The 56,577-nt window shown below is 38.3% G+C and overlaps 1 protein-coding gene across 4 annotated transcripts; it reads left to right on the top strand.

Moving 5' to 3' along the window:
• LOC18781399 (ABC transporter B family member 11) lies at window positions 246-18,321 on the top strand. 4 transcript variants are annotated; one of them, XM_007213101.2, is made up of 12 exons: window positions 254-543; window positions 823-877; window positions 998-1,176; window positions 1,295-1,516; window positions 1,664-1,902; window positions 2,015-2,540; window positions 2,668-2,941; window positions 3,490-4,328; window positions 4,498-4,764; window positions 4,852-5,115; window positions 5,261-5,554; window positions 5,662-6,385. In XM_007213101.2, the coding sequence occupies exons 1-12, from the start codon at window positions 301-303 to the stop codon at window positions 6,016-6,018; spliced, it is 3,759 nt and encodes a 1,252-aa protein (XP_007213163.1). In that variant the 5' UTR covers window positions 254-300; the 3' UTR covers window positions 6,019-6,385. The 4 variants fall into 4 exon arrangements, with proteins under 4 accessions (XP_020415796.1, XP_020415794.1, XP_020415795.1 ...); XM_020560205.1 differs by lacking the exons at window positions 4,852-5,115; window positions 5,261-5,554; window positions 5,662-6,385 and adding exons at window positions 17,553-17,816; window positions 17,962-18,321 and having other exon boundaries at window positions 247-543; XM_020560206.1 differs by lacking the exon at window positions 5,662-6,385 and having other exon boundaries at window positions 248-543; window positions 5,233-5,348.

Raw genomic sequence — 56,577 nt, 5'->3', positions numbered from 1 at the left:
TGCTGACACTGTTACTGTGTTGCTGCCAATATTACTGTGCTGTTGCTGAAAAAAGACAAGAACTTCACATGTTGTAGATGGATGAGAGAGGCCTAGGACTTGCATGTCGTTGATGTTTAAGATTAGGGGCTTTTCAGCCATTTTAAAAAATAGTTTGGGTGTGTTTGACAGGAGCTTGTTTCTTTTGGGTTTTTTACTAAATTTCTATTAATCAAAAGTCTGGTGGTTAGTGTGAAATAATAATACAACATCAAAAAGCAACACCGAGACCAAGAAGAAGAAGAAGAGAGGAGGTCTAGCATGATGAACAGGGATCATGACAAGAGCAGCTATGGAAGAGACGAGAAAACTGACAAAGTTGCATTTATAAAGTTATTTTCGTTTGCAGACAAGACTGATGTTATGTTGATGCTCGTCGGCACGATTGGTGCCATGGGGAACGGTTCATGTATGTCAATTATGACGATACTGGTTGGGGAGATGAGTGATTCTTTTGGAACTAATCAAAACAATACACACATAGGACTCAGTGTTGTTTCCAAGGTAAACTTATGTTTCACAAGTCTACATACAAGTCACAACCTGAGTTTTAATCTCCACCACTGGAAAAAAAACGTCTACTTTTATTTACATTATCAACTTCTGTTTTAATTTATGAGGTGAAATATTCAAGTTCCAGAAAATCCTGTTCACTTCTGGAGCTCAGGTGTTTTTTTATACATATATTTTGTTTCAAGGTATTCATAACATAATTATAACATGATCTCTTCCTCTACTGATTCGCTGAACATCTTGATGATCACTTATCTTGGAAAATTGCAGGTCTCTCTAAAATTTGTGTATTTGGCTATCTGGGCAGCTGTGGCTGCAACTCTTCGTAAGTACATATCATAAGTTTTTGTTTTTGATAATGCAATGCATGGAGAAATTCCTTTTTCTATATATTAATTGAGCATTTGAACTGATTGATAAGCCTCTGTTTTTTTTTGTTCAATAGAGGTCGGTTGCTGGATGGTAACAGGGGAAAGACAAGCTGCGAGGATAAGAGCTTTGTATTTGAAAACAATATTGAGACAAGATATTGCTTTCTTTGATATGGAAACAAATGGCGGTGGAGAGGTCGTTGGGAGAATGTCCGGCGACACTGTTCTCATACAAAATGCCATGGGTGAGAAGGTACGTGTACTAGTACAAAAAATAAAAATAAAAATCACCTGGAAATGGAATGGAAGAATAGAAACCGTGAAATGTGTTACTCTTCTTATAATAATGTAACAACAACTTGTTGGTGCAGGTTGGGAAATTTGTCCAGCTATTTTCAACATTCATTGCAGGGTTTATAATAGCATTCATCAAAGTGCGGCCTCTTACCCTTGTCATGTTATCCTGTGTTCCTCTGCTTGTGGCAGCTGGTGCATCTATATCCTTCATTGTAACCAAGATGGCATCCCATGGACAAAGTGCTTACGCAAAAGCAGCAAACGTTCTTGATCAGACGATAGGCTCCATTAGAACCGTATGTAGTCACATAATGTACAATTTATTCGCCTTAGAGCTAGATATTGGAATAATTAATTAATTTTTATTTATTTATGTGTGACCAGCCAAGAATATATATGATGATGTTTTTCATTTGGTTGGTTCCTATATATCATATATCTAGGTTGCATCCTTTACTGGAGAGAAGAAAGCTATTACAAGTTACAGTAAAAATCTTGTGGATGCTTACAAATCAGGTGTTCATGAAGGTTCGGCTGCTGGAATAGGTCATGGTTTCGTTATGCTAGTTTTGTTCTTCTCTTATGCCTTGGCTGTATGGTTTGGTTCAAGAATGATAAGGGAAAAAGGATATTCCGGGGGTGATGTGCTGAATGTGATTCTTGCTGTTTTGACTGCATCCATGTAAGCTCCACTCTTAACTTTCAAATTTCTTCCCTTTATTTTTTTCTTTGCTTTTTTCCTTAATAATTTGATAATTTTCTTTCTTTTGGAACTATTTTGGGATATGAGTTAGGTCTCTGGGGCAGGCATCAACATGCTTAAGTGCATTCGCCGCTGGTCAAGTTGCAGCATTTAAGATGTTTGAGACTATCAGTAGGAGGCCAGAGATTGATGCCTATGACGAAAAAGGAAAGACATTGAATGACATTCGTGGAGATATAGAGTTGAGAGAGGTATTTTTCAGTTATCCAGCCAGACCAGATGAACAAATATTCGACGGGTTCTCACTTTATATCCCTAGTGGCACCACCGCAGCTTTGGTTGGAGAAAGTGGAAGTGGGAAGTCAACAGTCATCAGTCTGGTAGAGCGGTTTTATGATCCAAGAGCTGGTGAAGTTTTGATAGATGGTATAAACCTAAAAGAATTTCAGCTCAAATGGATTCGGAGTAAAATTGGTCTTGTCAGCCAGGAACCTGTACTGTTTGCATCCAACATTAAGGAAAATATTGCCTATGGAAAAGATGGTGCTACTCTTGAAGAGATAGAAGCAGCAGCTCAACTTGCAAATGCTGCTAAATTTATTGATAAACTGCCCCAGGTTCTAATTTATTTGCTCTAGCTAGCTCATTTTGATTGAACTGTACATATATATACACGCATGATCATCATAAGAACATAACATAGGCTTACTTCACTTTGGAATTGCATATATATTTCGTGTTCAGGGGTTTGACACCATGGTGGGTGAGCATGGAACTCAGCTGTCTGGTGGGCAGAAGCAGAGAATTGCTATAGCAAGAGCAGTTTTGAAAGATCCACGAATTTTACTTCTGGATGAAGCTACAAGTGCACTTGATGCAGAATCTGAAAGGATAGTTCAAGAAGCATTGGATAGGATTATGGTCAACCGAACTAGTGTTATTGTTGCTCATCGTTTGAGCACGGTGAGGAACGCAGATACAATTGCTATCATTCATAAAGGAAAGATGGTTGAAAGAGGTATTCTATCTAATAAGGCCATTCATAGCACATTCTTTTTATTCTCCCACCCATTGTTTGGAGATTGCAACAAATTAAATTCTGCTGTTTTATGCACACTATCTCATAATTATTTCTGCAGAATTGACTTAGAGGATGATGTAAATAGAGCCAAACAGATTAATAACTAACCTGCAACTAAGAATTTATTTACTGCAAAAGAAAATCATTTTGTCATTTTGTTTAAGATGGTATAGAAAATCAAACTGCATGCATGCCTACTATGCATTTCCTGCTTCTTTCCCATGGATACATCTTTTCTGTGGATAGACTAGTTGGGGATTGGCACTTAGAGCGCAGACGTATGGCTTATAAATAATGTGAAAGGCAACAGAAAGTCCACTGCTGCTGCAGTTAATTATTAGATTGATCTGGTATATTTTTATCTACTAGAGTGAAGAGAAACAGCAGTATATATTCACAATGGAAAGATACACAAAGAGGCTGTCAGCTCTGATCAGTACTTTCTGTATATATCAATTGACAGTAACTTTTTGTCAACTGATCAGGCTCGCACTCAGACTTACTCAAGGATCCTGAAGGAGCATACTCTCAACTTATACGCTTGCAAGAAGTAAACAAGGGATCAGAACAAACAGCAGAAGCTCAAAACAAATCCGAAATTACTACGAAATGTTTTAGACAGTTGAGTCAAAGGACGGCGTTCGTAAGATCCTTAAGTCGGAATTCCTCTGTTGGTAGCATGCGTGAGAACAATAATACATTGCAGGCAGACCCAGAAGCCCCTGCCCTGCCATTAGAGCAACCTCCAAAGATCTCAATGCGCCGTCTTGTTGCCCTCAATAAGCCCGAGATTCCAGTGCTTCTTATTGGGACTGTAGCTGCAATCATCACTGGTGTTATGATTCCAATTTTTGGTTTGCTTTTGTCCAAGGTAGTAAAGACTTTCTATGAACCACCTCGTCAACAAAAGAAAGATTCAGAGTTTTGGGCAATTATGTTTATGACCCTTGGTGTGGCATCATTATTGGTGATCCCAGCCAGTGAATACTTCTTTTCTGTGGCTGGTAGTAAGTTAATTGAACGTATCAGATTGATTTGTTTTGAGAGAGTGGTTCACATGGAGGTTGGGTGGTTTGATGAGGCTGAGAACTCAAGTGGTGCAATTGGTGCCAGGCTCTCAGCAGATGCCGCTCTAGTGCGGGCCCTAGTAGGAGACACACTAGCTCATATAGTTGAGAGCATTGCCACTGCAGCTGCAGGTTTGTTCATTGGTTTTACTGCATGTTGGCAGCTGGCATTCATTTTACTCGCATTGATTCCTCTGATCGGAATTAACGGATATGTTCAAGCAAAGTTCATGAAAGGATTCAGTGCAGATGCAAAGGTATGATCTAGAGCTCCCAGAAAGTAAAAGCTTTCTCATTTAAATACAGTTATAATTTGTCCACATTTACATTTTCAAGTGCCAATTCTGGATTATTAGAACATTTCACAATTTGTAAATTCAAATCCCTTCTTCCTTCTAACGATCAAGATGTATTAAATGGTTGCAGATGATGTATGAGGAAGCAAGCCAAGTTGCAAATGATGCAGTTGGGAGCATAAGAACAGTTGCTTCGTTCTGTGCTGAAGAAAAGGTAATGGACCTATACAGAAGGAAATGTGAAGGCCCTACAGAGGCAGCGAAAAGACAAGGCTTGATCAGCGGAATAGGATTTGGAATATCTTTCTTCTCTCTGTTTTGTGTCTATGCAACCTGTTTCTATGCGGGAGCTAAACTTGTTGAGGCTGGAAAAACAACATTTCCACACGTTTTCCAAGTAATTATTCCCTCCATTAATCGAATAGTTTTTAAAACAAGACTAAAGCATATGCAGATGGTTTTAAGATGTGTATTTGGCCTGCAGGTTTTTTATGCTTTAACCATGGCAGCTATGGGAATTTCTCAGTCGAGCTCCTTTGCTGTTGATTTCAGTAAAGCCAAGAATGCTGCTGCTTCCATATTTGCAATAATAGACAGGAAGTCAAAGATAGACTCTAGTGACGAGTCTGGTGTGAAATTGGACAGCGTAAAGGGAGAGATTGAGCTTCACCATGTAATCTTCAAATATCCATCTAGGCCAGACATACAGATTTTCCGAGACCTAAGTTTGACTATTCATTGTGGCAATGTAAGCACTTCATCATTGATTTGGATTTCAATTCTGTTATTTTTTTTATAAATAAATTTAGTATCTTATAATATTTTAGTTTGATGACATGATGATGAAGTTTAGGTCTTCATATAGGTGGTTCTTTTGTGAATCTCTTTTGCAGACAGTTGCCTTGGTTGGAGAAAGTGGGAGTGGAAAATCCTCAGTAGTAGCATTGTTGCAAAGATTTTATGATCCGGATTCAGGTCATATCACACTTGATGGAATTGAACTTGGAAAATTCCAATTGAAATGGTTAAGGCAACAGATGGGGCTTGTGAGCCAAGAACCTGCTTTATTTAACGACACCATCCGCGCCAACATTGCATATGGAAAAGAAGGAGATGCAACTGAGGCCGAAATTATAGCTGCATCCGAGTTGGCCAATGCCTACAGGTTCATTAGTAGCTTAGGACAGGTTAGAACATTAATGCATTATAATAAATGTTTTTGGGTACAAGTCAACTGATCTTAGTTATAACTTATAATAGATTGTTGCAACATTAATCCGAATGCATTATGCAGGGGTTTGACACCATAGTAGGAGAACGAGGAGTGCAATTATCCGGGGGACAGAAGCAACGCATAGCCATTGCGCGTGCTATAATCAAGAGCCCCAAGATATTACTGTTAGATGAAGCTACAAGTGCACTCGATGCTGAATCTGAGAGAGTGGTTCAAGATGCATTAGACGGAGTGATGGTAAACCGGACCACAGTGGTGGTTGCCCATAGACTATCCACAATCAAGAATGCTGATGTGATCGCAGTGGTAAAAAATGGGGTTATCGTAGAGAGAGGCAAGCATGATACTTTGATGAATATCTCGAATGGATCTTATGCATCCTTAGTAGCTCTTCACATGAGCGCTTCAACTGCATGAGATTCTTGTACATCTATCCTTTTCTTTGTAATGGTTTGGTTAAAATCTGCCACCTTTTCTTTTCTCACCAAAGACTAAAGAGAACTGCATGAGTCTTCAACAGGTTGTTACTTGTTTTTTTTTTTTGGGTTGCAGATCAAACATCTTCTTTAGCTGCTTCCCTTGTTCATCAATTCGCAACTTTAAATTTCGCTGAATCTGTTCGTGCAAGTAAATAAATGAAATTGAAATATTAGAATGTAACAAGAGGTACTTGGCATTGTGTTTTCTATTAGTCCTCTGCAACATCAAAGTCTTCCAAGTTCAGAGATCTCTTTTTACTGGCACAAAGACAAGCCGTGAGAATTCCTATCACTGATTTGGCTAATGTTATGAGTTCCAAACCAGTTTACAGTTATTAACCCCAACAAGGACTCTAATGCAGAGTAAAATACAATGTGGAAACAAGAAATTCAATGGATCCCATATATAAAAATCATATAATCTTGAGACACCACTAAGATAGTGAGATGGATCTCATCCGTACATTTTGAATGGTTGTTAGTTTAAGAGAGAAGAAGTTGTTAGTGGGATTAGCACTTTGAATGGTTCTTAGTGGGATTAGCACTTTGAATGATTTACTTTAGGGGACAATAACAACTTAGAATGGAAAACTTTTGAAAAAGTAACAAAATATTTTTTATTTTATTGATTGAAATAAGAAGGGTACAAGGCTTGAGAGTTTGTTGGATACAAGAGTTGGCTGATGGGAGAGTTAGACAGCTGTGGTTTTCAGCTTTTCTTACTTACAATTTTGTATAGGCATCAAGCCTATATATTGGAGACTTAACCGACAATAGCTTAGTTGGTGGGATTAGCACTTTGAATATTTTATATTAAAGTACACTTTTGATCTCTCAGAATTTTTGTATTCACCGACTTTGTTAAAGTCGGTTTGCACATTCATTCAAATTCTCTAGACTTTACTTTTCTATATTTTTCAAGACCTTTCTATATTATTCTATATTTTTAACACTTCTTCTTAATGCACATTTATGTTACTCCGAGCATGTTTCGTAGCAGTTCGAATTTTGGATTTGGATGTGCCTTAGTGAGAATGTCTGCAATTTGCTCCTCTGTCTTGCAGTACTTGAGCTCAACTTCTTTGTTTGCTGAGACTTCTCATAAGAAGTGATGCTTGATGGCGATATGCTTTGTCCTACTATGGAACACTGGTTTCTTTGCCATTGTTATAGCGGACTTGTTGTCGCAAAGTATTTCAGTAGCTTTGTTTGGCATTCTCCCGTATCTTCAAATATTCTTCTGAGCCATATAGCTTGGCATGCTGAACTTACTGCTGTTACGTACTCGGCTTATGCTAATGATTGATCCACAGTCTCTTGTTTTTTTTATGACCATGAAAATATTCCGGACCCAATTGTAAATGCATAGCCTGATGTGCTTTTCATGTCATCCACTGATATAGCCCAATCACTGTCCGTGTAGCCAAATAGTCTTGGATCTGTAGTAGACTTATACCATATGCCATAGTCAATTGTGCCTTGTGTTGAGGCCCAAAAAATCCACAGTTCAGCCCAATTAAATTCTCGGCTCAATGCGATACCTTACCGAGAAGAAACCCGATTTGGGCACGCAAAAGTTTGTCATACGCGTTTGCACACATGCCACGCCAAGCAAATGAGCAACACGCCACGTTACAAGCTTAACCGGGCCCAAGCCACGCAAGAGGCCCGGGGCTTGCTTGACTGGGTTGTGGTATGGATAGTAATAAGTTGACATGAGGCCCATTGATGAGTCGAGAAATGGAAGTCCCGGGGTTGCTTGGGAGCCCCAGAACTCAAGCCCATTTCTTAGGCCCAAATATGTGGGTGAGCACAAAGACATAAAAATAGCCCATTACTTCAACCAAAATAGTCCATTAACTCAACCAAAATAACCCAACAATTGATGAAGTTAGCCCATTCACTTGATAAACCAACTTATTGTCCTAGAAGGCCCAAGCAACTCAAGAAAATTGTGTTGAGGCCCAAAAAATCCACAGTTCAGCCCAATTAAATTCTCGGCTCAATGCGATACCTTACCGAGAAGAAACCCGATTTGGGCACGAGAAAGTTTGTCATACGCGTTTGCACACATGCCACGCCAAGCAAATGAGCAACACGCCACGTTACAAGCTTAACCGGGCCCAAGCCACGCAAGAGGCCCGGGGCTTGCTTGAGTGGGTTGTGGTATGGATAGTAATAAGTTGACATGAGGCCCATTGATGAGTCGAGAAATGGAAGTCCCGGGGTTGCTTGGGAGCCCCAGAACTCAAGCCCATTTCTTAGGCCCAAATATGTGGGTGAGCACAAAGACATAAAAATAGCCCATTACTTCAACCAAAATAGTCTATTAACTCAACCAAAATAACCCAACAATTGATGAAGTTAGCCCATTCACTTGATAAACCAACTTATTGTCCTAGAAGGCCCAAGCAACTCAAGAAAATATCTGCAAAATCTCCAGCACCTAGGTGAAAACAAAAGCCATGATGAAAGCCAAAATATCCATGTGTGTAAGCTGCTGGGAAGCTCCAACACATGGGAGGGAACAAGTTTCAAGCAAAAACATCCAAAAAACCAAGGCACACTTGAGCAAAACACCCTTCAAACCAGTATACATGCCCATTTCTTTCCCTCATCAGACCTAGCCTTGGAAGATGGGAGAAAAGAAGGAAGAAAGATGGCTGAAAATAGGGATTCTCCATTGAGGCAGCTGCAGGAAAAGGGCCTTGAGCTCCCAAAAATCCCTGATTTTGTGCAAATGGGCAGAGAAAATTTCACCAAAATAGGATGATTGAAGAGATGAAGAGGGAAAGGAAGGGAAAGACTTGACCAAATTATACAGAAATCATTTGGGTTTCTTGGAAAATGATAGCATTCAGCGCCTATAAAAAGAGGCATTTCCTACCCATCATCACAACACACATCTGGAGAGCAAGCTTTATCTCTCAACTCTGAAACATCTAAAATTTCGAGCTCATCCTTCCATCTCTTCCCATTTTCCCTTTTGGAAAACTTTTCCAAAGCTTGACAGAGTTTTCGTCGAGCTGCCGGAAACTACCTAGCACCCCACTACTTCATCATTAGCTAAAACAACCACATCTAGAGAGCAAACTTCCTCTCTCACCTGCAAGACCCAGCAAATTCGTGCTCTATTCATCATTTTTCCCCCAAGAACGCATAACTTTCTCTTCGGTGCTAAACTTATGGCAACTTTGCCCTTCCTCTTGCCAAACCTCTAACTGTGAGAATGGTATATTTGCCCTTCCTCTTGCCAAACCTCTGACCATAGTTCTTGGCAAACCTCTTCCCACACCTTTTGCCAACTAAAGAAATGTTTAGGCCAAAATTCCACACGCCCAGGGCTGGAGGCCCAGAAAGACAAAGCAATCTCAAGATCAAAGCAGTTTTGACTTTTCGTTGATGGAGCCAGAAGATTCTCATCTCTGTTAATGGGCTGCTTGGACAGAAGGATTGCATCATAAAGCCCAACCCTCTTCCACTGAGCGCCATACCTTGGGAGAACCCTATCAATCCTGTCTACCCACTTCACTGCGCTATTTCTCACTTCACTAGAGGGAAATGAGCGGATTAAATTCTTGCTGACCTAGGTGTGAGAAGCTAGGGCAGAAGAGCTTTGAAAGCATAGAGGAGCTTCAACATCTTCTTTAATCAATTTTGTCAGCAGGGACAAAACCAAACCAATAAGGCCCCAGAACAAGAGTGTTCTCGAACAAATGTAACACGTTCTCATTCAGAACTCTCTGGGCAAAAGGATGAAGCTTGCTCCGGATTTCAATCTCATGTTTATCAACGCTTCCGCTAGTAATGAAGGCAGGGGGAATAGAAGGAGACGACGAAGCAGCACGAGTTTTTAGGGAGGCCATTTTTAGTTTTAAAATTGGAATAGAAGGAATCAAATCATAAGAAATCAAGGTTGGGTCGCAGAAAAAGGCAAAAGAATTCTGAGGACTTTGAAAGAAATCAGAGTCTGAAAGAGTTAGGTTTTCATATTAACAGGAGCTTAGGGTTCAAAATTCTTTTGAAAAGGGCTCGAAATCATGGAAAGAAGAAGGCAAAACGTCATTTGATGATGGCTAGCTAGTAACTAGCTAATAACTACCCAGTTTCTGACGAAGTCTAGTTCAGTAGACAAGACGTGGCAGACGTGGATTAGTTAAAGCAAAGGAGAGTGGCACGCAACATTAATGGCCAATTAATTCAAATCTGAACTGTTAAAAATTGGAACCATTTTCCAAAACAGTTCATATTCAAGGGGGGCATTGTTTGGGCCAAAATTCCACACGCCCAGCGCTGGAGGCCCAGAAAGACAAAGCAATCTCAGGATCTAAGTAGTTTGAGCTTTTTATTCAATTGGAATCAAGAGCCCAAAATCAAAAAGCCCATGTCAATTTCGGGCAGCCACCAGAGTCTTTCTCAAGAATGGGCCAATTCTCAACACACCTAGCCCATTTCTTTTTCAGGAAAGGGCCATGAGACAAAACACATGGGTTTTTTATCCAGTAAAAGAGACTAGCTGTAAGATCCCACATCAACCAACGGAGAGGGGGTGATGTGCCTTATATGTGCACACCCACATCCATCTACCACGAGGCCTTTTGGGAGCTCACCGGCTTCGGAGTCGTAGGAACTCCGAAGTTAAGCGAGTTGGGAACTAGAGCAATCCCAGGATGGGTGACCCACTAGGAAGTTGCTCGTGAGCTCCCAGAAACAAAACCGTGAGGGCCAAAGAGGGGGGGCCTAAAGCGGACAATATCGTGCTACGGCGGAGCCGATCCCGGGATGTGACAATTTGGTATCAGAGCCACTCTGCCGTGTGGTGCGAGTGTGCCGACGAGGACGTCAGGCCCTTAAGGGGGGTGGATTGTAAGATCCCACATCAACCAACGGAGAGGGGGTAATGTGCCTTATATGTGCACACCCGCATCCATCTAGCACGAGGCCTTTTGGGAGCCCACTGGCTTCGGAGTCGTAGGAACTCCGAAGTTAAGCGAGTTGGGAACTAGAGCAATCCCAGGATGGGTGACCCACTGGGAAGTTGCTCGTGAGCTCCTAGAAACAAAACCGTGAGGGCCAGAGAGGGGGGGCCTAAAGTGGACAATATCGTGCTACGGCGGAGCCGATCCCGGGATGTGACACTAGCCCAGCCCTTTTTTACACCATTGATCTCAAAACCCATAAAACAAGTCATCAGATCTTTTTGGAAAAATCTATTCTCAAAGAAGCCCACATGGCTACCTGACTTTGAAAAGTCAATAAATTCAACTAGTCACAAGAGAATTGACAGGGAATTAATGACGGCAGGTCTTAAACAGGCAAATGTCTCCAATATTTTCAGTCAAAAGAAGATCAAAATCCCTTTCTATATAATTCTACATCAGGACAGGCATCATTTCCAAGGGATAAGCAAACTACATTTTCTAAAGAGATAAGTAGGGTGCAGGGAGTTGTTCATCTGGAAAATCAAACTAACCATCACGGCAGATTGAAACCTTGCAAAGAGCAGGTAGAAGTTGAAAAGGGATTAGGCTTTCTTTAAAATAAAAAAAAACAGAGAAAGAACTGACTGTTGATAGCTTTTTGACAGAATAGATTAAAATCCCCTTTTTCTTGACATTTAAAATAAAAGATCTTGCCTTTAGGAAATCTGCCGCCCATTATTAAAAGATTAGAAATCCCACTCCAGCATTTCCTATAAATATGAGAGAAGGTGAACAAATCAAGGATAGCCAAAAAAATCAATCAAAGACAAAAACTCAAAATGATCACTTGATCTCAAAAGCCTTCAAAACACTTAAGCAACCAAAAGCTCGTTGAGCTACAAGAAACAAGTCAGCTATAAATCCAGAATCACTAACTCCAGTTCAGTTTCAGAGAAATAATTATTCAAAGCTAGAGTTCTCTCATTACAAATTTGGTTCAGCACAAGCCAAATCAAGCAGAGTTCGGGTTTTTACAAATATGAAAACCTCAACAAATTTATGGAGAGCCCTGACCAAGCAGAACAGGTACTACAATGCAGTTCCAGCTCAGTAATCATCAAATCCAGCCACTTCTGCCCCTTCCAAACTGAAGAGGTCCTAATTCTGCCCATCCAAAAAGCCTTCCAAGGCTTGAAACAGATTAAAGCTCTGCCAAACTCGAACGTTGATATCAATTTATAGCTGAAGCTTGACAGTTGAAGGTGTTGATAGTCCAATCCAACACAGACATACCCAGTCCAGCCCGGATCAGAAGCATCTATCCAGGCAAAAATTGAAGACCAACGCTCTTTTTTCTCTTTTAGAGTTGGTCTTTCCTTTTTAAGCTTACCAAAGGACAGTTCTGCCTAAAAAATCCACTTTCTTATCATTTATTCTGGGCAGAACTACAAGTTTTGTACTGTGAAAAATTGTGAAGTTCTGACCAGTCTGAGGCAAGAAAAGAACTTACTTGAGAGATATTCATCACCGAAATTCACAATCGCTTGTTTAGAAATTAGTAACTTGGGGCGCAAGTTATCCATTTTGTAAAGAAGTCTGCTAGGGTTTTTGTTGCTAGCAGTGGCACGCTCATACACAAAAGAAAGTTGACTTGTTAACTAGTCAATGGTTTTCAAGACAATGGGGAACTTTACCCTACCATCACAGGAACGAATATAAAACGGGTGAACAAGAAAGAGGACCAATATAAGTTCTCAACTATATTGCAAAAAAGTGAGTGAGCATATTTGAAAAATAAACCCCAAACAACATACGCGTTGTTGGGAAAAAGTAGCAACTTCAGTTGCAACAGCTGGAGCCTCATTGGCTCTTCCTCTTCATCTGGCCAACCCTCTTCCCATATCTCTTAGCATACTTCTTGGCCAACCTCTTATACCTCTTGCCACCTAAACAAAGAGGACCAATATAAGTTCGCAACTACATTACAAATTTGTGAGACAGCATATTTGCAGAAAAATACCCCAAAAAACGTACACTTTGTTGAGAAGAAGTAGCAACTTCTTTTGCAACAGCTGGAGCCTCGTTGGCTATTCCTCTTTCTCGTCCTCTACCCCTCAGTCAAACTACCCCTCCCTTAGTGTGGACCTCTTTTTAGGCAGAAGATGCATTTGCCTGCAAGAGCACAAGGAATTATTACTTCCAAAACATGTAACAACTCTAAATTTGCATAATAAATAATTACCTATTGATTTTCTGAGTTCTGTCTGTCACACGTTGCCCTACTATGGCCACTTTGACCACATCTCCTACATGTGATCTTAATAAAAAGTCTTCTAAGCTTGTCTCTTGGTTGAACATAATTTGGAGGCATTGGATGTGGTGGGGGTGGTGGTGGTACCAGAATTTCAGCAGGTTCTTTGGACCTAGTTTTTTTTTGCCTTCCTAGCTGTACCCTAACATTTGGGGGATGTATTGGAGGATGCCCAGAGTTAGCCCACTGGTCCATTGAAGGGATGGGGTGAATCATTGGTTCATATGACTTCATATAAGTTGCAGGCTTGTAACATTCACCCACATAATCAATGGGGCTTTCATCCCTTTGAAAAATTGCAGAAATTGCATGGCCAATCCCACCTCCGACAAGAACATGTCCTTGCCCTAAAATCCACAACAAATTCTCCACCATACATGTGGGACACTTGATATGTTTGCGAGCCAACCAGTCGATGAATGCATGTGGAGGCATCTAACTTGTACTTCTCAATTATCTTCAAGATTCTTGGCCCAACTGGATATTTCCATTTCGGACATGCAGCCCTTCTATTTGCCATCATAAGCATCACAAGACTCTTATTCTCACCAAGCAAGCCAAAATGAACTGATCTCTTGCATCTACTATTGCTGAATTGAAACTTTCACAAAGATTGTTCAACAACAGATCACACTTAAACCGTGTATGAAAATGAGATCTGCTCCAATTCTTTGCAAGTCTCTTACTGAGCCATTTCCACGCTTCCTCATCCTCTTGTTTCATATTTTCCATTTCAGCTTCCCACCAAGGCATAGTTGTGGCTCTTGCAAGACATAGTTATGGCTCTTGCTGTAGCCTATAATATGTGTTTTAGAGCAAGATCAGAGTGTGATGATCTAAAGTTATTATATAAGTGTCACACACATCTTGTGCTCTGCAGTTGGATGTATAGTTTCAATTGCAGGTATGAGTCCCTTTTGCTTGTCACTAATGAACACATATGACAAACCATTTGTAATCTTTAGATCTTCAATCAACAGCCTAAGAAACCAAATCCACGATTGTTTGATTTCAATCTCAACAACTGCATAAGCAATTGGGAAACTGCCATTGTTGCCAGCCACCCCAACTACTGACAAAATCTGGCTAGGACAAAGACCTTTTACGTGGCACCCATCCACACTAATAACTGGTCTGCATCAATCTAAAAACCCTTGCCTGCTACCAACGAAGCAAACACACATCCTTAGAAAGATAGCTTGGCCCCCCACTTGTTCAGTTTTAATTACAACTGTACTTCCCTTGTTTGCCTTCTTCAATTCCTCTGCATAATCCCTTAACCTAGCATATTGTTCTATGTAACTCCCTTCAATCATTACTTTGGCCCTCTTTTTGGCCTTGTATATTTGATGTCTTGTGACATTCATCCAATAATCCTCCAAAACATCCTCTTGCAATGATTTCACATCCAAGTCTGTGTCTCCCTTCAGCTTCTTAGAACACCTATTGCAAAGCCACTTGGATGAGGCATACTTCAACTTGTCGACCCTCCCACAAGTGTGTTCCAAGCTCATAGTTTTGATTACAAATGTAGATTCACTCTTATCTATCTTTGAAGCATATAAATAAAATGGACATTTCAGTCCTCACATACATACTGCTTGGAGCCTCACTTTGTAAATTTTTTTTTAATTTTATCAACTTACCATGTATAATTGCATACTCCTCCATAGCTTCTCTTCAATACCTTTTTGTTTACAAATCGCATTCTCATCCTAAACTCTGGATTCCTTAAATCCACCTCTCTCCTGTACTCCTTCAACTTTGGCAATTTTTTTTTTCTTTCTTTTGCCCTTTTCCTCACCATTACCCTGATCTTGATCCTCTTCATCACTTCCTGTGTCCAAATCTGATGTGTTAGCACCATTTGATGATACCTCTCCTGGAGCTTCATAAGTAGGCCCAACTTTCTCATGTCCATAGGGCTAAACAGTAGGCCCAACATTCGTACATGCATTGGGGGCAATAGTAGGCTCAACATTCTCACCTGTATTGGGCTGAACAGTAGGCCGAACGTTCTCACCTGCTTTGGGCTCACCACTTAGGCCCCCAACTACCACATTCTCAGCTACAAGCACCTCATCCTCTTGTTCACTAAATTCATAATCACAATCCACAAATTCTGCATCATTTTCCTCATTTTCCCCTTCATTTCCAACCTCTCCATTCTCAGTTGCTGCAGCCTCATTTTCCCCTTCATTTCCAACTTCTACATCTACATCTGCATCCCTTGGTTCACTAAATGTGTGCCATGTAACACCCTTCCCATCATTTTCTACATCTGCATCATAGTTATATTATGCAATATCCAAACTAGGCCATGCAGCAAATGCTTGACTCCCAAACCCATTACCATTTGAATTTTCCAAATCTGTATAGTACAACACATGAACCCTATTACATAGCATGTATCCAACCATTTCAACTACTTTAGCATCAGAGGTAATAAGCTCCAATATGTTACTATCCTTTTGTCCAGCCTTTCTATACCTAATCTCCATAGTTTGCTCAATTTTCGAAACATCTATTGTATACCCCAACTCTTTCCCTATCTTCCTTAAATCCAGCAATGACAGAAAGTCATCAACAACATTATCTAAATAACAGACCTTACCACCTTTATAAACTCCATTTTCAAACATACCCCCATGGTGTAGTTCAAGAGTGAATCTGTCAGAGATAGCTGAAAAAAGTACACCTCAAATTTCAAAGTTAGCTGCACACACATCTCGTTTATCTAATGCCATAGGTTTAGGGTTTTAATTTTTTTTTACAGTTTCACTCAATACTAATAGTGAATTAAGTGTGAAGCAGACAACAAAGGGACCACACCAAACATAAAAACCTATACTTTGCAGTCAATGCCAGCATAAAGGAAATAAAATGCCAGAGATTTTAAACATAAAGAAACTGACCTTTGGACCAACACTTGCAAACAAAAAGCATCGATTTGCAAAACAAGATGAATATAAAATACAGACAGAGAATCTCTTACCGTATTTGGGATTCTCTCCACCCCAACGGAACTTGAACTCCATCAGTGACAAGCATCCACAATGATCGAAATCCAGAAATTCCCGCAAAACCCGCAAATAGGAACCCTAGCAACTCCAAAATCTTTACTGTTGCCTTTGCACCTCCTGTTTCCCGAACTGAAGACTTCATCTTTGGCTAATCGAAGAAGACAATCAAAGCCTTTTAAGGTTTAAAAAGACGCATATACCTTTTCAGGTTTAAAAAGACGCATATACCCATCGTAGACCCCACCACTGGCATTGACTTGTTAAAAACTCACAGAAAATGTAACGGTTGGATCAAATGGGCGATTAAAATAGAGTTTATGGACCATTTGAACGAATAATTTAATTGAGGAACCAAAATGTAAATCGCGTACAAGTTTAAGGACCGTTTGAGTAAGTTACCCTAAGTACTTCTGATCTTTCTCATAGAAAATACACCCACGTCTCATTCTAGTATAGTCATCTATGAATAGGATAAAGTACTTATTGTTATCAAGAGATGAAGTCCTCATGGGTCCACAAACGTATGTGTGAACAAGTTCCAACAAGGCATTAGCTCTCCAAGCCTTTCCAGATGGAAATGCTTGTCAATGTTGTTTGCCAAGTTGGCAACCTTCACAAACATCATGGATCTCTTTTATGCTTGGAAGGTCTCTTATCATATTCTTTTGGTAAAGAGTTTTTTTGTTGCAGATCAAACATCTTTTTCAGCTGCTTCCCTTGTTCATCAATTTGCAACTTGAAATTTAGCTGAATCTGTTTGTGCAAGTAAATAAATGAAATTGAAATATTAGAATGTAACCAGAGGTACTTGGCATTGTGTTTTATATTAGTCCTCTGCAACATCAAAGTCTTCCAAGTTCAGAGATCTCTTTTTACTGGCACAAAGACAAGCCCTGAGAATTCCTAACTGATTTAGCTAATGTTATGAGTTGCAAACCAGTTTACAGTTATTAACCCTAACAAGGACTCTAATGCAGAGTAAAATACAATGTGGAAACAAGAAACTCAATGGATCCTATATATAAAAATCATATAATCTTGACACACCACTGGGATAGTGAGATGGATCTCGTCTATGCACCTGTAACGAAGAGGCCTCTCGACATGTAGTTGCAGTTGCAGCGCCTCTCTGATTCTTCCCTCCATTAATCAAATAGTTGTTAAAACAAGACCAAAGCATATGTAGATGGTTTTAAGATGTGTATTTGGCCTGCAGGTTTTTTATGCCTTAACCATGGCAGCTATGGGAATTTCTCAGTCGTGCTCCTTTGCTGTTGATTTTAGTAAAGCCAAGAATGCTGCTGCTTCCATATTTGCAATAATAGACAGGAAGTCAAAGATAGACTCTAGTGACGAGTCTGGTGTGAAATTGGACATCGTAAAGGGAGAGATTGAGCTTCACCATGTAATCTTTAAATATCCATCTAGGCAAGACATACAGATTTTCCGAGACCTAAGTTTGACTATCCATTGTGGCAATGTAAGCACTTCATCATTGATTTGGATTTCAATTCTGTTATTTTTTTTATAAATAAATTTATTATCTTATAATATTTTAGTTTGATGACATGATGATGAAGTTTAGGTCTTCATATAGGTGGTTCTTTTGTGAATCTCTTTTGCAGACAGTTGCCTTGGTTGGAGAAAGTGGGAGTGGAAAATCCTCAGTAGTAGCATTGTTGCAAAGATTTTATGATCCGGATTCAGGTCATATCACACTTGATGGAATTGAACTTGGAAAATTCCAATTGAAATGGTTAAGGCAACAGATGGGGCTTGTGAGCCAAGAACCTGCTTTATTTAACGACACCATCCGCGCCAACATTGCATATGGAAAAGAAGGAGATGCAACTGAGGCCGAAATTATAGCTGCATCCGAGTTGGCCAATGCCTACAGGTTCATTAGTAGCTTAGGACAGGTTAGAACATTAATGCATTATAATAAATGTTTTTGGGTACAAGTCAACTGAAAATATTCCAGACCCAATTGTAAATGCATTATAATAAATGAAAATATTCCAGACCCAATTGTAAATGCATAGCCTGATGTGCTTTTCATGTCATCCATTTATCCAGCCCAATCACTGTCTGTGTAGCCAATTAGTCTTGGATCTGTAGTAGACTTATACCATATGCCATAGTAAATTGTGCTGTGTGTTGAGGCCCAAAAAATTCACGGTTCGGCCCAGTGCGATACCTTACCGAGAAGAAACCCGATTTGGGCACACGAAAGTTCATCATATGCGTTTGCACACATGCCACGCCAAGCAAATAAGCAACACGCCACGCTACAAGCTTAAGTGGGCCTAAGCCGCGCAAGATGCCTGGGCTTGCTTGAGTGGGTTGTTGTATGGATGGTAATAAGTTGACATGAGACCCATTGATGGGCTGAGAAATGGAAGTCCCGGGGTTGCTTGGGAGCCCCAGAACTCAAGCCCATTTCTTAGGCCCAAATATGTTACTTCAACCAAAATAGCCCATTACTTCAACCAAAATAGCCATTAACTCAACAAAAATAACCCAACAATTGATGAAGTTAGCCCATTCACTTGATAAACCAACTTATTGTCCTAGAAGGCCCAAGACACTCAAGAAAATATCTGCAAAATCGCCAGCACCTAGCTGAAAACAAAAACCACAATGAAAGCCAAAATATCCATGTGTGTAAGCTGCTGGGAAGCTCCAGCACATGGGAGGGAACAAATTTCAAGTAAAATCATCCAAAAAAACCAAGGGATACTTGAGCAAAACACCCTCCAAACCAGTGTACATACCCATTTCTTTCCCTCATCAAACCTAGCCTTGGAAGAGGGGAGAAAAGAAGGAAGAAAGATGGCTGAAAATGGGGATTCTCCACTGAGGCAGCTGTGGGAAAGGGGCCTTGAGCTCCCAAAAATCCCTAATTTTGTGCAAATGGGCAGAAGAATTTTCACTAAAATAGGATGATTGAAGGGATGAGGGGAGAAAAGAAGGGAAAGACTTGATCGAATTATACAAAAACCATTAGGGTTTCTTGGAAAATGATAGCTTCCAGCGCCTATAAAAAGGGCATTTCCTACCCATCATCACAACACACATCTGGAGAGCAAGCTTTATCTCTCACCTTTGAAACATCTGCAATTTCGAGCTCATCCTTCCATCTCTTCCAATTTTTCCTTTTGGTAAACTTTTCCAAAGCTTGACAGAGTTTTCGTCAAGCTGCCGGAAACTACCTAGCAGCCCACTACTTCATCATTAGCTAAAACAACCACATCTAGAGAGCAAGCTTCCTCTCTCACCTGCAAGACCCCGCAAATTAGTGCTCTATTCATCCTTTTTCCCCCAAGAACACATAACTTTCTCTTCAGTGCTAAACTCATGGCAACTTTGCTTCCATGTCACAAGCCTCTCATGCCAAGCTAAGATTCTACCTGTAAGCATAAAGAATTTATCTGTAAGCAGCCATTATTTTTTTAGGTGAAGGTAACCAAGGTGTTTCCTAAGGCATCTCTGTCCTTTCGAAGCATTTTTTGGGGCTTGATCTTCGAACTCAGGCTCAATGGGCAATTTCATCCATTTTGCTATTTACGGCAGCCCAGACCTGTAGTAGCTGCCGGAACGAAAAGCCCCTACATAAATAGGCAACTTCACTAGGGATCAGGCTGTTATCTTCACCAATGCCTCCAGAGAAGAAGCCCAGAAGCAATAAACCAGAGAAAATAAAGAGATAAGAACATTTCCTCTTTCTTGTTTTTTCTTTTGTTGGCTATCTACTTTGCATAACAAGCATAATAAGGGTGACTGACATGTGCCTTTTGCTTGTTTCTTAGATCTCCATTCTCAAGCAAAAACATATCTTGTATGAGGGATGGTGGCTTAGGCAAATCCATCATTCATCCCATTGAAGCGAACTACAAAATACTTGGGGGCTTCGCGCCAAGCAAATCTGTATTTAAAAAAAAAAGAGGAGTCAAAATTCAGTTCCAAATGACTTGGGGGCTTCCTGCCAATTGAAAAAAAAAGAGTCAAGCACAAGCACTTCAAAGTTTCTCATGCTAAACCAAGCTATGCCTCGGTTTCGAGAGCTGTGATTCAACATTATTCACATCTTCAACCAAGTCCAAGCTATACATTCATTCATCACTATTTCCACCACTTGCCTTATTTTTTTTCAAACCTTCTTAGCCTCTACCCGATTTCAATCCATCCTTACAACAATTAAACAACCTCATTACACCTCTAAAAGAACACTTGAAGTGACCTCAACGACTAGCTTGTTCTTCTCATGCTTTGGAACCTCTAAATCAAGTCTGAAAAAAGATATAGACACTAGAGAGATACTCGTGAAAAAAAAAAATTTGAAAAAAAAAAAAACAGAGGTGCCAGAAGCATATTTTCTTACATTCTTCCAGCTCCTACTCTACAAGTAAAGAATTTCTGGCACTTGCCTTATTTCAAATCTTCTTAGCCCCTATCCTATTTCAAACATCATGCTAGTGTATATGCTCCTTAACCAAAAACTCACATTTATTCTTACAAGTTCCCAGCAAATCAGTAAGAAGATGGCATTCCTCATGCTTTGGAACCTCTAAATCAAGCTTGAAAAAGATACAAGGGAGTACCTTGGCCAGATCAGGTGCCAGAAGGGAACTCGTAAACGAAAACGGGGTGCCTAAAACATAATTTTTTCCAAAGACAAGTTGCAAGCAGCCAAAACTCACTTTGATGCTATCAAAATCCTAGAAAATTAGACTTCTCATGCTTTGGAGGTTTTGAACAAGAGAATACGTTAGCCAAAATCAGACGCCGGAAAGGTACTCATACACAAAGGGAGGCGCCAGAAGCATAATCTTCTCACAGTGCAACCAAACTCATCTATCAAGCATTTGACGAAATTCACAAGGTGTGATACCAATCTGCATGCCAAGAAATTTCATTTCATTCAAGCATTCCAAGCAATTCATTTCAAGCAAATTGAAGAACTCATGCTCTTACGATTATACCATTCCACTTCATGCTCTCATGACAATATTGCTCAAGAATATGCTCTAGCAATACCCAGATCAGCACTCAATGCCAAGAGAAGGGACATGCTAAATTCCCAAGCAAAAGCAGCATGCCAAGCAAAACTTATACACAAGCTTTCCAACCATCCAAGCTAGAACATCCCACCTTTGAAAAATCACTAGAAATCAAGCTTACAACCAACAAATCCCAAACTTTTCAGATTAGAACTAGACATATCAAGCTTCATTTTTCCAAAATTTAGTTGCATTTTGAGCTAAGGAAGCATGTCAAACAGATTCCTAAAACAGCCCATGCAGTAGGAACTGCACAGCTCCAGTAGCTTAACCCCTTATTTTGAAATTCCACAGAAAATTCATTTTTTCTTCAAGTGACGCAAGACCAATTTCAACATAACCATTGAGAAGTCATTTGCATGTCTCAAAAGCTCCAACTCAGATTCGAAAAGAAACATTTCAAAAGTTCAAAAAACTACCAGCAAGCTACTTTGAGATATTTTAACGAACACTTGGCATGCATTACCCAAATGAGCTTGTATGACTCTTGTTTATCACCAAGCTAGAATCCTAAACCAAAAGCCCAACCTCAGAATTCAATTTATAGTTCACAAATGCTGAGAAATACAGAGGAACTCAAGCATTCAAGCATAGAAAACAAGCATGCAACAAAGGCATCAACATCAACTCATGAACATGCTTCAGACAAATGGAGGCAGAAAGCACTAGAATGGGTGGATGATCCTCAATTTTGGATATGTTATAAACAACATAATTTCGAACAAATTTTGTGAAGCAAGCGCAATCATCCAAGCATCATAAATTAAAGTCACATGCAGAAGCAGAATCTGCAGAAACTCACCAGCCACGGATGAATGCAGAAGTTGCAGTCCAGCCTTGAGGTATCAGAAAAATTCAAACAATTCTACAAATTTTACAGGCTACAGTAATCGAGCAGATGAACAACTTTCATCAAGGAAGTTTTCTGATCCGAGCTTCTGAAATATGACTTATGTACTGATGCACAGTACCCACGGGGTTTGAATCTTGAAGAGAGAAGAAAGAGTTGAAGGAGGGTCATGCTATAGAAACAACGCAAATTCAGTCCACAACCATACCAATTCCAAAATCCTATATGATATGCTCCTGGAAAATAACACAAGCTCTATTTTCATGCTGCCGGAAGAGTGAACCCTCATGACATGCCAAGCTATATCTTGATTCAACTCAACCGTTAGATTATCCACATCCTCATAGCAAGTCCAAGCTAATCATGCCAAGCCAAGTCACGTTTTTTCCAGCACCTATTCCATACCAAACAAAACAGTTTCCAACACCTATCCTGTTTTAAACATCCTTCCAGCACCTGCCCTGTTTCAAATATCCTTCCAGCACATACCCTATTTCAAACACCCTGCCAGCACCTGCTCTGTTTCAAATATCCTTCCAGTACATGCCAATGCCAAACATCCAAGCATACAAGTCTAAATCAAGCATACACGCTAATGGCAAACATCCAAGTATACAAGCCAAAATCAAGCGTACACGCCAATGCCAAACATCCAAGCATACAAGCCTAAATTAAGCATAAGCGTCAATGCCAAGCATCCAAGCATACAAGCCAAAATCAAGCGTACACGCCAATGCCAAGCATCCAAGCATACAAGCCAAAATCAAGCATACATGCCAATGTCAAGCATCAAGCCAAAATCAAGCATACATGTCAATGCTAAGCATCAAGCCAAATACCAAGCATACATGCCAACATCAAGCATACATGCCAATACCAAGTCAATGTAACTCTTGCAAACCACAATCATGCGGAATCAAGCCTCTCTAGTCACTCAAGCAAATAAATCACGCAAGCTAAATAGTTATCTTGAGCTAATCCACCAAGCATTTTCTTCTATATCATGCCACAAAATAGGTCAACTCTTGGTAACTCTAGTAAGTGACCTCCAAAATTACAGTGTCTAGGAAAGTTCTTCAAGGCAACCCCCTCAGTGTTTAAGAAGGATTGGGTTTTTAAGTGGGACCATTGAGACCCCTCCAACCTTCTCGAAAAAAAACCTGGCTGTAATTTCAGAGACACTTAACTAGTCATCCTTGAGTTGTTCCTAAACCCATGCCATGCCATGCCACTGCCATTTATTTTGGGTTGGAAATTGATTATTTGGACCATTTCAATACACATTCATGGTCCCAATAATCAAGGGGGCTAATGTTGAGGCCCAAAAAATCTACGATTCTGCCCAATTAAATTCTCGGCCCAATGCGATACCTTACCGAGAAGAAATCTGATTTGGGCACACGAAAGTTCTTCATATGCGTTTGCACACATGCCACACCAAGCAAATAAGCAACACGCCACGCTACAAGCTTAAGTGGGCCCAAGCCAAGCAAGATGCCCGGGGCTTGCTTGAGTGGGTTGTAGTATGGATGGTAATAAGTTGACATGAGGCCCATTGATGGGCCGAGAAATGGAAGTCCCGGGGTTGCTTGGGAGCCCCGGAACTCAAGCCCATTTCATAGGCCCAAATATGTTACTTCAACCAAAATAGCGTATTACTTCAACCAAAATAGTCCATTAACTCAACCAAAATAACCCAACAATTGATGAAGTTAGCCCATTCACTTGATAAACCAACTTATTGTCCTAGAAGGCCCAAGAAACTCAAGAAAATATCTGCAAAATCTCCATCATGATTAAATTTGTTCTTATAGACCCATTTAACCCCAATAATCTCTTTGTCTTTTGGACGATCAACGAGTTCCCATGTTTTGTTTTTCTCAATTGTTTTAATTTCTTCTTCCATAGCTTTTCTCCAGATTTCTTCTTTTACTAAAACTTCAAAACTTTCTGGTTCTATAGTTATGAAGTTGCAAGTTTCATATATATCTTGGAGTGATCTAGTTCTTTGTTCTGGTTCTGGACAGCCTTCATGTTGTATGGCTGGAAGAGTTGTAGGTTGAGGAATGGTACCTGGAGTTTCTTCAGTTTCCTCTCTGCAGGGTTGTGTTATATTAACACCTTTCAACCTTTTCTTCCTCCCAATTCCATGACGCCGATTCATCAAACTCAACATCTCGGCTTATCATGAACTTCTTAGTTTTGGGATTGTAGACTCGATAGCCTTTAGATTGAGAATTGTAACCCAGGAATATGCCAATTTCATATTTTTCTTCTAGCTTGTGTCTTTTCTCTTTAGGAATGTGCACATAACAAATGCATCCAAATACTTTGAGATGCCTTGCTGATGGCTTTATATTACTCCAAGCCTCAATAAGAGTCTTATTTTGTAAAGCTTTTGTTGGGCATCTATTTAGCAAGTATACTATTGTATACACAGCTTCTGCCCATAATGTGTTTGGCAAGCCTTTTTCAAATATCATGAATCTTGCCATCTCCATGATAGTTCTATTTTTTCTTTCTTAGACTCCATTTTGTTCAAGAGCATAGCCAACTGTTAGTTGATGTTCTACTCCTTCATCTTTACAAAATTTGTTGAATTCTTTAGAGGTATTTTTTTTCCTCTATCACTTCTTAGAGCTTTAATATAGTGGCCACTTTGTTTTTCAACATGGGTTTTGAATTTTTTTGAAGATATTAAATACTTGGGTAAATTACTCAAATGGTCTTCAAACTTATACGCAATTTACATTTTGGTCCCTCGATTAAATTATTCATTCAAATTATCCATAAACTCCATTTTAATCGCCCATTTGATCCAACCATTAGGTTCTGTCAATGTTGCCGTCAAATTTAAGGGTAAAACGTTCCAAAACGTGTAGAATAGCCAGCTCTTTAAGCCACAAAGGCGTCATTCGAGGAATCCACCTTCTTCTTCGACGAAGGCTGAGATGTCTGAAAGTTCAACAGATTCAACTCGATCCAATTGGTATTGCTTTTGTGGGATGAAGATTAAATGGCGCACTTCATGGACAGATCTGAACCAGGAAAGAAGGTTTGAGGCATGCGACCAAAATTGGGTAAGACAAAGTAAGGGTTTTGTTATGTTTAAGTGAAGAATTGAATGGTGTGTTGGGCTCTGATTGATTGTGTGTAACAAATAATGTGCATAATAGCCAAACAAGACATCATTTCTTTGAATGGCTGGATAATGAAACATGTCCAAGAGGAAAGGAAGTGCTTCCTGAATTGCTTAGAAGACTCAGTGGTATGGAGGAAGAAATTAGAGCAAGAGATGAGCAACTAAGATTAATGGAAGCAGAGAAGAAAAAATTGGAAGAGAAAGTGAGTGTTGTAATTGAAGGAAAAAAGGAATTGGAATGGAGTAGACAGAGACTATTGAAATTGGGGTTTGCTTTGATTCTTTCATGGTGTTTGTTTGTAATTGTGGTGATGAGTAGAAAGATTTGGCTATGAATGTTAGGTCTGTAATGGCCTTTTAGGTTTGTAATGGGATTATAGGTATGAATGTAATGTGGTGTTTGTTAGCTATGAATGTAATGTGGTGTTTGTTAGCTATGAATGTAATGTGGTGTTTGTTAGCTATGAAATAGTTTGTGGAGTATTTTAGGTAAACCAATTCCATAACCAAAAACTAATTGCATAACCAAAAACCAATCCCATAGCCAAAAACAATTCGATAACCAAACTGCACAGCATAAACCAATTCCATTACCAATATGTAGAGTTAACTCTAATCCACAATTCCATAAAATTACATCCCAAATTACAGAACCTAAACCAAAAGACAGAGTGTAACTCTAATCCAAAAGGTGTGAATCCACAAAATAACATCCCAAAAGCTGTGATCCTATTGTTTGTACTGTAAGCCAAAATGCAGGGTCTTTACATAACCAAAATGCATATCCTGAACAAAATCCACATCCCAAATTACACAAAATATATATGATTCCCCCTGCCTTGTGAATGATTATGGTTGTGATAGAACTTCTGTAGGCCTTTTGAATGTTCCTCCTCTAATAGCAGCCCTTTTGAATGTGCCCCCTCTAATAGCTAGAAGTTTGAATATGGAACCAGGTTAGGCAATGACAGAATTTGAAGATGGATTTGTGCTCTCTTGTGTAGGTGCAGCTGACTGTGACAATGGTATATTTGTCATTCCTCTTGCCAAACCTCTGACCATAGTTCTTGGCAAACCTCTTCCCACACCTCTTGCCAACTAAAGAAATGTTTAGGCCAAAATTCCACTTGCCCAGCGCTGGAGGCCCAGAAAGACAAAGCAATCTCAGGATCAAAGCAATTTGGACTTTTGGTTGATGGAACCAGAAGATTCTCATCTCTGTTGATGGACTGCTTGGACAGAAGGATTGAGTCATAAAGCCCAGTCCTCTTCCACTGAGCTTCATACCTTGGGAGAAGCCTGTCAATCCAGTCTGCCCACTTCACTGCATTATTTCTCACTTCACTAGAGGGAAATGAGCGGCTCAGAAGAGCTCTGAAAGCATAAAGGAACTTCACCATCTTCTTTAATCAATTTTTCCAGCTGGGACAAAACCAAACCAATGACGCCCCAGAACTCCAGAATGTTCTGGGCAAAAGGATGAAGCTTGCTCCGGATTTCAATCGCATGCTTATCAACGCTTGTGCCAGTAATAAAGGCAGGAGGAATAGAAGAAGAGGAAGAAGCAGCAGGAGTTTTTAGGAAGGCCATATTTAGTTTTAAAATTGGAATAGAAGGAATCAAATCATAAGAAATCAAGGTTGGGTCGCAGAAAAAGGCAAAAGAATTCTGAGGATTTTGAAAGAAATCAGAGTCTGAAAGAGTTAGGTTTTCAGATGAACAGGAGCTTAGGGTTCGAAATTCTTTTGAAAAGGGCTCGAAATCATGGAAAGAAGAAGGCAAAACGTCATCTGATGATGGCTAGCTAGTAACTAGCTAATAACTACCCAGTTTCTCACGAAGTCTAGTTCAATAGACAAGACGTGGCAGACATGGGTTAGTTACAGCAGAGGAGAGTGGCACGCAACATTAATGGCCAATTGATTCAAATCTGAATTCGAACCATTTTCCAAAACAGTTCATATTCAAGGGGGGCATTGTTTAGGCCAAAATTCCACACGCCCAGCGCTGAAGGCCCAGAAAGACAAAGCAATCTCAGGATCAAAGCAGTTTGGGCTTTTCGTTCAATTGGAATCAAGAGCCCAAAATTAAAAAGCCCATGTCAATTTCGGGCAACCACCAAAGTCTTTCTCAAGAATGGGCCAATTCTCAACACACCTAGCCCATTTCTTTTTCAGGAAAGGGCCATGAGACAAAACACATGGGTTTTTTATCCACTAAAAGAGACTAGCCCAGCTCTTTTTTACACCATTGATCTCAAAACCCATAAAACAAGTCATTAGTGTTGTAAAGTCAAGGATGGATCCCACAATGGTAGTGCCCACTACCTAATGGATTGAAGAACATCATGATGAAAGCACTATGGGAAGGCATCATTACACACCCAATGGAAGCCAAGCAACTTTGCCTATAAGTGAACTTCCTCCTTTCATTGTAAGATACACACATATGAATGAGAAAAACATTCAATGAGAAACATTAGATTTCTATGCTTGATCTATCTCAATCCCCTCTCCAATTTCTCTTTAGTTTATAACACGTTATCAGCACGAATTCGCTTTCAAAAATACCAGCTGAATTCTCTGATTTTTCTCTCTGCTTCTGGTTTCTTCTCTCTGTTTCTTCTTTGTTTTGTGTCTCAGAGGCACAACCTTCTGTTTCTGTGGTTAAAGGGCTTTCGTGGTCCTTCTACGAGTCATCAAAACCCAAAACGAAGGAGATTATCATGACATAAGACCTGCAGCCATGATGCTCAGCTGGAACAATACATGTGCAGATGAGCCTAAACTGAAGGAGAAAACAAACAAAAGCATCGTCGCCGATCACGTCGGAAAATGCTCCAGATCCGACGAGCCCAGCAACGAAGCCAGACTGGGCATACTGGAGCTGGCCAACATGATCAGCGTCCCCATGTCCCTAAACGCCGTCGTTCGCCTCCAAGCTCGCCTCCCTCTGCGACAGATCCGGAGAGTTTTAAAGTTCACTTGGGTCCTCCTCCTCAAAGCTCACAGAGCCGGTTTTCGGGCTTGTTCTTGGCGAGGAGCCTGATCTCCATGGCCGCCTGCTTCTGCTCCTCAATCGAACCGGTGACTCAGAGATGAGGAAGTCCTCCTCAGAAGGACCTGCAAACTCAACCATGGACCAGTTTGGGTTCTCCATCTTGACTACCACGGACTTCACAAACACCAAAAACATCAGCAAAAGCAATTACAACCCTTAATTTCAATTTCAGTTTCAGAGTCTAGAAATCGAAGATGAACCATTTGAACAGAGTTTGAATGGCGGCGAGCGTGGTCGTGGTGCAGGTCCCTGCCGACCAGGGGCCTAAGTGGACATCCGGTCTTAAATCCTTCCAGCTAAGCCCACCAAGCTCAGGGCTCTCTCTCTCTCTCATCAAATCAAAGGATGAGGCTAAAGATTTACCTTTTTTGGTGACTCAATCACCGAGGAGTCTTTCGGTGATGGTGGCTGGGGTGCCTCTCTTGCCCATCATTTCTCTCGCACGGTTGACGTGGTGTTAAGAGGGTACAGTGGCTACAACACCAGGTGGGCTCTGCAAGTTTTGGACAGGGTCTTTCCGAGCAGTGAAAACAGAGAAGATGCTCCACTAGCTGTCACCGTCTCCTTTGGCGCTAATGATGCTTGCCTCCCCGATAGGTGCTCTACTTTTCAACACGTGCCTGTCAATGAGTACAAGCATAATCTCCACTCCATTGTCTCCTTTCTCAAGGATGATGGGGCGGATGAGATTAAAGGAGCAGCACCCACCGAAATGATGAGATTCCCACCATCTTTTTAATTATTATTATTCTATATTATTTAATATTAATATTAATGCATGTGCTAATGGCAGGTCAAATGAAAACACAGTGACAAGCGTGATACCTTACAGCAAATTAGCACTAAGTTGCAGATGGTCATGCTTCTATAATATATATATATATATATGAAAAGTTGATGGTAATATAATATACTATATTTATCTGCCATTCTATTAATAACCATTAACAAAAATGGACCCTTGGTAATACTAAACATATTATCAGTGGGAGACCGTTACTAATACTAACATTTTTCTTATTTTATTCGGTGGTGGTTTTAACCCCACATTTATTTACTGTATGGTGTAGGATTATTACCCATACGACAACATTTATTTAAAAGGGTGGTGCGGGTTTATCGCCCACGCCTTTACTTTTATTTAAATGTATGGAGCAGAATTAGTGCCCATACAAGCACATTTAATTTACCGCACATTTAATTTTATTTAGAGTATGGTACGGGATTAACGTCCATACAGCAAGCAATTTAATTTATGAATTTAATTTACCGCACATTTACATTTATTTAAAGGGTGGTGCGGGTTTATCGTCCACGCCTTTACTTTTATTTAAATGTATGGTGCGGGTTTATCGTCCATACCAGTAATTTATTTACCAGCAATTTATTTTATGGATTAAATGTGCTGTATGATGAGTTTTTTAAAGTAGGCAGATCAGGACCAGAAGTTCCTTGATCCTCATCATACAATTACATCAGGACTTGAAGATCCTTGATGATGATGTTAATATGAGAGCTGGCAGTCTCTCCGGTACTATTTTTGTAAACATGTGATTGATCTTGAGGGTCCTTGATCCCTGACATGTAAATAAGGACCTGGGGTTCCTTAATGATGTAACAGTACCGTATTGGTTCATAATGCCGTACACATGGATGATAACTGTACTGGCAAATGTACTGTATACATGAATAGTGCCGTATACATGAATAGTGATGTATGCATAAATATTTACCATTTTTGGGTAAACTATCACTATTCAAAAGGGAACCTGCAGTTCCTTAAACTCATGGATGAGCAATTAAATGAGATGCCAGAAGTTCCTCAAAATATGGACAATTATGTAAGGGCTTGAAGTCCAGAAGTATGTACAGAAAATTGTAAAAATATCCATACCATGAGAATATGTGATTTTGGCCCGAAGTTCAAAATCTAAGGGGATTGAATGTCCATACCATGAGAATATGTGATTTTGGCCTGAAGTTCAAAATCTAACAGTGTTGAGAACCTGAAGTTCCAACAATTAAATGGACAACCCTTGAGGTATTATTGCAAATTGTGGTACGCCACATATTTCTTTGGCATAAGAGAATGATGAATTTAATAAAGTTCGATTTTGTTATAATCGACACCTCAAGGAAGAAATATATTTTGTGAATTCCGGTTGTTAAGAATACACTGTGAAATGGATAATATCAATATAAACCTCAAATGATGAATTGAGGCTCCCCACATATTTTGATATATCTGGGCCAGAAGCACATGGATTCAAATATATGAGAAATCCCGAATTTGAGGTTGTGGGTATATAGTAGTTAATGCTCTTCACTACTATATTGCGATATTATCGTAGCTTTTACTCAATTCATATTTCATGTCCATTTGAAAAGGACAATCCTTTGACATGTCAATATTCATATTATGCACGCCTAATGCGTAGCAAATTATATGGGTTAAAGTCCCATAATATGGGTTAAAGTCCCAGAAATTAATTGACATGTATGTATTAATCTGTGGCATGCCTGCAGCATGACAGATATATGTATCCATGAATTATTAATGCAAATTTTACAGATTGTAAGTTGGATACATTGATAATACACTGCACAGATTAAAGTCCCATAAGAACAGAATATGGGTATAGCAGAAATCAATACAATGCACCCCTGTTGCGTAGCAAATGATGTGGATTGAAGTCCCGAAAGGACAATCCTTTGACATGTCAATATTGATATTATGCACGCCTAATGCGTAGCAAATTATATGGGTTAAAGTCCCATAATATGGGTTAAAGTCCCAGAAATTAATTGACATGTATGAATTAATCTGTGGCATGCCTGCAGCATGACAGATATATGGGTTCTAAATATTCCAACTCTCTAAATAGAGATTATCCACGCCCTACTATAAAATAACGCTCCATTGGAGGTTATAATCCACATTCTCACATAATAAAAGCCCCATGAAGTGGCTTGGGTACCCAAAAGCAAAAGAAATGCTTATAATTGATGCATGCGCATGCACATGAGAATTGTGAGATCATGAATTGATGAATGACAATTTTTGATTTTGGAGTAGCTACTCAAATCATCAATGGGCTGTGTTGATTGGAACCACGTTCAATTATTAAATGTCGACAATATTATTGGCCAAAATGGAATGAGGTAATTCCATTATAGATGAGAATGAACGTGAAAGAACAAACCCACAGTACGAACCCCAAAAGATGTTAATACTGAAATTTATACTTGGGTGTTCGGAATAAAAAGGAATATACCTACTTTGTATGACACACTGTTTCTAGCAGAAACAAGGAATGTTGGGTTTCTCCATATTTACAGATTCAATTGTGCCCCCCCTTATTACACAATTACGGAGACCAACATATTATCTTTAAGGGTTATTAAATGCACGGAGCATATCACCAGAAGCGATTTCCTAAAGATATATAAATAGCTGGGTAAAAGCTATATAATGTGTCATAAAGTTTAATCCCCTTTAGACAAAATCCGTTGAGAGGATTAACATTGCATAAAGCAAGTCCCTAAAGGACATGTGCTTGAAGCACAAAATTTGTACTCAATATTAATATGCATAAATTACCTCAGTGAGTACATTGATTATAATGTGATTGCAACACATTAAAGCTTCTGCAGAATTCTCGAAATATTTGTCTCGATCGAGCATTATGCCAACAAGATTCTTGCTTATACTAAGAGAGTCTTATCCGTTGGTCCTTAAATATTTTTCCGGAAGTATACTAGACCAGATAGAGCTCAGCTCCATCACCACCACTTTGGGATGATACTATGAAAATTTTTATGGTCGCTTACTGGACAAAAGCTAGTCATAAATTTTTCAGGGGGAGATATTCACAAAGGGGAGTGTGGTTTTAATAAAGACCTTCATACACTGTACTCTTTTTCCTTCATCCAGGTTTTTATCCCACTGGGTTTTTCCTGGTAAGGTTTTAACGAGGCAGTGTCGCTCAAGATTGACTCACAGAAGCAGTGTCAACTACGATATTCAGAAAGGTGATCAACAGTATGACTTAAAGATATTTTGCCAAGCATCAGGGGGAGCGTGCTATCAATAAAGATCTTCAAACACTGTACTCTTTTTCCTTCGTCCAGGTTTTTATCCCACTGGGTTTTTCCTGGCAAGGTTTTAACGAAGCAGTGTCGCACGCGTGTCAATATACATAGAATTTTATGTTACACATGATTATGTACTCTTTTTTCTTTTGACCAGTTTTTGTCCCACTGGGTTTTTTACTGGCAAGGTTTTTAACGAGGCATATTCCATACCATTTGTGGTCTCCAAGGGGGAGTGTTGTAAAGTCAAGGATGGATCCCACAATGGTAGTGCCCACTACCTAATGGATTGAAGAACATCATGATGAAAGCACTATGGGAAGGCATCATTACACACCCAATGGAAGCCAAGCAACTTTGCCTATAAGTGAACTTCCTCCTTTCATTGTAAGATACACACATATGAATGAGAAAAACATTCAATAAGAAACATTAGATTTCTATGCTTGATCTATCTCAATCCCCTCTCCAATTTCTCCTTAGTTTATAACAATTATATCTTTTTGGAAAAATCTATTCTCAAAGAAGCCCACGTGACTACCTAACTTTGAAAAGTCAACAAATTCAACTAGTCACAAGAGAATTGATAGGGAATTAATGACGGCAGGTCTTAAACAGACAGATGTCTCCAATATTTTCAGTCAAAAGAAGATCAAAATCCCATTCTATACAATTCTAAATCAGGACAGGCATCATTTCCAAGGGATAAGCAGACTACATTTTCTAAAGAGATAAGTAGGGTGCAGGGAGTTGTTTATCTGGAAAATCAAACTAACCATCACGGCAGATTGAACCCTTGCAAAGAGCAGTTAGAAGTTGAAAAGGGATTAGGCTTTCTTTCAAAAAAAACAGAGAAAGAACTGACTGTTGATAGCTTTTTGACAGAATAGATTAAAATCCCTTTTTTCTTGACATTTAAAATAAAAGATCTTGCCTTCAGGATATCTGCCGCCCATTATTAAAAGATTAGAAATCTCACTCCAGCATTTCCTATAAATATGAGAGAAGGTGAACAGATCAAAGACAGCCAAAAAATCAATCAAAGACAAAAACTCAAAATGATCACTTGATCTCAAAAGCCTTCAAAACACTAAAGCAACCAAAAGCTCGTTGAGCCATAAGAAGCAAGTCAGCTATAAATCCAGAATCACTAATTCCAGTTCAGTTTCAGAGAAATAGTTATTCAAAGCTAGAGTTCTCTCATTACAAATTTGTTCAGCACAAGCCAAATCAAGCAGAGTTCGGGTTTTTACAAATATGAAAACCTCAACAAATTTATGGATAGCCCTGACCAAGCAGAACAGGTACTACAATGCAGTTCCAGCTCAGTAATCATCAAATCCAGCCACTTTTGCCACTTCCAGACTGAAGAGGTCCCAATTCTGCCCATCCAAAGAGCCTTCCAAGGCTTGAAATAGATTAAAGCTCTGCCAAACTTGAACGTTGGTATCGATTTACAGCTGAAGCTTGACAATTGAAGGTGTTGATAGTCCAATCCAGCACAGACATACCCAGTCCAGCCCGAATCAGAAGCATCTACCCAGGCAGAAATTGAAGACCAACGCTTTTTTGTCTCTTTTAGAGTTGGTCTTTCCTTTTTAGGCTTTGTAAAAGACAGTTCTGCCTAAAAAGTCCACTTTCTTATCATTTATTCTAGCCATAACTACAAGTTTTGTACTGTGAAAATTGTGAAGTCCTCACCAATCTGAGGCAAGAAAAGAACTTCCTTGGGAGATATTCCCCACCCAAATTCACAATCGCTTGTTTAGAAATTAGTAACTTGAGGCGCAAGTTATCCATTTTTTAAAGAAGTCTGCTATGGTTTTTATTGCTAGGAGTGGCACGCTCATACACAAAAGAAAGTTGACTTGTTAACTAGTCAATAGTTTTCAAGACAATGGGGAACTTTACCCTACCATCATAGGAACGAATATAAAACGGGTAAACAAGAAAGAGGACCAATATAAGTTCTCAACTATATTGCAAAAAAGTGAGTGTGCATATTTGAAAAATAAACCCCAAACAACATACACTTTGTTGTGAAGAAGTAGCAACTTCAGTTGCAACAGCTGGAGCCTCATTGGCTTTTCCTCTTCCTCTAGCCAACCCTCTTCCCATATCTCTTAGCATACTTCTTGGCCAACCTCTTATACCTCTTGCCAGCTAAACAAACACTACTACAAAAAGTGAAAAAGACAACCAGAAAACAACGACGGTCTAAGTGAAAACCGTCGTGGTTTTTAAAAAGACGACGGTTCTAAAAACACCGTCGTGTAATACAACCTTAGACAACTAAAAAATGGAGATTCAAATGGCTGTTCAAAAACAACGACGTACCTAATTAAACAACCGACGTCTATTTGAAACAGATTTCCGCAGTGTAAAATCAATGCCAACAAAGAACGGCAGAAGTTATGAATCGACCGACGTAGAAAGTAAAGACGACGATTTCAACAAAAACCGCCGTTTTTACTCATAAAATAACACGACGAGGTTTTCGTATAAGACGCCGTATAATTACAAACAAATCCACGGCTTTAAAATACAAAATATCGCCGTATTAAATTAATGTACAACGACGGAAAATATAAATATATCGACGTCATTCTCGTATAGTTCTACGACGTTATCTTTAAATCGTACTATAAAATTTAACGTCATATTTATTCATTTTATACGTCGTACCTTTAATTTAAACCGTCGTCTTAATAAGAATTTTTGTTAACAATTTTTTTCTTTGATTTTCTTATCCTACGTCGGTAGATCTACTTAATGACAAGAATTGAAATAACCACGATGGTTTATATAGAAAACCGCCGACATAATCAGATTTGTCTGAGATCCCAAGGGTTACGAAATCTTACCAGATGGAACTCTGTTCCACATCATAATCTTAACAGATGACACAGATTTGCAATCAGAGAGACAATTTTTTAGAAGTTGATGATGTGTGTGCGTTTGTGTATCTACAAATATTATACCTAACGTCGTTGCAAATTTGCAATCAGAGAGACAATTTTCAACGACAGTTATATTATACCTAACGACGTTTAAAAAACAAATCAACGTCGCTAAACAAATATATTACGTCGTCTTAGTCTTACTTAAGACGACGAAAAACGACGACAGTAATAAAAAAACAGTCGTTGTTTTTATATTCTTATTTTATTTAAATCTGTCCTCCAAAAAAGAAACTTTACATATTCCAGAACATTAATTTCCTTCATTTTAAATTTCCTCCGGAAAAAAAAACTCTATTTATAACGCACTGTAATTGAAAAATAAACTGAAAGGTCACGGGAAAAAAAATTCTATTCATAATTTAAAAATTCAAATCCACGTCGGTTATATTAAACATAACGACGTTAAATGAAAAGATTCCATGTCGCAAAACAAATATTGCGTCGTGTTAGTTAAAAACGACGGCATAACAAAAAATCGTCGTTGTTTCAAACTGAATTAATTTAAAATTTATTCGGGAAAGCAAAATCTATTTATAATTTCCTCGGGTTAGTAATATTGCGTCGTGTTAGTTTACAAATTCTAGAACATTAATTTCCCTCATTTTAAATTTCCTCGGGAAAGAAAAATCTATTTATCACGCTTTGTAATTGAAAACTAAAACTGAAAGAATTCGGGAAAAAAAACTCTATTTATAATTTAAAAATAAAATCCACGTCGGTTGTAGTACACTTAACGACGTTTAACAAAATAATCTACGTCGGTAATTATAAATCTACCGTCATCTTACCTTAATATAGACGACGAGAAAAGACGACGGTAGAACAAAAAACCGCCGTTGTTTCAGTTTCTTTAACAGTTTGGTCCTTTATCTTTCTGCAGGACTTGTATAGTTCAAAGCATTGACAATGTCTTCATCATATCTCCCAGCAAATACTGATTCGATTGCTCATGCTTTAGAGGCCATCTGAAGCCATTTCTATTCTTTATCGCATTCTTGAAACCCATCTTCTTCTTCTGAAGCTCTACGGATAAAGGAAGAGGCTATCACAAATCTGACGGATCTTCTTAGCCAAGAAAATCAAGCAGATTTCCCTGAGAAGCGAACTTTCCTTCGACAGCGAGTGGAGGCCAGGCTTGCATCTCTTTTGATGGAAAGCAAGGAGTATTCAGAAGTACTAAGTGTCCTATCAGGCTTGATCAAGGAAGTGAGAAGGCTAGTTGACAAGCTTCTTCTTGTGGACATATATTTGATGCGAGTAAGCTCAATTTATCTTTGAGAAAGACATCCAAATTATTGTCTTTGAGACGTGAGAGACTGAGAGAGGAAGAACTTGGAACCCTAAATGTAAACCGAAAATGAATGAAAGCGACAAATTTATAGAATAAATTTTTAAAACCAACGGCGGTCCTTACAAAAAAACCGCCGTTTAAATTGTAAAATCAACGTCGGTATGATCGACGTATATTACAGAAATCCACGTCGGTACATTAATAAAAACGACGTGTTAAATAATCTACCATGACGCGAGTTATTACTTATGTACTTTAATTTTTGAGTTTACTACGACGGTACCTACAACACTACAGTCGTATTTATTTACCACGTCCGAAGTTAAATGTACCGTCGTATTTTGTAATTCATACGTCGTAGTTATATGTAACCGCCGTATTATTTTTTTGAAATGGTTTTATATGTAAGCAACTTTTCATCTACCTGACATACACATGCGCTGTTTCCAAACCCGATTAAAAATTTCAATCTTCCAGAGAAAACTTTTAGACTTTTTTCCTTGTCAGAGCACTGTCAGAGTATCTCATCGTCTTCCTCTCGTCTTCTTCGTCGTCTCTGAACTTAAACATAATCTTCCTCTTGCTTTCATTGCACGCAAAAGGTAAGCTTTCATTTTCACTATTTTGGTTGCTGTTTTGCATGCTCATACGTTTTTTGTTTGAAAAATCTTTTTACCTTTTTTCTGGCCAAAATCATTTTACTTCTTTCCAAGTTCGATAAAATATACAGACAAAGAGGAAAAGTTTCCAACTTTGAAGACAACTACCTCAACTAAATAAGACGACGGTAGCTTCTTATTTACGTGGTTAAATATGTAGACCACGACGGTTCGTCAGTCGTTCTAGCGTCGTCTGAAAATTGACAAAGTTGTTTTTAAAATTATAGTCTTTTTTTTATTTGCTTGTTTAATTGCAGGTTTAATTTCTCTGAACAATGGTTTTTGTTTTTCCCTAATTTGATAAAATATAAAGAAAAAGAAAGTAGGGTTGGTATCTAATATAGACGACAGTATCTTATTGTTTTACGTCGTGTGAATGTTAATACCACGACGTCATATTAAAATACCGTCGTCTATATAAGATTCCAAAACTTTCTTTCTTGGCCTTGTATTTTATCAAATTAGAAAACAAAAACCATGGTTCAGAAAAATCAAATCTGCAATCAAACATTCACAGAGAAAGAAAGAAGGGTTTCGGATCCTTATATAGACGACGGTATATTACTACTGACGTCGTGTGAACATCAATACCACGACGTTATATAAATATTTCGTCGTTTATAGTTAATTATCACGTCGTTTATAGTTAATTATTTCGTCGTTGTTTAATTACCTTGGTTTTAAACATTTATTACGTCTGAGATTATTTCATTGCGTCGTTTAAAATCATATCATACGTCATATTTTATTAATAACCGTCGTTTGTGTTCTTAATCTTTTCCTGAAATATTTTCACTTGCAGTTTTGTCTGTAAAAATGGTTTCTCACCAAGACCAAAGTAAGGATTCTGGCTCCAAGAAAAATGGAGGTAAGGAGCTTGGAATGGTACCTCCTCAAGTGAAGCCTTCGAAGAAGATGAAGTTTGCTTCATCATCTGCTGAGACAGAACCAACCAGCACGACAACAATCTCTGATGATTCAAAGTCTGGTCGAGGTATGAGCACAATGCCTCGTGTTGTGAAGAGAAAACTTCAGAAACTGAGGCCAATTGTTGAGTACAATAAAAGGGGGAAAGGAATTGGCCAAGCACATAGTGAGATGCAGTCCTACATTGGTGTGTTGGCATGCTCCAGAGTTCCACTTGTGGACATGAAATGGGCTCAAATCCCCAAGGATATAAAGGAGCAGATTTGGGAAGCAGTTGACATTGCTTTTGTGGTAGGTCAAGGGGGCAAGAACTCTGTGTTAGCTTCTGCTGCCAAGAAATGGAAGGATTTCAAGTCTACACTAACAAGGCATTATATCATTCCATACACCAATGACAGGGAGAGATTAAGCCAACCCCCTGAAACATATAAATTCATAGAGAAAGCACAATGGGATACCTTTGTAGCTTCAAGGTTATCCAAAGATTTTGAGTCTGTGCATTCTCAACATGCACAGATTAGGGAGAAACTTGAGTACAATCATCGATTGTCTCGAAAAGGATATGCTAGTTTGGATGATCAATTGGAGGAAACCATGCCTGGGGTAGAAATTGATCGATCTACCTTATGGAAGAGAGCTAGACAGGACAAACATGGTAACATCCCGGATCCAAAGGTGGCAGAGAAAGCAAAATTAATTGTAAGCCTACTCACTCTGTTTTAAATTTTTATTAAACTGTGAATAATTCTTATTACGTCTTATGTTATATTTTGCGTCGTGTGAATGATATTACCACGTCGAAATTTTTTTAAAAACGTCGTTAAAGGTCTAAATCAGGAATCACTACTCTGTTTTCTGTAATTATAGCATAAGATGTCGGTGGTTCATTTTCGCGTCGTTTGTATTGAATTACTACGTCGAAATGTTTTAAACAAGGTCGTTAAAGGTGTGAATATTGAATCATCCCTCTGTTATCTGTAAATAAAGCATAAGACGTCGATGGTTTATTCATTTCGTCGTTTTAAAAAACTAACCACGTCGGTATAACTACCGTCGTGATAAATTATAATAACGTCGATTTATATGTTATTGCGTCGTGTGAAATTATATAATACGTCGTTTGTATATAAATAACCGTCGTGTGTTTTTGTTCTTACTTTTTTATATATCTTTGTTTTAGGATGAATTGCAAAAACAAGTCTCGGAAGGCAAAGTCACTGTATCTGGCAGCAATGATGTGCTGACCATGGCTTTGGGCCCCGAGCATCCAGGCAGAGTGAGAGGAGTAGGTGCTGGGATCTCACCGAGGCAATATTTCAATTTACCCAAACCACAGAGAGTGAGCTTTGACGACCGTTTGAAGGACAGTTTAAGAGTTCTCCTTCAAGAAGAGACTAAAAAGATGGAAGCTAAGGCAAGGGAAGAGGCTTTAAGGATGGAGGCTAGAACGAAACAATTGGTAGAGGCTGAGAGGGAGCATTTCCTGAGTCAGCTTTCCCAATTAATTCCCAATTTTGATCCAAGCATGCTTAAACCCAGAATTAGCCAAAGTCCCAAAAATCCAATGTCTGACAAAGCAAGGTGCTCTGGAGGTGATGTGAGATCCCTACATTTTGAGGATGATACTGCCAAAAATGGGAAACATCAGGAAGAAAAGGTAACATATCTGAACTTTGAATTCTCTGTTTTTTTTAAAACCATTATTAATAAAACCGTCGTTTGAAATACATACCACGACGATTTTAAACGACGGTTTTAAAAATAAACCGTCGTTTGTATTTCAATACCACGTCGTATTTAGTTTACTTGTTTTACACGCCATTAAACGTCGTTATTTTTAAAACTTTGTGGTTTTTAGACGACAGAGTTAGTCATTCCCGACGTAATAGATGAAGAGAAGAAAGAAGAAAAACAAGATGAAAAGGAGAAAGAAGATGACGACCAGGTATGTTCACATAACTTTGCCTTTTTTATTTGTTTTTTAAAATTCCAGACGTCGATATTTTTCTTTAAACCGTCGTTTGTTTACAACTTAGACGGCGGAATTTTTTTTAAGACGTAATAAATTATTCACCACGACGGTTTCTTCACCGTCGTTTAAATTCTTTTCAGACGACGTTTTATTCCTTAAACCGTCGTTTTTATTGAATTACCACGTCATTTTTTTATTTCTTTAAACAGGTTATTAAAGTTGTTGATTATTCAAATATGGAGGCGCCATCTTCTTTAAAATTCCTTTGTCGTTATGTGGAAACGACACTCGTGCCTCAGGATAAGACCCTGCACTTTACAATTGATAAGGAGGTGTTTGGTCTAGAGCGCGATACCTTCCTCCTGCCTGAAGATATTACACAATTTGCAGGCATGGAAGAAATAGGAGCCACTGTCATTGCTGTATATATGAGGTTTGTCATTCTAAAATAATACGTCGTTGGTTTATTTATTGCGTCATCTTAACTAACTAACCACGTCGTTAGTATGTACCGTCATGATAAATATATTATAACGTCGTTGTCTATTTCAGTACGTCGTGTGAAATTTTATAATACGTCGTTTTGTTATACATAACCGTCGTGTGTTTTTTTGTATATATGAGGTTTGTCATTCTAAAATAATACGTCGTTGGTTTATTTATTGCGTCGTCTTAACTAACTAACCACGTCGTTAGTATGTACCGTCGTGATAAATATATTATAACGTCGTTGTCTATTTCAGTACGTCGTGTGAAATTTTATAATACGTTGTTTTGTTATACATAACCGTCGTGTGTTTTTTTGTGCTGACTTGTTTATATTATTTTATATATTTAGGTACTTACACGATGTTTTGAAACGAGCAAATATGTGCAGCATGGTTGGCTTTATCGACCCTGCTACAGTTAGTGCCAGCTCTGGCACAATAGCTGACAGATCACGCCTACTAGCAGCTCGACTTCAGAGGACTGACAGTGAACAGATTTTCCTGATGCCTTACAATCCAGGGTTAGTCTCCTTAACAGGATTTTGTTTTTATGATTTTCAATAAATGACAGCGTATAAACTAACCACGTCGGTGTTTTATTTTATTGAGTCGTTTGAAACTACTAACCACGTCGTTAGTTATTTATCGTCGTGATAAATGTATAATGTCGTCGATTGCTACTTTATTTCGTCGTGTGAAATATTATAATACGTCGTTTTTGTAAATAACCGTCGTTTTTATATTAATTTTGTGCAGCCGTCATTGGATCTTGCTGATTGTAAGAGCAAAGAGAGAAACCGTCTATTTTCTGGATCCTCTGCTAGGAAATCGTGTGGTCGATGAAGAGACCAAAAACATCGTGAACAGTGCTATAAAAATTTATAATTCTCACATAGCCAGACCAGGCCGTAAGGCAGTAATTTCGAAAACTCTGTCAGGCACACCAAAGCAACCCAGCAGTGTCGAATGCGGGTATTATGTGATGCGCTTCATGAGGGACATCATCATGGATCCTTCCTTGGGGTTTGAGAAGAAGGTAAGAAGAAATTATCTTCATACATTTTACGTCGTTTTTTGTATTATCAACGACGGTCATGTAAAATTACCGTCGTTGAATAGATATAGTACGTCGGTTATGAAAAATATCGTCGTCTGTGATTGAATTTCTTTTTATTTATAAACCCTAATAGTCATTGTTTATGCAGTATGCCAAGGGAAAACAGGAAGCGCCATACCCCCAAGAAGCAATTGATGAAGTCCGGAATGAATGGGCAGAGTTTGTTTGCCTTAACCTGGAATAGGGGAATTATTGAACACTTGATATTTATGTATAATGTACAAATTTTGTCTATAATATATAATGTAAAAATTTGTTGAGGTTTTCTTAAATTAAAAAAAAAACAAACATACAAATTGCCTAACCGACGTGTAATACTTTTCCAACGACCTAATAAAGTCAAAAACCGTTGTTTTTTGTTGTTTCGTTTTAAAAAAATCCGACGTAAAAGGATATTTAGACGACGTTCTTTGAACAATTGAGTCGTTTATGGTTTACAACGTCTTCAATTTCTTAAGGGTTCAAGGTAGTACTTTGTAACGACAGCGGTTAAGTCGTGGAATATATATTTTACGTCGGATAGTTAAATATCCGCCATGGTTTCTCATTTAAACGACGTCATTTTAACAACTTAGTCGTCTATTACAATTTACAACGTCTACAATTTATTAACACCGACGTGGTTTGTTGTTGTGATAAGAATATTTTATTATTTTTATATCAAAATATTCAAAATAAATTTAAAATAAATCAGAAAAATGCAAAGTCAACTCCTATGAAGTCATTGATATATTTTCTTCCCCCTAAACCTTGAAAAAATTCATTTTGAATAACAAAAATTTAAAATGACCATCCAAAACAAAATTATTTTGATGAGTCATAAAATCACTTCTAGTTTTATGGTTTAGGGTTTAGAGTCTAGGGTTTAGAGATTAGGGTTGTTATTTATTGGGGTTTATTTTTAAAGTATAATTTTTGGGTAGTCAAGGGTATATATTAGGCTGTAAAACCATAAACCCTTTTATAAACTTAATTTTTAAAATTATATAATTTAGTTTTAAGGGTTTAGGGTATTAATTGTTAACGACGGTGGTTGAGTCGTGGAATACATATGTTACGTCGTGCAGTAAAATATCCGACATGGTTTCCACTTTAAACGACGTCATTTTAATATGTAAGTCGTCAATTATAATTTACAACGTTTTCAATTTCTTAACCCCGACGTGGTTTTTCAGTCGTCTTTATATCAAAATATTCAAAATTAATTTAAAATTAATCCGAAAAATGAAGCGTCAAAATAAACGGCGTTACGTTCAGTGTTTCCGTGGTGGAATATTACATTTACGTCGGTTCTTGTAGAACTTTCGCCATGGTTTTTCTTTCGACGTTTTAAAGAGCGGGCGCTCTAAAAATTTTCGCGCGCCCTAAATTTTTTTATATTTGGCTCTTATTCTTATACTTCTAACCCTAAACCCTAAAATTTTCAGATTTCGCGCAACATAATATTCGCTCTCTCACTTCTGCTCTAATTAAAAGTTGCACTCTCCAGGCTCCGTCGAATCTGTGAGCTCGTCCAACCTGTAAGTACAAACCCTATCTTCCCCTTGTAAATTCATTGAATGATATTAGGTTGTTTTGTTAAAGGGTTTTAGGTATATGCTTTGCGATCTGTTAATAATGTGTTTATAGGTATGGGTTCATGGATTTTCTGTTTAATGAGTTCATGGATTTTCTGTTTAATGGGTTCATGGATTACATTATCTGTTATGTTGAATTGGGAATGGATTTAATTTTGTCGGATCTTTTAATCACCCTATGTTATGTTGAATTGGGAATGGATTTATTGTTTTCATGCTTGGTTTCATGTATATGTTGGTTTCTTGCTTGGTTTCATATATATGTTGTGTTCTTAATGGGTTTTGGGTTCTTGAAAATAAACTGAGACACGACGCCTTTTTAGGCATACGACGACGATTACACGACGGTTTATGAAAAAACCGTCGTTGTATTACTTATACACGACGCTTTTTTCATAAACCGTCGTTTGTATTACTTATATTAGACGACGTCTGTTGAAAATCCGTCGTCTATATATGCCAAATACGTCTGTTTTTGTTTAAAACCCGTCGTCTCTGTTGTGTATTACTTGCTATTAGATCTTTGTATAATCTGCTATAGTGATGGTCATTGCCTGTATTTTCACTTTATCATAGATAATAGGTTATAGTGTCGGAGATGGATAAGTCATGGATGCACTCGGATAGAAGATCGAAGGCATATGAGTTTGGGGTGGAAGCATTTTTGAACTTTGCTGTAGAAAATCTTCTAACTACAACACCTATCCGTTGTCCATGTGTTAAATGTGTTAATTTGAAGTTGTTTGGGGTTGGAATTATAAGGGATCACTTATACTTTAATGGAATTGACCAAAGCTATAAGAATTGGACATTTCACGGAGAACCTTGGGAAGCAACTACTAATGCTAGTACAAATGTTGAAGAAGATGATGGCCATAGTAGGTACAGTTTTGTGTCTGAAGAAATTGATATGGATGATAATGATTTTGGTGATTTTGGTTCCGATCCGTATGAGTTTGCCAATGTGATTGGGGATGGAGATCAACCAGTGTACCCTGGTTGTAGAAAGTACACGAAGTTATCGGCATTAGTGAAGTTGTATAATTTGAAGGCAAAACATGGGATGAGTGATGTCTGTTTTACAGAATTATTGATACTTCAAGGCGATTTGCTTCCAGAAGGAAATACAATACCAACCTCTATGTATGAGGCTAAAAAGACTTTGTGTGCATTGGGGCTGAGTTATGAGAAAATGCACGCATGCCCCAATGATTGCATCTTGTATAGGAAGGAGTATGAGGATTCAACTAATTGTCCTACTTGTGGTATCTCAAGGTGGAAGGAAGGCAAAGATTCAATCTTGAAAGAGGGTGTGCCAGCGAAGGTGGTGTGGTATTTTCCTCCAATTCCAAGGTTTAAAAGGATGTTTCAATCACATGAGACAGCTAAGAGTTTGACTTGGCATGCTGCTAGAAAATCAATTGACGGTCAGATGTCTCATCCGGCGGATTCCCCGTCTTGGAAACTTCTTGATGATAAATGGCCTGAGTTTGGTAATGAGCCGAGAAACTTAAGATTGGCTCTTTCATCTGATGGATTCAATCCCCACAGTTTTCTAAGTAGCAGATATAGTTGTTGGCCGGTTATCTTAGTTACATATAATCTCCCTCCATGGCTGTGCATGAAACGAAAGTTCATGATGTTAACCTTATTGATTTCCGGTCCTAAACAACCCGGAAATGATATAGACGTCTACTTGGAGCCTTTGATTGATGATTTAAAATCTTTGTGGGATGGGATTAGAGGAGTGTATGATGCACATAATGGAGAATACTTTACACTCAGAGCTGCATTAATGTGGACAATTAATGATTTCCCCGCCTATGGAAACTTATTTGGTTGTGTTGTTAAAGGATATAAAGCTTGTCCAATATGCGGCGATGATACACCTAGTCACAGGTTGAAAAATGGCCACAAAATTTGTTACATTGGGCATAGAAAATGGTTACCAATCAATCATCCATATAGGAGGCAACGTGCAGCTTTTAATGGGAAACCTGAATATGGCATACCTCCTGAGCCATTAACCGGAGAAGAAGTGCTGCATATGGTTGAAAATGGTGACAGAGTTTGTTGGAAGAAGAAATCAATATTCTTTGATCTCGAGTATTGGAAATACCTTCCTGTGAGGCATGCCCTAGATGTTATGCACATTGAGAAGAATGTTTGCGATAGTATTATTGGTACATTGCTGGAGATCCCTGGAAAAAATAAAGATGGGATTGCTGCTCGATTAGATTTATTGAACATGGGGGTCAAAACTGATTTGCAACCCGAGTATGGAGAAAGACGTACTCGTTTGCCTCCTGGGCCTTTGAATTTGTCAAGAGCAGAGAAGAGAGAGGTTTGCAATTCTTTCTATGGTATGAAGGTCCCTGAAGGTTATTCTTCAAATATTAAAAATCTTGTATCTTTACAAGATTCAAGACTTCTTGGCCTTAAATCACATGATTGTCATACCTTAATGCAACAATTGCTCCCTGTGGCAATTCATTCTGTTTTGGAGAAGCCTGCAAGGTATGCAATAACTCGTTTGTGCTTCTTCTTCAATGCTATATGTGCAAAGACTGTTGATGTTTCCAAGCTAGATAAGTTGGAAGAAGATGTAGTAGTTACTCTGTGTTTGCTTGAGAAGTACTTTCCCCCTTCATTCTTTGATATCATGGTTCATCTAGTAGTACATCTTGTCAGAGAAGTTCGTCTATGTGGGCCAGTATATTTTAGGTGGATGTATCCGTTTGAAAGATATATGAAAGTGCTGAAGGGGTATGTTCAGAATCATACTCGTCCCGAAGGTTGCATTGCTGAGCGGTATATAGCTGAAGAAGCGGTAGAGTTTTGTACTCAGCATTTATCTGATGTTAGTACAGTTGGAGTGCCTTCAAGCCAAAAGATGGGAGTTTCAAAGCCATTATCAGGTTGCACAGTGAGCGTAGTTGATCAGGACCTGTTGAATCAAGCACATCTATATGTCTTGGAGAATACGGAGGAAGTCCTACCTTATATCGAGTACGTATGAGTTTTATTCTTTAAGTTTCCATTTTAAATTATTTCTTATGTTTATCTTCTATATTTGGGACCATAATGCTTGAATTTTTCGTGTCATGTAGGCAACATATGATCCACATCAAGACTGCTTATCCAAAATTTAGAAAGAGAACAAAGTGGCTGCAGGATAAGCACAATAGCACTTTCATTCAATGGCTACGCTTCAAGGTATATGTTGTTGAATAACATATTTCTCTTTTAATTTTCTTCTTATTTCTATGTTAGATTGAATTAAGATATATGATTAATTTGCAGGTTCAAAGTGAACTTGAGGAAGACAATCATGGCGTATCAGAAAATTTAAGGTGGCTAGCAGCTGGTCCAAACATGGCAGTGCCATTATATAGGAGCTATCTTATTAAAGGTATTAAATTCAATATCAAGGCACAAGATGATGTGCGGACAACTCAAAATAGTGGAGTTTATTTACTTGCACATACCATGCAAGTTGCTAGTGCCAAGGATAAAAACCCAATTCTCTCAAATATGGGTTTCTATGGTGTCATTCAAGAAATTTGGGACCTTGACTACCAAAAGTTTACAATCCCAGTCTTTAGGGGTGATTGGATAGATAGTTCTGGTCTTGTAGTCGACGAACTTGGATTTACCCTTGTAGATTTGAGTAAAATTGGACATAGGAATGACCAATTTGTTTTGGCTTCTCAAGTCAAACAAATATTTTTTGTTGACGACCCGATGCATCGTGGTTGGTCGGTAGTGTTATCAATGCCTAATAGAGAATATAATGATGTTATTGGTGATGAAGTCTTAGGTGATGTGATAATTGAGTGTGAGCCATTTACTAGAGGGATGCCAAATGTTGACACATTTGATGAACTGGTGGGTGAGTTAGGCGGTCAAAATATTCGAGATGGGTGTGAAGATATATGGATTGAATGATGCTTATGTAATTGGCAGTGTATGACATTAATTTTGTAATATATTGTAATGTGATTTCTTCACTTTCTACGTTCAAATAAAACACGACGTTATTGTGAACCAGTTATTCAGCATATTTACCGACGTCTTAAAGCAACGTAACAATGAAGAACCACGACGCTATTGTGAAGCAATTATTCAGGATATCACGTCGGGGAAGGATTAAGAACCGCCATGTAATTCAAAATAACACGACTCCAATCCCATAATACCGACGTCTAAAAAACGAGATATATAATCTGAACGTTAAAAAATACGACGTCATCATACATTTTCCACGTCGCAAGTTCTTTTATAAACGAAGAGGAACGAAATGAATTCCGACGGTAATTCATTATAACCGCCGTCTAATATCAATTAAACGACGTTATTTGTAATACGGCTCTCATCATAATCAACGCCGTCTATATGTTCTGTAATACGGCTCTCATTTATTTGGAACCGACGTTGTTTAGAAGTTCAACGTCGTCTATATTAATAAGTGCGTCGTGAGTAATGAATACATATAAATACAACGTCGACAATATAAATGCCACCGACGTTGTTTCGCATTCAACGTCAACTATATAAATACATACGTCGTAAATAATGACACTGACAACTATTTCCACGTCATCTTTTTTAGAAAAATCGAAGTGGAAAATTTATTTCACGACGGTTGTTTGTAAATAAGAGACGTAGTAGATCTCAATAACGTCGTCTTCTCATGTATTTAAAGACGTCATATTTTTTCTTGTCGTGAAAATTATATTTAACGGCGTAGTGTTTTAGTTGTCGTCGTTGTATGTCTATCTTGCGGCCTTGTTCTTTTAATATGTGTCATATTTTTCCTTTTTAACGACGGTGATTTGTTTGAGTTGGTCGTCTATTCTCATCCTCGACTATTTTTTAGAACTTTAGCAGACTAAACACGTCTGTTTTTATTTGTTTTCGACGTTGTTGTATTTAACAACGTCTAATATTTATCGTCGTTGTTTGTTTCTGAAAATAGGACGTATAAATTTTGTAATACGACTCTCATATATTTGTAACCGACGTTGTTTCGTTGTTCAACGTCTACTCTATAAATACATACGTCGTAAATAATGACACTGACAACTATTTCCACGTCATCTTTTATAGAAAAATTGAAGTGGAAAATTTATTTTACGACGGCTCTTTTTATATAGGCGACGTAGTATGTATAAATAACGTCGTCTTCTAATTTATTTAAAGACGTCATATTTTTTATTGTCGTGAAAATGATATTTAACGGCGTTTTATTTTAATTTTCGTCGTTGTATGTCTATCTTGCGGCCTTGTTATGTTAATATGTGTCATATTTTTCCTTTTTAACGACGGTTTTTTTAGAGAGTTGGTCGTCTATTCTCATCCTCGACTGTTTTTTAGATCTTTTGCAGTACAAAGACGTCGTTTTGTATTTGTTGATGACGTTGTATATTGTAACAACGATGGTGATTTAGCGTCGTGGTTTATGAGGGAAAAGATGACGGTGGATTCCACGACCATTGAAAAATCGAATACACGACGGTGATTTACCGTCGTCTTTTTGCTTTTTTGTAGTAGTGAAAAAGGACCAATATAAGTTCGCAACTAAATTGCATATTTGTGAGACAGCATATTTGAAGAAAAATACCCCAAAAAACGTACACTTTGTTGTGAAGAAGTAGCAACTTCTTTTGCAACAACTACAGCCTCATTGGCTATTCCTCTTCCTCATCCTCTGCCCCTCACTCTAACTGCCCCTCCCTTCGTGTCGACCTCTTTTTGGGCAGAAGATGCATTTGCCTGCAAGAGCACAAGGAATTATTACTTCCAAAACATGTCACAACTCTAAATTTGCATAATAAATAATTACCTGTTGATTTTCTGAGTTCTGTCTGTCACAAGTTGCTCTATTATGGCCACTTTGACCACATCTCCTACATGTGATCTTAATAAAAAGTCTTCTAAGCTTGTCTCTTGGTTGAACATAATTTGGAGGCATTGGATGTGGTGGGGGTGGTGGTGGTACCAGAATTTCAGCAGGTTCTTTGGACCTAGCTTTTTTAGGCCTTCCTGGCTGTACCCTAACATTTGGGGGATGTATTGGAGGATGCCCAGATTTAGTCCACTGGTCCATTAAAGGGATGGGGTGAATCATTGGTTCATATGACTTCATATAAGTTGCAGGCTTGTAACATTCATCCACATAATCAATGAGGCTTTCATCCCTTTGAAAAATTGCAGAAATTGCATGGCCACATGGTATCCAACATAAATCCCACCTCCAACAAGAACATGTCCTTGCCCTAAAATCCACAACAAATTCTCCACCATACATGTGAGTCACTTGATATGTTTGCGAGCCAAAATGAACTGATCTCTTGCATCTACTATTGCTGAATTGAAACTTTCACAAAGATTGTTCAACAACAGATCACACTTAAACCATGTATGAAAGTGAGATCTGCTCCAATTCTTTGCAAGTCTCTTACTGAGCCATTTCCACGCTTCCTCATCCTCTTGTTTCATATTTTCCATTTCAGCTTCCCACCAAGGCATAGTTGTGGCTCTTGCAAGACATAGTTGTGGCTCTTGCTGTAGCCTATAATATGTGTTTTAGAGCAAGATCAGAGTGTGATAATCTAAAGTTATTATATAAGTGTCAAACACACATCTTGTGCTCTGTAGTTGGATGTATAGTTTCAATTGCAGGTATGAGTCCCTTTTGCTTGTCACTAATGAACACATATGACAAACCATTTGTAATCTTTAGATCTTCAATCAACAGCTTAAGAAACCAAATCCACGATTGTTTGATTTCGATCTCAACAATTGCATAAGCAATTGGTCCTCTTCATCACTTCTTGTGTCCAAATCTGATGTGTTAGCACCATCTGATGATACCTCTCCTGGAGCTTCATAAGTAGGCCCAACTTTCTCATGTCCATGGGGCTGAACAGTAGGCCCAACATTCTCACATGCATTGGGGTCAATAGTAGGCTCAACATTCTCACCTGCATTGGGCTGAATAGTAGGCCCAATGTTCTCACCTGCATTAGGCTCACCATTTGGGCCCCCAACTACCACATTCTCAGCTACAAGCACCTCATCCTCTTATTCACTATCCACAAATTCTGCATCATTTTCCTCATTTTCCCCTTCATTTCCAACCTCTCCATTCTCAGTTGCTGCAGCCTCATTTTCCCCTTCATTTCCAACTTCTACATCTGCATCTGCATCCCCTGGTTCACTGAATGTGTGCCATGTGACACCCTTACCATCATTGTCTACATCTGCATCATAGTTATATTATGCACTATCCAAACTAGGCCACGCAACAGATGCTTGACTCCCAAGCCCATTACCATTTGAATTTTCCAAATCTGTATAGTACAACACAAGAACCCTATTACATGGCATGCATCCAACCATTTCAACTACTTTAGCATCAGAGGTAATAAGCTCCAATATGTTACCATCCTTTTGTCCAGCCTTTCTATACCTAATCTCCATAGTTTGCTCAATTTTTGAAACATCTACGGTATACCCCCACTCTTTCCTTATCTTCCTTAAATCCAGCAATGACAGAAAGTCATCAACAATATTATCTAAATAACAGACCTTACCACCTTTATAAACCCCATTTTCAAACATACCCCCATGGTGTAGTTCAAGAGTGACTCTGTCAAAGATAGCTGCAAAAAGTACACATCAAATTTCAGAGTTAGCTGCACACACATCTCCTTTATCTAATGCTATATGTTTAGGGTTTTTATTTTTTTTACAATTTCACTCAATGCTAATAGTGAATTAAGTGTGAAGCAGACAACAAAGGGACCACACCAAACTTAAAAACCTATACTTTGCAGTCAATGCCAGCATAAAGGAAATAAAATGCCAGAGAATCTTTTAAACATAAAGAAACTGACCTTGGACCAACACTTGTAAACAAAAAGCATCGATTTGCAAAACAAGATGAATATAAAATACAGACAGAGAATCTCTTACCGTATTTGGGATTCTCTCCACCCCAACGGAACTCGAACTCCATCAGTGACAAGCATCCACAATGATCGACATCCAAAAATTCCTGCAAAACCCGCAAATAGGAACCCTAACAACTCCAAAATCTCTATTGTTGCCTTTGCACCTCCTGTTTCACGAACTGAAGACTTCGTCTTTGGCTAATCGGAGAAGGCAATCAAAGCCTTTTGAGGTTTAAAAAGACGCATATACCCTTTCAGGTTTAAAAAAACACATATACCCATCCTAGACCCCACCACTGGCGTTGACTTGTTAAAAAATCACAGAAAATGTAACGGTTGGATCAAATGAGCCATTAAAATAGAGTTTATGGACCACTTGAACGAATAATTTAATTGAGGGACCAAAATGTAAACCGCATACAAGTTTGAGGACCATTTGAGTAATTTACCCTAAATACACGTTATTCTAGTATAGTCATCTATGAATAGGATAAAGTACCTGTTTTTATCAAGAGATGAAGTCCTCATGGGTCCACAAACGTATGTGTGAACAAGTTCCAACAGGGCCTTAGCTCTCCAAGCCTTTCCAGAAGGAAATGCTTGTCGATGTTGTTTGCCAAGTTGGCAACCTTCACAAACATCATGGATCTCTTTTATGTTTAGAAGGTTTCTTATCATATTCTTTTGATAAAGAGTTTTTTTGTTGCAGATCAAACATCTTCTTCAGCTGCTTCCCTTGTTCATCAATTTGCAACTTTAAATTTCGCTGAATCTGTTCGTGCAAGCAAATAAATGAAATTGAAATATTAGAATGTAACCAGAGGTACTTGGCATTGTGTTTTATATTAGTCCTCTGCAACATCAAAGTCTTCCAAGTTCAGAGATTCTTTTTACTGGCACAAAGACAAGCCCTAAGAATTCCTAACTGATTTGGCTAATGTTATGAGTGGCAAACCAGTTTACAGTTATTAACCCCAACAAGGACTCTAATGCAGAGTAAAATACAATGTGGAAACAAGAAATTCAATGGATCCCGTATATAAAAATCATATAATCTTGAGACACCACTGAGATAGTGAGATGGATCTCATCTATGCACCTGTAACGAAGAGGCCTCTCGACATGTAGTTGCAGTTGCAGCGCCTCTTTGATTTGCGTATAAGGAATGCCAGCAGCCCTTATTTGATTACACATCTTCTTTATCTGTCAATGGGGGTAAAACAGCAAAGGTTAGAAATCTGCCTTTCTAATTTATATTGAAAGCCTTACATAACCTTTTGACTCTACATCATCAGCATGCTGAGTTGAATTTGAGAGGATTCAAATAATTGTTTGGAATCTTGCAACCAACCCATCAACTTCTCCAGAGCACATGTTTATTGCTCCTGATGGTAAGCAGACGTAGTCCCTATCGTGGATGTCCTCCCATAATATTGTAACATCCAAAGAATAAGATTTAGAGTTTAAACCACTACTACAAAAAGTGAAAAAGACGACCAGAAAACAACGACGGTCTAAGTGAAAACCGTCGTGGTTTATAAAAAGACGACGGTTCTAAAAACACCGTCGTGTAATACAACCTTAGACAACTAAAAAATGGAGTTTCAAATGGCTGTTCAAAAACAACGACGTACATAATTAAACAACCGACGTCTATTTGAAACAGATTTCCTCAGTGTAAAATCAATGCCAACAAAGAACGGCAGAAGTTATGAATCGACCGACGTAGAAAGTAAAGACGACGATTTCAATAAAAACTGCCGTTTTTACTCATAAAATAACACGACGAGGTTTTCGTATAAGACGCCGTATAATTACAAACAAATCCACGGCTTTAAAATACAAAATATCGCCGTATTAAATTAATTTACAACGACGGAAAATATAAATATATCGACGTCATTCTCGTATAGTTCTACTACGTTATCTTTAAATCGTACAATAAAATTTATCGTCGTATTTATTCATTTTATACGTCGTACCTTTAATTTTAACGGTCGTCTTAATAAGAATTTTTGTTAACAATTTTTTTCTTTGATTTTCTTATCCTATGTCGGTAGATCTACTTAATGACAAGAATTGAAATAACCACGACGGTTTATATAGAACACCGCCGACATAATCAGTTTTGTCTGAGATCCCAAGGGTTACGAAATCTTACCAGATGGAACTCTGTTCCACATCATAATCTTAACAGATGACACAGATTTGCAAATATTGCGTCGTGTTAGTTTACAAATTCTAGAACATTAATTTCCCTCATTTTAAATTTCCTCGGGAAAGAAAAATCTATTTATCACGCTTTGGAATTGAAAACTAAAACTGAAAGAATACGGGAAAAAAAACTCCATTTATAATTTAAAATTAAAATCCACGTCGGTTGTAGTACACTTAACGACGTTTAACAAAATAATCTACGTCGGTAATTATAAATCTACCGCCATCGTAACTTAATATAGACGACGAGAAAAGACGACGGTAGAACAGAAAACCGCCGTTGTTTCAGTTTCTTTAACATATCTTTCTGCAGGACTTGTGTAGTTCAAAGCATTGACAATGTCTTCATCATATCTCCCAGAAACTACTGATTCAATTGCTCATGCTTTAGAGGCCATCTGAAGCCATTTCTATTCTTTATCGCATTCTTGAAACCCATCTTCTTCTTCTGAAGCTCTACGGATAAAGGAAGAGGCTATCACAATAAATCCGACGGATCTTCTTAGGCAAGAAAATCAAGCAGAGGATCAGGCACATCTGATCTTCAGATTTCCCTGAGAAGCGAACTTTCCTTCGACAGCGAGTGGAGGCCAGGCTTGCATCTCTTTTGATGGAAAGCAAGGAGTATTCAGAAGCACTAAGTGTCCTATCAGGCTTGATCAAGGAAGTGAGAAGGCTAGTTGACAAGCTTCTTCTTGTGGACATATATTTGATGCGAGTAAGCTCAATTTCTCTTTGAGAAAACATCCAAATTATTATCTTTGAGACATGAGAGACTGAGAGAGGAAGAACTTGGAACCTTAAATGTAAACCGAAAATGAATGAAAGCGACAAATTTATAGAATAAATTTTTAAAACCAACGGCGGTCCTTACAAACAAACCGCCGTTTAAATTGTAAAATCAACGTCGGTATGATCGACGTATATTACAGAAATCCACGTCGGTAAATTAATAAAAACGACGTGTTAAATAATATACCATGACGCGAGTTATTACTTATGTACTTTAATTTTTGAGTTTACTACGACGGTACCTACAAACTACTGTCGTATTTATTTACCACGTCCGAAGTTAAATGTACCGTCGTATTTTGTAATTTATACGTCGTAGTTATATGTAACCGCCATATTATTTTTTTGAAATGGTTTTATATGTAAGCAACTTTTCGTCTACTTGACTTACACATTTGTTGTTTTTATATTCTTATTTTATTTAAATCTGTCATCCAAAAAAGAAACTTTACATATTGCAGAATATTAATTTCCTTCGTTTTAAATTTCCTCCGGAAAAAAAACTCTATTTATAACGCACTGTAATTGAAAAATAAACTGAAAGGTCACGGGAAAAAAAATTCTATTCATAATTTAAAAATTAAAATCCACGTCGGTTATATTAAACCTAACGACGTTAAATGAAATGATTCCACGTCGAATGAAAAATATTGCGTCGTTTTAGTTAAAAACGACGTAGTTAAATGTAACCGCCGTATTATTTTTTTGAAATGGTTTTATATGTAAGCAACTTTTCGACTTACACATGCACTGTTTCCAAACCCGATTAAAAATTTCAATCTCCCAGAGAAACCTTTTCGTCTTTTTTCCTTGTCAGAGCATTGTCAGAGTTTCTCATCGTCTTCCTCTCGTCTTCTTCGTCGTCTCTGAACTTAAACATCGATCATCTTCCTCTTGCTTTCATTGCACGCAAAAGGTAAGCTTTCATTTTCACTATTTTGGTTACTGTTTTGCATGCTCATACGTTTTTTGTTTGAAAAATCTTTTTACCTTTTTTCTGGCCAAAATCATTTTACTTCTTTCCAAGTTTGATAAAATATACAGACAAAGAGAGAAAGTTTCCAACTTTGAAGACAACTACATCAACTAAATAAGACGACGGTAGACCACGACGGTTCGTCAGTTGTTCTAGCGTCGTCTGAAAATTGACAAAGTTGTTTTTAAAATAATAGTCTTTTTTTATATGCTTGTTTAATTGCAGGTTTGATTTCGCTGAACAATGGTTTTTGTTTTTCCCTTATTTGATAAAATATAAAGAAAAAGAAACTAGGGTTGGTATCTAATATAGACGATAAAATATAAATAATAGTTTACCACGACGGTGTATTACTATTGACGTCGTGTGAACATATATACCACGACGTTATATAAATAATGGTTTTAAACATTTATTACGTCTGAGATTATTTCATTGCGTCGTCTAAAATCATATCATACGTCGTATTTTTTTAATACCGTCGTTTGTGTTCTTAATGTTTTCCTGAAATATTTTCACTTGCAGTTTTGTCTGTTAAAATGGTTTCTCAACAACAAACTAAGGATTCTGGCTCCAAGAAGCTTGGAATGGTAGCTCCTCAAGATAAGTCTTCGAAGGAGATGAAGTCTTCGAAGAAGATGAAGTTTGCTTCATCATCTGCTGAGACAGAACAAACCAGCCAGACAACAATCTCAGATGATTCAAAGACTGGTCGAGGTATGAGCACAATGCCTCGTGTTGTGAAGAGAAAGCTTCAGAAACTGAGGCCAATTGTTGAGTACAATAAAAGGGGGAAAGGTGTTGGCCAAGCACATATTGAGATGCAGTCGTATATTGGTGTGTTGGCACGCTCCAGGATCCCACTTGTGGACAAGAAATGGTCCCAAATCCCCAAGGATATAAAGGAGCAGATTTGGGAAGCAGTTGACATGGCTTTTGTCGTAGGCCAAGGGGGCAAGACCTCTGTTTTAGCTTCTGCTTCCAAGAAATGGAAGGATTTCAAGTCTACACTAACGAGGCATTATATCCTTCCATACACCAATGACAGGGAGAAATTAAGCCAACCCCCTGAAACATATAAATTCATAGAGAAAGCACAA

This window comes from Prunus persica, chromosome G3, assembly GCF_000346465.2.
Source record: "Prunus persica cultivar Lovell chromosome G3, Prunus_persica_NCBIv2, whole genome shotgun sequence".
Lineage (NCBI taxonomy): Eukaryota > Viridiplantae > Streptophyta > Magnoliopsida > Rosales > Rosaceae > Prunus > Prunus persica.
Note: the sequence above shows the minus strand (reverse complement) of the source record. Positions and strands in the feature narration are given on the sequence as shown.

Bases quoted from the DNA above. Each gene is read 5' to 3' on its own strand.
- LOC18781399 (XM_007213101.2), top strand. From the start codon at position 301: ATGATGAACAGGGATCATGACAAGAGCAGCTATGGAAGAGACGAGAAA. The intron at 544-822 runs GTAAACTTATGT...GGAAAATTGCAG, and splicing joins GACTCAGTGTTGTTTCCAAG to GTCTCTCTAAAATTTGTGTA. The intron at 2,541-2,667 runs GTTCTAATTTAT...TTTCGTGTTCAG, and splicing joins TTATTGATAAACTGCCCCAG to GGGTTTGACACCATGGTGGG.